Source organism: Rhinoderma darwinii, chromosome 3, assembly GCF_050947455.1.
Source record: "Rhinoderma darwinii isolate aRhiDar2 chromosome 3, aRhiDar2.hap1, whole genome shotgun sequence".
NCBI lineage: Eukaryota > Metazoa > Chordata > Amphibia > Anura > Rhinodermatidae > Rhinoderma > Rhinoderma darwinii.
This window is the reverse complement of record NC_134689.1, coordinates 323975199-324047287: the sequence shown is the minus strand read 5'-3', so window position 1 is coordinate 324047287 and position 72089 is coordinate 323975199. Positions and strand designations below refer to the sequence as shown.

Here is a 72089-nt window from a genome sequence, read left to right as displayed (position 1 = left end):
CACACATAGACGGACCCAAGGCATGTATACATATACAGACACATATACAGACAGACAGAATGCATGTATACATATACACACACACACACACACACACACACACGCAAGGCATGTATACACATACCAACACATATATACACACATAGACGGACCCAAGGCATGTATACATATACAGACACATATATACACACACACATACAGACAGACACAAGGCATGTATGCATATACAGACACATATATATATATATATATATATACACACACACACACAGCATGTATACATATAGAGACACATATATACACACACATAGACAGACAGTCAGACACAAGGCATGTATACATATATACACACACACTCACAGGAACTTACCATCTCTCCAGCTGCACAGGTTTCTTGCAGGTCAGGCTGTGGGCGGAGCTTCCTCCTCGGCTCTGCACTTGCTTCCTCTGCTTCCTCAGTGTGTGTAACGAGGAGCAGAGAATATAGAGTCCAAAGCACGGCCTGCACAGTTGCGCCCCCTACATGGTGGGAGGATGCAGCACCATGTCGCACACCTCTAAGGCTGCCCAATGCAGTCAGTCAGATGCCCCCCTCTTGTCAGTATGGTAGCAGCCCATCACTTTTAAATTAGTGAGGGCAGGAGGCTGAGCGCAGTAATTGGCACTCTGCCGCTCTAGTCTTTATCAACGACTCAGCCTCCTGTCCTCAACTCATTACTTACAAGCTGCTTTTCTTTTCTTCAGGAGAGAGCGTTCGGCCGCTCCTCCCGCAGTCCTCCAGGTTCCCTATGCTCCTCTCTCGCGGCGCGTGCAGCGTCACAGAGGGGGAGTGTACTAGCATACGTGCGCCTATCGTGCTGCACGTCTGCTAGGTAAAGTACTCTCCCCTGCCTTCCCCACGCATCCCCCCTGGCCCTGCCACAATATGCCGCCCCCCGTTTTTAGCTCGGTGGCGCCGCCTGAGGCCGCTGCCTCACCTCGCCTAATGGCAGGTGCGGCCCTGTGTGCTGTCCTTGCTCGCCCCCGCTGACATCCGTCCCTGTACTTGTGTTTCCTTGCTGACATTCTTCCAGGATGAAAAGCAAATGTTATCCCCCCATTATGTTTACACACATTTTACATTTCTTTCCCTTTTCAAGTTTATAAACCTCTTCCTGTCTACCCTAACCCTCATCAACCCTCTTCTATCTCCTGTCTCTCTCCACTTACGTCCCCTCCGCTATGTGTAGGCTTTGGCAGTGTATGTAGTTTTAAAACAAATAAATGTGCCGGTGCAGAAATTATACCTAGACCGGGATAGTCATACGCAGGTGCCGTCCAAAATCACTGTGAACACGCACAGGCGCGCTCACAATGAACAACTACATAGGCTGGACGGGCACTAAAGAACAAGCACCCACAGAAACGACACGTCATCAGTGACGTGTCGTATACCATCCGAGGTCTCTCTGGTCCGAGACCACCTGATAGGTATACGCCACGACAGTGGAGGAGGCTGAAAACGTGACGTCGGAGGTCATGTGATGATCAGGAAAAAGATGCCGCCACAGTGCCCTCTGCAGATGCCGCCACACCACCCCCCATCAGTAGATAGCTCCATTGGGGCTCCCTCTAGGAGTGGATTCCCCAGCCAGAGCGTTGCTGACGCTTTGGCCAGGGATTTCTCTACTGGAGGAGCCCCGGACGTCACTGTCCATACACAGTGACGTCAGGAGATCCTCCTGGACCGGTATGTGATGCCTGGGGCAACCCCAGAGCCTGTGTCCCAGAGCAGAGCACTAGTATAGGCTCTGCTCTGGAACTCTGGGGAATCCACAGACATCAGTGTCCATATATGGACAGTTATGTCAGGGGCTTGCCCAGAGCTGAAGTTCTGCAGTAGAGCCGCTTCTAGCACTCCGCCTGGGATTCCAGCTCTGATCCTGACATCACTGTTCACATATGGACAGAGATGTCATGGGCAACCCCAGAGCAGGAGTCCCAGGCAGCGCGCTAGTAGCGCTCCTACTGGGACTCCAGCTGTGCTCCTGACATCACTGTCCAGCTCTGGGGAAGCCCTAGACAATCGCTGTCCATATGTCGCAGATGTCAGGGAATTCCACAGAGTCCCAGGGCAGAGCCTATACTAGCGGTTCCGTGGGCCGGAAATGACAGCCTCAAGGGCGGCGTGCTTGAGACCCCTGATCTATGAGGTGGATGGGCTCATTAAAAGAATACATCTTAAGACCAAACTGTCACAAACCTGTGTCGCCAAACAATATGGAGTCTAGTTCTCGCTGCTTCTGCAATGTTTTCTCCTTTTCCTTTTTCAGTCTCTTATCCTTTTCTCTCTGCCGCTCCTCCTCTTGCTCTCCCTCCAGTATGACCCTCAGGGTCTTCTCTTCTGCGTCATATAATGCACTACGCTTGTGCACCATTGATCGAAGCCTTATTATGTGATTTGTGAATGTTTCTTCAGCAGACAGTGGTGGACAGACGCCTGAAAACAAAACAGGTTAATGATTGGTTGTAATAAAAGATTCTCACTGGCAAACACAGCACTTGATCTAAGAGTTACCCAATGTAATCATCATATTGAATATTTAACCCCTTCCCACTGCTTGCATTCTGGGCCCTAATGACCAGGCCATTTTTTACATTTTTCCATTGTCACATTCACAGAGCTATAACTTTTTTATTTTTGCGTCGACACAGCTGTACAAGATCTTGTTTTTTGCGGGACAAGTTGTACTTTTTAATAGCACCATTTTGGGGTAGATATAATTTATTCATTAACTTTTATTAACTTTTTTGGGGGGTGGATAGAAGAAAACCTGAAATTTCACCACTCTTTTTTGCGCCCTAAATCTACGTTGTTTACCGTGTGGTATAAACAACACCACAACTTTATTCAACGGGTTGTTACAATTGCAAAGATACCAAATTTGTATAGATTTTGTATGTTTTACTTCATTACACAGTAAAAACACTTCTTTTTCAAACTTATTTGTTCTTGCGTCTCCATATCTGAAGAGCCATAACGGTTTTATTGTTCCGCCGACGCAGTTGTATGAGGGCTTTTTTGTTGCGGGACAACTTGTAGTTTTTATTGGTACCATTTTGGAGTAGATGCGACTTTTTGATCACTTTTTATCACATTTTTTTAAAGTCAGGATTAACAGAAAACAGCAATTTTTCCATTGTTTTTTATTTTATTTTTTTACGGCGTTCACCGTGCGGGTTAAATAATGTAACAGCTTTATAGTTGGGGGTCGTTACGGACGCGGCGATAACAAATGTGTAACTTTTTTGCTTCATTGTGTTTTTTTTAATAGTAAAGCATTTTGTAAGGGGAAAAAGTGGGTTTTTCATTTTTTTATTACCTGTATTCAACTTATTTTACTTTTATACTAGTCCCACTAGGGGACTTCACTATGCGATCCTCCGATCGCTATTATAATACCGGCATGACTTAGCAGGCATTTACTACGGGCAGACCTGGGGGCCTTTATTAGGCCCCCGGCTGCCATCGGAGACACAGACACTCGGCGATCTTATCAGTGGGAGAGAGAGGGAGCTCCCTCCCCCTCTCCAAAACCACTCAGATGCGGTGCACGCTATTCAGCACCGCATCTGAAGGGTTAAACGGGTGAGATCGATACTAATATCGATCTCACCCGGTCTAGCAGGGACGCCCCCAGCCCTCAGCTACCTCTGGCAGCTGAGAGCAGGGAGATTTGACGGCTCCCTGCTCTGTTTACTTTATTCTAATGCAGCGCCATGGAATGGCGGCGCTGTAGAATAAAGCCCACTAATGACCGCCGTGAAGAGGCTTATCGGCGGTCATTAAGGGGTTAAAAGGTATTTCCATCAGCTTCACTTGCACCAATAAATTACAAGAGATTCCTATAATTCACAAAGAGGGAGTATCATTTGTAAGAATCACAAGACCTGGATCCCTGAGAAGTAATATCGTCAGGTAAAATCCATTGTTACTATATCTTAACCCCTTCAGGACACAGCCTGTTTTGGCCTTCAGGACACAGCCAATTTTTTCAAATCTGACATGTTTCACTTTATGTGGTAATAACTTCGGAATGCTTTTACCTATCCAAGCGATTCTGAGATTGTTTTCTCGTGACACATTGGACTTTATGTTACTGGCAAAATTTGCTCGATACATTAAGTATTTAATTGTGAAAAACACAAAAATTTAGCGAAAAATTGCAAAAATTTGCATTTTTCTAAAATTATATGTATCTGCTTGTAAGACAGATGGTAATACCACACAAAATTGTTGCTAATTAACATCACCCATATGTCTACTTTAGATTGGCATTGTTTTTTGAACATCCTTTTATTTTTCTAGGACGTTACAAGGCTTAGAACTTTAGCAGCAATTTCTCACATTTTCAAGAAACTTTCAAAAGGCTATTTTTACAGGGACCAGTTCAGTTGTGAAGTGGAATTTAGGGCCTTATATATTAGAAACCCTCAATAAGTCACCCCATTTTAAAAACTTCACCCCTCAAAGTATTCAAAACAGCATTTAGAAAGTTTCTTAACCCTTTAGATGTTTCACAGGAATTAAGGCAAAAATTCATTTTTCATCTATTTTTTTTGTAATGCAGAAAGTTTTACCAGAGAAACGCAACTCAATATCTATTGCCCAGATTCTGCAGTTTTTAGAAATATCCCACATGTGGCCCTAGTGCACTTATTGACTGAAGCACCGGCCTCAGAAACAAAGGAACACCTAGAGGATTTTGGGGCCTCCTTTTTTGTTAGAAAATATTTTAGGCACCATGTCAGGTCTGAAAGGCTCTTGCGGCGCCAAAACAGTGAAAATCCCCCAAAAGTGACCCCATTTCGGAAACTATACCCCTTGAGGAAATTATCTAGGGGTATAGTGAGCATTTTGACCCCGCCGGTTTTTTTGAGAAATTATTGGAACTAGGCCGTGAAAATGAAAATCTACATTCTTTCAAAGAAAATGTAGGTTTAGCTAATTTTTTCTAATTTCCACAAGGACTAAAAGGAGAAAATGCACCACTACATTTGTAAAGCAATTTCTCCAGAGTAAAACAATACCCCACATGTGGTAATAAACGGCTGTTTGGACACACGGCAGGGCTTAGAAGGGAAAGAGCGCCATTTGGCTTTTGCAGCTCAAATTTAGCAGGAATGGTTTGCGGAGACCACGTCGCATTTGCAAAGCCCCTAAGGGACGAAAACAGTGAAAACACCAAAAAAGTGACTCCATTTAGGAAACTACACCCCTTGAAGAATCCATCTAGGGGTGTAGTGAGCATTTTGAACCCACAGGGGTTTCATAGATTTTATTAGAATTGGGCAGTGAAAATAAAAAAAAATCCTTTTTCTTCAATAAGACGTAGTTTTAGCTGAAAATGTTTCATTTTCTCAACAAATAAATGAAAAAAAGCACCACAACATTTGTAAAGCAACTTCTCCTGTGTATGGCAATACCACATATGTGGTCATAAACGGCTGTTTGGGCACAGAGTAGGGCTCAGAAGGGAAGGAGCGCCATTTGGCTTTTGGAGTACAGATTTTGCTGGATTGGTTTCTGGGCGCTATGTCGCATTTGCAAAGTCCCTGTGGGACCAAAACAGTGGATCCCCCCCAGAAGTGACCCCATTTTGGAAACTACACCCCTCAAGGTATTCACTTAGGGGTGTAGTGAGCTTATTAACACCACAGGTGATTGGCAGAAATTGGTGTGCACTCGATGTTGCAGACTGATAATGGGATTTTTTTCTATAGATATGCCAATATGTGGCGCCCAGCTTGTGCCACTGGAGACACACACCCCAAAAATTGTTAAAAGGGTTCTCCCGGGTATGGCGATGCCATATATGTGGAAGTAAACTGCTGTTTGGGCACACTGTAGGGTTCAGAAGGGAGGTAGCGCCATTTGGCTTTTGGAGCGTGGATTTTGCTTGTAGTAGTTATGTATTGAGTCTTACTGGTGTTTCCGTTTATAATGTGCGGGTACATGTAAGCCGGGCGGAGTATATAAGGGGCATAGTCAGGTGGTATAGTGGGATAAACAAAAACAATAAAATAATCCATAGATGTGTGTTACGCTGTGACACAATCCTTTCTGCACAGGCCGGTGTCGCACTGATATATGGCGTCCTTTCTTATGCCCCTTTTGGTCCACACTCCGCACCTTTGCAGTTTGAGGAATTTTGCTGAGAAGTGTTGTCCTGGTATAATACGGGCACCGTCGCTTCCAGCAGATATGTTTGGACCCTCCCCTTCCTGGTTCCCTAATTTTAGGGGCCTTGATAATTCGCCACGTGAAACAGAAGAAATGTTCCCCTCGGGTCGGCACAACTGCATATTTTTATTTCCTTATTGGAGCCTTAACTAATTTTATTTTTTCATAGACGTAGTGGTATGAGGGCTGTTTTTTTGCGGGACAAGCTGTAGTTTTTATTGGTACCATTTTGGGGTACATGCGACTTTTTGATCACTTGTTATCCTTTTTTTTTGGGAGGCAAGGTGACCAAAAAACAGCAATTCTGACATTATTTTTTTAAATTCTTTTTATACAGCGCTCACCACCGTTATAAGTTACATGTTACCTTTATTCTGCGGGTCAGTCCGATTCCGGCAATACCTAATTTATAGCACTTTTTTATGTTTTACAACTTTTTGCACAATAAAATAACTTATGTAAAGAGAATGAATTTTTTTCTGTCGCCATGTTGTAAGAGCCATAAAGTTTTAATTTTTCCGTTGACGGAGCTGTATGAGGGCTTATTTTTAGCGAGACGAGTTATAGTTTTTATAGGTACCATTTTTGGATACATGCGACTTTTTGATCACTTTTTATTTCAATTTTTGGAAGACAAAGTGACCAAAAAAATAGCAATTATGTCAGTATTTTTTAGTTTTTTTTTTACGGCGTTCACTGTGCGGAATAAATAACATAATATTTTTATAGTTCAGGTCGTTACGGTCGCAGCGATACAAAATATGTATGGCTTTATTATTTTTTTCAATAATAAATGACTTGATAAAGGAAAAAGGGCGATTGTGTTTTGTGTTATTATTTGAAACTTTTATTGTATTTTTACAACTTTTATTTTTACTTTTTTTACACTTTTCTTTAGTCCCACTAGGGGACTTGAAGGTCCAACTGTTTGTTTGATGTTCTAATACATTGCACTACCCATGTAGTGCAATGTATTAGAACTGTCAGTTGTTCACTGACAGCAAGCCAATCAGGCTCCGCCTCCGGGCGGGGCCTAATCGGCTAACGTAATGGCAGATAGGAAGCCTTTGTTAGGCTTCCGGTTGCCATAGCAATCGCCACCCCCCCACCCCCCGCAACAATCGGCACCCGCAATCGCGTAGCGGGGTGCCGATGTTGCTATAACAACTTAAATGCGGCGGTCACTATTGACTGCCGCAATTAAGGGGTTAATCTGTTCGGATCACCGCTGTGATCCAACCCGATGTTTTCCCCCAGTACTAAGGCTGCTAGTAGCAGCCTGTACTGGGAGATGCCGGGCTGCGGGGAGCGTCTGTGTGCTCTGTTAGGAGCACACGTGGATTAACGGGCTGCAGGCACAACGACCAGCTTTGTAGCCCGTTAATCTACGTGGGGTGATCGTGAAGGGGTTAATAAAGTAATACCTGGAAGAAGGTAAATAACGCATCTCGTACCTTTTCTTCCAGCAGCTTCTTTTCTCAGCTTCCGCAGTTTCTCCAAAGACATCCAGCATTTTTCTCACCCTTTTTGCTTCTTCCTCACCTCCCCAAGCACACGGTCAGCGGTAGCTTTAAGCTCTCGCTCCTGTAAAAGGCCAGAACATGATTAAGACACTAAAATCAATTGTGGGAAGTTTGAAGGAACATTCCAGTGAACATGAGCGGTAGATTTTCCTGTCAGTAAAAGGGAATGTTCACAAGCACTATTTACGGATGTAATTCAGGCGTTTTTTGCTGCAATTACGGCCGAAAATACTGCTAGAAAGCGTCGGCAAACATCTGCCCATTCATTTGAATGGTTTTTACGATATTCTGTGCCGACGGTCATTTTTTTTTACGTGCCGCTGTCAAAAGACGGCGCGTAAAAAAGATGCCCGCGTCAAAGAAGTGCCCGTCACTTCTTGGGACGTAATTGGAGCCGTTTTCCATTGAGACCATAGAAAAACAGCTCCAATTACGTCCGTAATGGAGGCTGCGAAAAACGCCTGCACATGCCATTACGTCTGAAATTCAAGAGCGGTTTTCTCCTGAAAACAGCTCAGTAATTTCAGCCGTAACGGACGTGCACGTGTGAACATACTCTAATACATGCGCCACTTGTGGAAAGAGAAAAGGGACCATAGTAACGCGCAAAGGTGCATATTGACCACTCTCTTCTTCCATAGAATACATGCAATGTGAATGGGCATGTAAAGGGTAGCAATTTGAGGGATAGATACGTATTAGGGTATTGCGTAACATACAATTCCCTAATAGACAAACTTAGAAAACATCCAAAACAGGAAAATATCCTTAAACCGTTCCTGGTTTATGTGAATGAAAATAAAATTCTGTGGCTTCAGCTGTGATAGAAAAAAACCCTGTTTCCATTTACATGTTGCGGTTGAGGTTTGGTAAGAACTGCATAAAAACTGATACATTTTGCTTTGCGGTTGATGAAAAAAAACGCAAGCACATGAAAAAAAAACACAAATCACAGAAGAAAAGCATGCGTTTTTTTTCTCTCAACGCAGTTCAAACCGCACCTCAATGTCTGAAGGGGCCCTAAACCAGATACTGAAACGGTTCGTACTTTTAGTTCATTCACATCTGCGTCGGAGGTTCAGTTAGGGGCCTCCGTCGAACATCTGGCAGATTACCGGAAACAATAGTGCAGCATGCTGCGCTATTTCCTCCAGTAAAACCACGGACACCCAAACGGAACCCATTAAAGTCAATGGGTTTCGTCAGCCGATGGTATCCGTGGTGCAACAGAACCGTCACTTTCGGTTTTCCCTCTGACGGAGCAGAACAACAGAAACCCACAATGCAGGTGTGTACATAGCCTTAGGCCATGCTCACATCGGTGTCCGAGGCTCCGTTAGAAGCCGGTCACAGATTCCATTGTTTCTGCCTGACATAAAAGCGCAGCAAAAGCGACAGACACAATGACGGCACTGCCACAGAACCTATTAAAAGTAATGGGTTCCACGGGGAGCCATGTGTGTCCGACATGCGACAGATCCAGCGATTCTGTTTTTCTGTTCCCATCAAGAAACAGACTAATGGAAAATCTAGAGCAGATGTAAACAGAGCCTTAGCAAGAGATTGACACTCACCCGTTTGTTCTCCTCTACCTTCTGGATACACTGCATTCTCCACAAGTCAATGCCGGCCTTCCTCTCTGCAGAACGCTCTGTTGCTGCCTTTTCTTCCTCCTCTTCTGCTAGTCTCCTGCGCTGCCAGCGAAGCCTTTTCCTGCGCACTCCATCCAGTTTCCTCTTTACACCCTGGATATATCCAGGCTTCTCCAGCTCCTTCATTCTTCTCTCTAGATCTACCCGTACATCAGCTGCTTTTTTATAATCACATGTCCGTGGTTCTCCTTCCTTGTTGCTTTCAAGGCCTGGCACAAGGAATCTAGTTGTGACACCAATCGAAGGGCACCATGTATCAGCCCACGTGCGTCTGCTATCGAGTAGGCCCGAACTGCATCAGTCTTGGATGGAGGTTTCTTTCTGCGACATGATAAAAAGCTGGAAAGCCACTGCACAAAGACCTCTTTATCTGCAGGCCCACCTTTATCTATATCAGATTTCCTATCTAAATGCGTGAAATGGTCCTCAATGTGAGTGGTGGGAGTAGGCTCGGAAAAAAATGGGCTACCTTGATGCAGCAACAAGTTTGGGTCTCTTCGCCCATCTGGCACCTCATTATGAGGAAAAGGAGAATCAAGTTCAAAACGTCTACCACCAGACATTCTCGTAGGCATAATAGGATCCAGATCTGGTCTTCTATCTTGGTGTATGCTGGCTGAGAAGATGGTGTGGATGATTTCCCAGTCTCTGGAGCCTGGAGACCTCCAAATCACCCTCCTCATGAGATCCACTAAAAACAGGACCTACCGGCGAGTGGAGAGCGTATGAAGGATTGGAGAGACTTCCATGAAGAGGAGGTAAATGATAGTGGCCTTGTTGTGGGTCATTAATATAAGGAGTGTTTTGTGTGTGTGCGGGCTGTAATTGTGGGGAGTATTGCTGGAGGCCTGGAGATGGTGCCCTGTAGCTGAACATCTCAGGCACTGCTGGGGTGTTCAGATTATATATCCCGGCCTGGGAATCTGCACAAGACATACCACGTTGGGCCCCTTCATCTTGGTATGTGTGTTGCAGATTACTTCTGTTGTGGGGGAGGTCATGATGGAAACCTGCAGGCTGGGGGCCACTAAGAGGACCACTTGATCGGGAATCACATTGCTTTGCCATACCAGAGTACGGAGATATTGCTGGATTAGGACCTGTAGAACTGCTCGGACCACCGTGATGGAATAAGTCGGGCTGATAAGCGCCATGCTCACTCCTAGGCGGTGGCCTTTCTGAGTACATAGCGTCACTGGATATATGTTGGACCCCTTCACGGTGCTGTATACTAGACTGTCGTTCTCCTGACTGGTAGTATATATTTTTGTGGTCCCCTTCACGGTCCTGTATACTAGACTGTCGCTCTCCTGACTGGTAGTATATATTTTCGTGGCTGTTTCGCCGCTGAGCCACGTCTTGACTTTCTCCTCTGTGGTCAGATACATTCTCTCGCGAACTTCCCTGATGAGACATAGCAGGGGTCTCAGCTCTATCACCAGGTCTCATTTGATGGGGTCTCCCTTGGAAGGCGGCCTCTGGAGTCTGAGCATGAAGCGACTGTGGAGTGGCATTATATTGTATCGCACCCTGTAGTAGCTCGGGTGCCCTTTGCTGTGAAGTGTCTGGGAGGGAGCCATCGTTCCGTATAATGGCTGGCTGCATAGGACCATGGTGAGGTATGCCAGGCCTCGTACCTCCATGTGGGAATAGTTGTGGCCGCAGAGGTCCATGCTGCGATATACCCCGGGGACCTCCACGTTGTTGCGGCTCATGACCGTGATACTCATGCTGTGTAAAATCTAAGTGGCCCTCCCTCTGCTCCGAGCCATCCTGTGGCAAAAAACCAGGCCACCCGACTTCATGAGGCGACCTAGTCTCCCTGTCAGCTCTGCGCCGCCGTCCGGATAGAATACACGGGGGAGCGCCCCTCTATGCTGCGGCCCCTCATGACTCAACCTCGGTTGTAGCGGCAGCGGGTGGTTAGCAAAGCTCGGTCTATCCCGCGTCCCATTTTCTGCCGGCCGCTGCCTTCTCTCCATGACAACAAGGAAGATAGCGAAACCAAGTACATCCGAAGCCTTAAGGGGATTTGCAATAGCGACACCTTCCGGATAGGAGGAAACATCACCAGCGGCTCGTGTTACTGCGAGCGAATAGCGATGCATTGTGTGACCACCAGTGTTGCATTCCCGGTGACTCTACTGTAATCTTAAAATGTGCTTTACCTGCTTCATACTGCATAATATTAACTCTCTTTTATTCCTTATTTTACTCAACGTGGGTGAAAGAACAGGTAGCATCAATACCAGGCCTGGTGCACATCCTGAACTAAGACCGATCTTACTTCTAGGGGAGAATATTTCAATACATTGATGCAGTGGCGGATTATCATATGAGCAGTTCCGGCGGCCGCCCGGGGCCCACGGCTCCCATGGCCGCCCGGATCCCATGGCCCCCCGAACCGCACATAATTTTAAAAAAGCTACATTGCAGCGCGCTAGCGCCGCTAATGGGGAGGAGGGGCGGGCTGAGAGTGAATAAGGCCGCACCGTCCACCCTGCTGCCTTTATGAGGGGGCGGCGGCGCAACTGAAACCAGCCGCCGCCATCCCGTCCTGCACTAATTCTACCTGCGTCTATAGAACGCAGGTACAATTACATGCATATTAACTGAATGGCCGGGTACGTTCCGTGCCCGACCATTCAGCACCTTACAATGACCCTGATTGGCAGGGCAGAATGAGATGTCCCACCAATCAGCGCCTTTTAACTTGTTGAAAGGCGCTGATGGGCGTGGGAAGTCATTCTGCCCTGCCAATCTGCGCCTTTTAACGACACAAGCGGCGCGATGGCGTCGCTCAGCCCCAGCAGACATGCTCAGAAGAGAGCAGGCCTGCATTGACACAGGACGGTGTGGGAACGGGATCACGGTGAGTATGTAAATTTTGTTTTCAACTAAAAAGTGTGGACGGCATTATATACAGGAGGGGGGTCTGTATCTGGGGCACAATCTACAGGGCAGGCTTTATGTGGGACACAATTTACAGGGGAGGCTTTATGTGGGGCAAAATCTACAGGGGAGGCTTTATGTGGGACACAATCTACAGGGGGACTATATGTAGGGCACTATATACAGGGGTAGCTATATCTAGAGCGCTATCTTCAGGGGGCTATATGTGGGGCACTATCTACAGAGGGCACTATGGCGGCACTATCTACAGGGAGCACTATGTATGTGTGTGGGTCACAGTGTATGGTGCTATTATAATCAGGGACACAGTGTATGGCGTTATTATAATTAGAGGTGCAGTGTATGGTAATATTATATATAGGGACGTATTGTGCGGCACCATGATAACTTTATCTTTGTTTATAGATGCAGAAATGTTTGAAAAGTGAGAAGCCCAAGACATCTGAGCGGAAGAAATGGGTCGTGGCCAGGAGAAGTCATAGAGGTCTGGACCGGATGGAGAAGAAAAAAGAAGAACCAGAATCTGAAATGAAGTCACCGGTAAGTCACTTAATGAAAATTTTTATTCTACCTCTAATCAGTACTGTAGTCACTGTATGATCTGCAGCGAGATGATGGGTGGTATGATATTTTTTGGGGGGAAACAGCAACTCACAGCATATCGTTACCATTGTTTGGGCCATGCTGGGAGCTGTAGTTTTATCCATACAAAACTATACAGCAGGGGTTGCACTAAATTGAGCTATATTTGTGCTGGTGCTGTATTTATGTACTGAGCTTGGTTCTGGGGATGTATATATGTACTTGGCTCGGTTCTGGGGCTTAATTTATGTACTGAGCTTGGTTCTGGGGCTGTATTTATGTACTGAGATTGGTTCTGGGGCTGTATATTTGTACTGAGATTGGTTCTGGTGTTGTATATATGTAGTGAGCTTTGTTCTAGTGCTGTATATATGTACTGAGCTTGGTTGTGGTACTGTATATATGTACTCAGCTTGGTTCTGGTATTGTATTTATGTGCTGAGCTTGGTTCTGGTACACTGTTTCCGTAAGTCCCATACAGCTGAATGGTAGTTACGGAAACAGCGTAGCTCGCATTCTACGCTGCTTCCCTAACTGCCATTCACTACTATGAGTTACGGAAAGTTCATGGTCAGGAAGTGGCCGAGAGGCAGCGATAGCAGAAAGAGGTAGAACAGGGTTTAGGGGGCCCGATTTTAGAGATAGATGTGAGTCCCACCTCTGGGAACTGCACCTATCTGACAGGATCCACAGGATATGTCATAAATTTCCCTCTCGGGAAAACCCCTTTAAAGTGGAAATAAACTTCTAAAAAACGTCTGACATATCATAATGACATGTCAGAAGCTTTGATTGGTGGGGGTCCGAGCACTGAGATGACAGGTGACCGCTGTGCCACTTAGTTTCTGATCTGCTTTTCTCAGAAAGCCGAGCAAGCGGTGTACGGACGTACACCACTCTGACAAATGCCGATCAGTAGCGAAGCGGCGCAGCATTCAATCATGCCGCCTCACTTTAGCGATCGGTGGGGGTCTCAGTGCTCGAACCTCCCACCGATTAAAAGTTCTGACATATCACTATAACATGTTAAAAGTTTAGTTACACTTTAAAGAGAGGTGTTATCATTTTTTTATTATTATTATTTTTTATTTTTTTTTTAAATAAAACAGTCTATCAGTGTGTTTGGTGCAGCTTTCTAAATACTTTTTTTTATTAAAAATGATTTTTACTTTTTGAGATACGACTGCTTTATATCCTGAATACAGAGCAGCTGTATCTAGTGCTAAAACATGTATCCGTCAGGTCAGTGGCACTGACGGGTACAGTGTCAGCGGCTTGGGGGGTTGAATTGCGTCTGAGGGGGAAGGAGGGGGCCCAAGTTGTGTCAACAGCCCGGGGCCCATGGTACACTTAATCTGCTACTGCATTGATGTATGGAAGCACAGAGAGCCTACGGCGCTGCAGTATGTAGCCAGGAAAAGCACCTGGGCCCTGGTAAGGACAGATTCACACAGAGCAGAAACGCTGCGGACTTGTGCATGATAAATCTGCAGCGGATTACAGGGCCAGCCATGTTATATGACATTTAAACAAAGCTCATCTACATGCTGCAAAGTTTATCCACAGAAATTGACCTGCGGAGTGTATTTTAGAATCCTCAGCATGTCAATGTTCACCTCTTTTAAATGTAGAGGGGTGAAGTCCGCAGCATGCAGTGTGCCGGGAATTCGCTGTAAAATCTGAAGGTGGATATTTCTGCCACTTGCTGATTTACCCAGAAACACTTTGGTCTAAGGAAACGCTCTTTAATTCATCAATTAATCTCATAGGCTAAAACGAATTGAAAAGCAGCCTCACACTTAGGGTATGTTCACACGACAGCGTCCATAACGGCTGAAATTACGGGGATGTTTTCAGGAGGAAACATCCCCGTAATTTCAGCCGTAACGGCATGTGCAGGCGCTTGAACGCCGCGTCCATTACGGACGTAATTTGTTCTGCTTTTCATTGGAGTCAATGAATAACGGCTCCAATTACGCCCAAAGAAGTGACAGGTCACTTCTTTGACGCGGGCGTCTATTTACGCGCCGTCATTTGACAGCGGCGCGTAAATATACGCCTCGTGTGAACAGACAAACGTCAGCCCATTGCTTTCAATGGGCAGATGTTTGTCAACGCTATCGAGGCATTTTTTTCGGACGTAATTCGGGGCAAAAACGCCCAAATTTCACACACCCTATTTACGGACGTAATTCAGGCGTTTTAGCCTCGAATTACGTCCGAAAATACGGCTTTAAAGCGTAGGCAAACATCTGCCCATTCATTTGAATGGGTTTTACAATGTTCTGTGCCGACGGTAATTTTTTTTACGCGCTGCTGTCAAAATGCGGCGCGTAAAAAAGATGCCCGCGTCAAAGAAGTTCCTGTCACTTCTTGAGACGTAATTGGAGCCGTTTTCCATTGAGACCATAGAAAAACAGCTCCAATTACGTCCGTAATGGACGCAGCGAAAAACGCCTGCACATGCCATTACGTCTGAAATTCCGGAGCTGTTTTCTCCTGAACATACCCTCAGGGCTCATGCACACAGCCGCGTTTTTCGTCAGTGTGCTATCCGGATTTTTTTGCACACCAACCCCTTCATTTCTATGGGCTATGCACACATCACGTTTTTTTACAGATCCATTGTTCAGTTTCACAAATTATAGATCACGTCCTATCCTTGTCCATTTTTATAGACCTATGCCACCATTCAAGTTAATTGGTCTCCGAAACTAATAGGCAGCACATGTAAGATAGGAAAACACCTAGGAAATCCGATCACATGACTTTCCTAAGGCCTCATGCACACTTCCATCACCGTTTTTCACGGATCCGTTATTGGATGAGTGTGGTTCCCGTGTGTACACTTCCGTGTTTCTGTTTCCGAGCGCCTCGCATAGTAATCACTGTCCAACGGTAGTCACTGTCCAGGGTGCTGAAAGAGTTAAGTGCTGGATAGAAAGAAGGAGGTAAGAGATAAGGGGAGACCCAGCAGGCTGGCAGGCATTGAAATGTCACAAAACAATACAAATTTGCGGTTAAGCAAAAGAGAGAGAAGTGCCTTTATTTCCAGCCGGCTATAGTAATAGGTATATGTTAAAACATAACTTTTATTATTTAGGATTAAATGTAACTAGGACAACATAAACAATGTTTAACCCCTTCCCGACATTTGCCGTACATGTACGTCATGGAAAGCATTGACTTCCCGCAAAATGCCGTACATGTACGTCAAATGTTTGGCACCGGCTCAGAAACTGAGTCGGTGCCATCATCACCGGATCTCAGCTGTATCTTACAGCTGACATCCGACTGTAACGGCGGGGACCGAAATTAGCTTCGATCCCCGCCATTAACCCCTTAAGTGCAGCGCACAAACGCGATCGCTGCACTTAAGGTGTTTGCAGCTCATCGGAGCCCCAGCAATGAAATTGCCGGGGTTCCAGTGGCTGCAATGGCAACCGGAGGCCTAATCCTGGCCTCCCGGTCTGCCTAGCACCGAAGCCGGTCAAGATCCGCCCGGCGGCGGAGCCTGATCGGCTTCCGTAGCTGCCGGCAAGATGGCGCCGGGTCAGGAGCTGATCCGGCGTCATCAGCGGTGGAAGTCAGCTGTACTGTACAGCTGACATCCACCTGTAACGGCAGGAACCGGAGCTAGCTCCGATCCCTGCCATTAACCCCTTCGATGCAGCAATCGAAAGCGATTGCTGCATCGTAGCGGTTACTAGCAGATCGCCAGCCCTGACAGGCAATCGGGACTGGCGACTGCTGTTATGGCAACAGGAGACACAATGGTCTCCTGCTCTGCCATTACGGAAGCCGATTTAGGCCCTGCCGGGAGGCGAAGCCTAATCGGCTTGCTGTCAGTGAATGACTGACAGATCTAATACATTGCACTACATAGGTAGTGCAATGTATTAGAAAAAAAAAATCTGACCGTTGGACCTTCAAGTCCCCTAGTGGGACTTGAGAAAAAGTGTAAAAAAAAGTATAAAAAAGTGTAAAAAAAAGTGCAAAAAATAAAAGTTTGAAAACAATAAAAGTTTCAAGTAATCAAATAAAACACAATCCCCCTTTTACTCTTATCAAGTCCTTTATTATTGAAAAATAATAATAAACCATATGTATTTGGTATCGCCACGACCGTAACGACCTGAGGTATCAAAATATTGTATTATTTATTGCACGCGGTGAACAGCGTAAAAAAACACGTAAAAAACGTTACCAGAGTTTCTGTTTTTTAGTCACTTTGCCCTACAAATATTAGAATAAAAAGTGATCAAAAAGTCGCGCGTATCCAAAAATGGTACCTATAAAAACTATAGCTCGTCCCGCAAAAAACAAGCCCTCATACAACTCCGTCGACAAAAAAATTAAAACGTTATGGTTCTCACAACTTGGCGACAGAAAAAAAATACATTCTTTTTACAAAAGTAATTTTATTGTGAAAAAAGTTGTAAAACATAAAAAAATGCTATAAATTAGGTATCGCCGGAATCGTACGGACCTGCAGAATAAAGTTAACATGTAATTTATAACGCATGGTGAACGCTGTATAAAAAAAACGAAAAAAGCTGTGCCAGAATTGCATTTTTTTGTTTACCTGGCATCCCAAAAAATAGGATAAAAGGTGATCAAAAAGTCACATGTACCCCAAAATGGTACCAATAATAACTACAGCTCGTCCCGCAACAAACCAGCCCTCATACCGCTACGTCTATGAAAAATAAAATTAGTTATGGCTCCAATAAGTCAGGAAATAAAAAAATATGCAGTTGTGCCCGAGGGGAACATTTCTTCAGTTTGAAGAGGCGATTTATCAAGGCCCCTAAAATTAGGGAACCAGGAAAGGGAGGGCCCAAACATATCCGCTGGAAGCGACGGTGCCCGTATTATACCAGGACAACACTTCCCAGCAAAATTCCTCAAACTACAAAGGTGCAGAGTGTGGACCAAAAGGGGGATAAGAAATGACACCATTTATCAGTGCGACACTGGCCTGTGCGGAAAGGATTGCTTCACAGCGTAACACACATCTATGGATTATTTTATTTTTTTCATACCACCTGACTATGCCCCTTATATACTCCGCCCCGCTTACATGTACCCCCACATTATAAAACACCAGCAATACTCAAACAAATTTAGTACCAAGCAAAATCCGCTCTCCAAAAGCCAAATGGTGCTCCCTCGGCTCTGAACCCTACAGCGTGCCCAAACAGCAGTTTCCGTCAACATAAATGGCATTGCCATACCCGGGAGAACCCTTTTAACAATTTTTGGGGTGTGTGTCTCCAGTGGCACAAGCTGGGCACGACATATTTGCCACCGAAATAGCATATCTAGGGAAAAATTTTAATTTTTACTTTGCACCTTCCGCAGCGCAATCATTCATGGAAAAGGCCAGTCGGGTGAAAATGCGCAGTACACCCCTTAATAAATGCCTTGAGGGGTGCAGTTTCCATAATGGGGTCACTTCTCAGGGGTTTCTTTTTATTATTTCACATCTGAGCCTCTGCAGTTGTGAACCAATACTTTGTAAATCGCCAAATTAGGCCTCCACTCCGCATTGTACTCTCTCACTCCTGAGCCCTGTCGGACGTCCAGGCAAAAGATTAGGGCCACATGTAGGGTGTTTCTAAAACCGGGAAACACCGCATAATAATTAGAGGGCTGTCTTGTTATGGTGGCACAAGCCGGACACCACATATTGGCATATCTATGGAAGAAAATCCCATTTTCACTCTGCAACATCGAGTGAACACTAATTTCTACAAAACACCTGCAGGGTTAAAATGCTTACCACACCCCTTGGTAAATGCATTGAGGGGTGTCGTTTCCAAAATGGGGTCACTTCTGGGGGGTTTCCACAGTTTTGGGCCCACAGGCGCCCAGAAACCAATCCAGCAACATCTGCACTCCAAATGGCGGTCCTTTCCTTCTGATCCCTGCCGTTTGCCCAAACAGCAGTCTATGACCACATATGGGGTATTGCCGTACTCGGGAGAAATTGCTTTACAAATTTTGGGTTCTTTTTTTCCTTTATTTGTTGAGAAAATGAAAAAATTTGCGCTAAAGCTACGTCTTATTGAAGAAAAAGGACTGTTTTTATTTTCACTGCCTAATTCTAATAAATTCTATGAAACATCTGTGGGGTCAAAATGCTTACTACACCCCTAGATGAATTCCTCAAGAGGTGTAGTTTCCTAAATGGAGTCCCTTTTTGTTCGTTTTCATTGTTTTGTCCCCTCAGGGGCTTTGCAAATGTGACCTAGCCTCCGCAAACCATTCCTGCTAAATGTGATCTCAAAAAGCCAAATAGTGCTCTTTCCCTTCTAAGCCCTGCCGTGTGTCCAAACAGCCGTTTATTACCACATGTGGGGTATTGTTTTACTCGGGAGAAATTGCTTTACAAATTTTGTGGTGCTTTTTCTCCTTCAGTCCTTCTGGAAATGAGAAAAAATTAGCTAAACCTAGATTTTTTTTGAAAAAATTTAGATTATTATTTTCAGGGCCTACTTCCAATGTGTCACGAGAAAACAATCTCAGAATCGCCCGGATAGGTGAAAGCATTTCAACGTTATTACCACATAAAGTGAAACATGTCAGATTTGAAAAATGAGGCTCTGTCAGGAAGGTCAAAAGTGGCTAAAGAGGGAAGGGGTTAAAAGTTAGCCAAAGTTCACTGACAGGAATGAAATTTGCATCAGTCAGATGCAATCGATATGCAATAAAGTCTGTCTAGGCTTGTGTCTCCTGCGGCGTCTGCAGAACGCCGGGTTACACAGATAAGTAGCAACTATGTCTAAGTCAGTGAAACATATGAGATTAAAAAGTGGTAGGAAGCCCCCCCGACATGTTTCGCTGCATACGCAACGTCCTCAGGGGTTCAATGGAGCCTTTATTGCTCCTTTAGTAGGGAGCCATGCAACCTCTGTGTGCACGAAGATATCCTTCCCTAAAACCATTAAATAACCCCCCCCCCCTCCGTACATACAGAGTCTGATGTAGTGCACCACGAATAAACTCAGAGGCATACGAGAATAAAGCAGAGGGCTCGTGCCCTATTACACATCCACACAAAACAGATGCTTTGTTTACACTGGGTTGTGGCACTCCATCTGGGGTTCCAGCAAGCTTTCCAATACTTTTGAAGGCAAGCACAGCACAGTCTGCAGCGCCAATCTTGCCCTCAAAAATACTGGAGCCCAAGTTTTTCCTTTTGTAGTTTATTTTGAATCCATTTTTTTGTACCATAGAAGGTTTTACCAGAGAAATGCAACTCAATATTTATTGCCCCGGTTCTGCAATTTTAGGAAATATCCCACATGTGGCTTTAGTGTGCTACTGGACTGAAGCACCGGCCTCCGAAGCAAAAGCAGCACCTAGTGGATTTTGGGCCTCCTTTTTATTAGAAATATATTTTAGGCACCATGTCAGCTTTGAAGAGGTCTTGTGGAACTAAAACAGTGGAAACCCCCCAAAAGTGACCCCATTTGGGAAACTTCACCCCTCGAGGAATTTATTTAGGGGTGTAGCAAGCATTTTGACCCACCAGTGTTTTTTGCAAACATTTTTGGAACTAGGCCATGAATATGAAAATCTAAATTTTTTCAAATTAAATGTAGGTTTAGCTAATTTTTTTTCATTTCCAAAAGAACTAAAGTAGAAAAAGCACCACAGCATTTGTAGAGCAATTTCTCCCGAGTAAAACAATACCCCACATGTGGTAATAAACGGTTGTTTGGACGCACGGCAGGGCTTAGAAGGGAAAGAGCGCCATTTGGCTCTTGGAGCTTAAATTTAGCAGGAATGGTTTGCGGAGGCCATGTCGCATTTGCAAAGCCCCTGAGGGGACAAAACAGTGGATACCCCCACGAAGTGACCCCAAGGACTGAAGGAGAAAAAGCACCATAAAATTTGTAAAGCTATTTCTCCCGAGTAAAACAATACCCCACATGTGGTCATAAACATCTGTTTGGACACACGGTATGGCTCAGAATGGAAGGAGCACCATTTGGATTTTGGAATGGTTTCCGGACGCCTGTCACATTTGCTGAGCCCCTGTAGTACTAGTACAGTGGAAACACCCCAAAAGTGACTCCATTTGGCAAACTGCACCCCCTGAGGAATCATCTAGGGGTATAGTGAAAATGTTGATCCCAAAGGTTTTTTGCTGAATTAATTAGAATTAAGCCATGAAAATGAAAAATATTTATTCTTTCCAACAAGATGTAGTTTTAGATCAACATTTTTCATTTTTACAAGGAATAAAGAAGAAAAAGCACGCCAACATTTGTAAAGAAATTTCTCCCGAGTACGGTAACATTCAGAGCATTCAGAAGAAAAGGAGCGGTATTTATCTTTTGGAGCGTAGATTTTGCTGGAATGGTTTGCGGACAGCATGTTGCATTTGCAAAACCACTGATGTACCAAACAAAAGTGACCCCGATTTAAAAACTACACCCATAAAGGCATTTATCAAGGGGTGTAGTGAGAATTTACACTCCACGGGTGTTTTTCAGAAATGAATATGCAGTGGATGGTGCAAAGTGAAAATTGCAATTTTTCCACTGATCTGCCTATTCACCGCACAATATTCTGTGCTCCTAGAGAATCTTACCCCATAAATTGTTAAGCGGGTTCTCCCGGGTATGGTAATGCCTTACTTGTGGCCATAAATTGCTGTTTGGGCACACTGTAGGGCTAAGAAGGGAAAGACCGCCATTTTGAGCATGGATTTTGCTTGGTAGTAGTTCTGTTTGGGGTTTTGCTGATATTTCAGTTTATAATGTGGTGGCGTATGTAATGTGTGCGGACTACATCAGGGCATAATAAGAGGGTATAATAATTGGGTAAATAATACAATTATCCATAGATGTGTGTTACGCTGTGAAGCGATCCATTATGCACAGGCCGGTGTCACACTGATAAACGGTTTTCTTTCTTATCCCCCTTTTGTAACGCTCTGCACCTTTTGGGGACTTTTTCTCCTTCGTAGTTTGGGAAATATTACTGGGAAAGTTTTGCGCTGGTATAATACGGGCGCCCTCGCTTCCAGCAGATGTGCTATGTCCCTTCCCTTTTCTAGTTCCTAAATACTAGGGCCCCGAAACTGAAGGAATGTGCCCCTCCGGCCTGCGCATTGAGATGTTTTTCATCACCGCATTACTAGTGCCATAACTTTTTTATTTTTCAGTTGATTGAGCGGTGTGCGGGCTTGTTTTTTGCGAGACGGGCTGTAGATTTTATTGGTATCATTTTAGAACACATACGACTTTTTGATCACTTTTTATTTCATTTTTTGATAAAGGAAATTATAAAAAACAAGCAATTCTGGAATAGTTTTTTATTGGGTTTTTTTTTCAGCATCCACAGTGCGCCCTAAATTACATGTTAGCTTTATTCTGCGGGTCGATACGATTACGGCGATACCAAATTTATATAGTTTTTTTTATGTATTGCAGCTTTTGCACAATAAATTTAAATTTTTTATAAAATCATTTGTTTTCTGTGTCGCCATATTCTTTGACCCATAACTTTTTTATTTTTGCGTGCACAAAGCGTTGTGTGGGATTATTTTTTGCGGGACGGGTTGCCGTTTTTATTAGTACTATTTTGGAGTAAATGTGACTTTTTGATCACTTTTTATAGTATTTATTGGAAGGAGATGTGACCTAAAAACAAAGATTCTGGCGTTGTTTTTCATGTTTTTTTTTACCGCGTTCACCGTGCAGGATAAATTACATAATAGTTTTGTAGTTTGGGTCGTTACGGACGCGGTGATACCAATTATGTATAGTTTTTTTAATTTTTACGTTTTTTCCCATAATAAAAGTCTTACTATGGGAAAAAAAATCTAGCTTTATTTTTATTTGAAACGTGTGTGTTTTTATTGTTTTACCACCTTTGTATTAACTTTTTTTTACTTGTTCCACTAGGGGACTTGAGGGCCTGATGCCCCAATCGCTACTCTAATACACTGCACTACTTACGTAGTGCAGTGTATTAGCGCTGTCAGTTATTCACTGACAGCAAGCCTATAAGGACGCGCCGCAGGCGGGTCCTCATCGGCTCCCGTACAAGGCAGACTCGAACGCCATTTTTTGGCGTCCGATTGCCACAGCAACCCAGCGATTTCGTCACTGGGTTGCCGGTCGGGTTAAATATTGAGCGCAGCATCTGAGGGGTTAATCAGCCGGATCGGAGAATAGCTCCGGTCCTGGCAGTTGCAGGAGGGTGCCAGCTGTATAATACAGCTGTCACCCCGTGGTGATGGTGGCGGCTCTGCTTCTGAGCCCGCACCATCACTGCGACGTAACTGTACTGCGCTTTGCGGGAACACCTTTCCGGCAGCGCCGTATATATAAGGCGGATTTCAGGAAGGGGTTAAAAATAAAATTTGTGTTCAGTCACCATATTCTTTTTTATAAATTCTTTTATTTTCCATTTTTCAAACACCAAGAAGGAAGTGCAGACATAAACAGCACTGACATCGGCTCACAGGCCAGCATTTATAATTACAATATATGCCAGAGATACCATACAAAACCATGACATTCTGCTGCATCACTCTTGACGGGTCAGATAATTTATACATCCTGAACCAGCAGCCATGCATAAAAACCCAAGTAAGAACAATGTAGAAGTATAGAAAAGCAGGAAAAAAGAGGGAGCAGAGAGAAGAAAACTGACCTCCTACATTTAAATCTAGGAATTATACTCCGGAGGCCATAAGGCCCTGTTCACACGGAGTTTTTTGACACGTTTTTTGACGCGGAAAACGCGTCGGAAAACGCGCCAAAAACGACCCAAAATGACTCCCATTGATTTCAATGGGAGACGGAGGCGTTTTTTTACCGCGAGTAAAAAAAACGCCTCGCGGCAAAAAGAAGGGACATGACCCTTCTTGATGTGGTTTCCGCGTCCAAAACCGCATTGAAAGCAATGGGGATACGTAAAAAAACACCTCGAACTAGTGAGGTGTTTTCTGACGAGTATATTGCCGAGTGTTTTGGAGGAGTTTCTTGCAGGAGTCGTCTCCTGCTGCTAGTCCAGCCCAGCAAGGGGCTGTCATTTCCTGTCTGCTCGTGGAGCCTGAAAAACATCGTGGACAGAACTCAGGGATACAGAAAACCGAAGTCCTGCATCCAAATACAAGTAAGTGCACTTGCTCCTATGTTCCATACATGCTATACATGTATGGAGCTGTGCATTTTTTTTTTTAGATTTTTTTTTTTTTAATTTTTTTTTTCAATTTTTTTATTTTTAATTTTTTTATTTTGTTATGCAGTTGTTCATGTATGTCATCTCTTTTTTATTTTTTTTTTAACATTTCAGGAACAGAAATGACGACAGCAGAGGTGTACCACCGAATGGACATTGATGTTGGGAAATTGATTCAAGAAGTAAGTATACTTTTTTTTTTTAATGTGGGCCTGTTCACATCAGCGTGGTTTCCGCTGAGGGGTTCCGTCGGTGCTTTCAGTCAGGGGAACCCCTCAACGGAAAGGCAAGTGTGAAGTGGTGACAGATCCGTTGCTAATGGTTTCTGTTTGTCCCCGTTGTGCAAAGGGTTCTGTCGTTTCGACTGAACCAATACCGCATTGAAGTCAATGATGATGCAAACAGAAAACAATGTTTTTTTTAATGTGGGCCTGTTCACATCAGCGTGGTTTCTGCTGAGGGGTTCCGTCGGTGCTTTCAGTCAGGGGAACCCCTAAACGGAAAGGCAAGTGTGAAGTAAGTTCCGTTTGCATCACCATTCATTTCAATGACAGAAGGATGTCAGGCTGGGTTCACACGACCATGTTACGTCCGTAATGTACGGAACGTATTTCAGCCGGAAGACCCGGACCGAAGACAGTGCAGGGAGCCGGGCTCCTAGCATCATAGTGATGTACGACGCTAGGAGTCCCTGCCTCGCTGCAGGACAACTGTCCCGTACTGTAATCATGATTACAGTACGGGACAGTAGTTCCACGCAGAGGCAGAGGCAGGGACTCCTAGCGTCGTACATCACTATGATGCTAGGAGCCCGGCTCCCTGCACTGTCTTCGGTCCGGGTCTTCCGTTCCGTACATTATGGACGTAACATGGTTGTGTGAACCCAGCCTCATGCGTGTGAAAACCTCGGCAAAAACAGCCTGAAAAACCGCCTGGAAAACCACGTCAAAAACCACGTCAAAAACCACATCAAACATGAAAACCTCCAGGGTCAGTTTTTACAGGAGGAATTTTCCTCCTGCAAAAAACTCTGTGTGAACAGGGCCCAATAGTCCTATACTCCACTGACGACTGAAAGCGAATCCACTCACGCCATGTTTTGAGAAATTTAGCATGGGCCCCTCTCATTGATGCCGTGAGGTCCTCCATTCTCATGATCTCCTGAATCTTGCCGAACCACATGCCCACAGTTGGCAGACAGTCACCATATTCTGAGAGCCATAACTTTTATTTTTCCGTTGATTGAGCGGTATGAGGGCTAATTTTTTGGCGAAGCAAACTGTAGTTTCTATTGGTACCATTTCGGGCTACATGAGACTTTTTGATCACTTTATTTAATTTATTGTGGGATATAAAGTGACCAAAAACAGCTGCAATTCCGGCGGTATAATTTTTATATGACTTTCACCGTGCAGGTTAAATAACGTTATTGTAAAGGAACTGCCAGGCACAACTTCACTTGTTGAGAAGGATCTGGGTGTACTTGTAAATCATAAACTAAATAACAGCATGCAGTGTCAATCAGCTGCTTCAAAGGCCAGCAGGATATTGTCGTGTATTAAAAGAGGCATGGACTCGCGGGACAGGGATGTAATATTACCACTTTACAAAGCATTAGTGAGGCCTCATCTAGAATATGCAGTTCAGTTCTGGGCTCCAGTTCATAGAAAGGATGCCCTGGAGTTGGAAAAAATACAAAGAAGAGCAACGAAGCTAATTAGGGACATGGAGAATTTAAGTTATGAGGAAAGATTGAAAGAATTAAACCTATTTAGCCTTGAAAAAAGACGACTAAGGGAGGACATGATTAACTTATATAAATATATTAATGGCACATACAAAAAATATGGTGAAATCCTGTTCCTTGTAAAACCCCCTCAAAAAACAAGGGGGCACTCCCTCCGTCTGGAGAAAAAAAGGTTCAAGCTTCAGGGGCGACAAGCCTTCTTTACAGTGAGAACTGTGAATCTATGGAATAGCCTACCGCAGGAGCTGGTCACAGCAGGGACAGTAGATGGCTTTAAAAAAGGGTTAGATAATTTCCTAGAACAAAAAAATATTAGCTCCTATGTGTAGAAATTTTTCCTTCCCTTTTCCCTTCCCTTGGTTGAACTTGATGGACATGTGTCTTTTTTCAGCCGTACTAACTATGTAACTATGTAACTTCTGTGTATACGCCCATAGGTAATCAGTCTGCACCTGAGTCTATGTCTCTGAGACTGACTCCATCTTCCACCACTCAGGATGGCAGGCTTAGGAGTGGGAGAGCCTATCGCAGCCTGGCCAGACGGAGCTAGCTCCCGCCCTCTGTCTATTTATACCTGCCTTTCCTGTTCCTCCTTTGCTTGTGATTCTTCTCGTGTGGTTTCCTGGCCCTGCTACAGCTCCTAACTATTTGACCCTGCTCCATACTGACCCTGGCTTACTGACTACTCTCCTGCTCTGCGTTTGGTACCCCGTACACTCCTGGTTTGACTCGGCTCGTTCACCACTCTTGTTGCTCACGGTGTTGCCGTAGGCAATTGCCCCATTTCCCTTAGCTTTGTGTACCCTTGTCTGTTTGTCTCGTGCACTTACTGAGCGTAGGGACCGTCGCCCAGTTGTACCCCGTCGCCTAGGGCGGGTCGTTGCAAGTAGGCAGGGACTGAGTGGTGGGTAGATTAGGGCTCACTGTCTGTTTCCCTACCCCCCTGTCATTACAGTTATATTATAATAGTTCGGACTTTTACGGACACTGATACAAATTGTGTTTATTTTTTAAATTACTTTAGAGGGAAAAGGGACCTGAACCAGCGATCCTTAGTATAGTACTAACATGCAAAATGTCCAAACATCGTCGTCGTCCCCCGCACCACGACGTGCTATTTAGGGATGCAGGATGCATGGAAACTTCGATACTGTGCGTCCCCAAACGGTTTGATACCGTTGTTTCATGTATTTCGATACTAAGCTGTGTGGCCGCACAGCTCAGTATAGTAACGCATGAATGTATGAGAGGGGGGCTGCGGCTGTGTGATACAGCCATTGCCCCGCTCCTGAGTCCTGACAACGGCGGAGATCAGAGAAACCTCTCATGTCGCCGTTATTCCCCTTTATGCTGCGATCAAAGCTGACTGCAGCATTCAGGGGAAAATGAGAAAGGGGGATGCTTCTGGATTGCATCACAGGGAATTCCAGGGCCATACCCAGTGGCGGATCATCATTAGGGCGGTTCGGGCGGCGGCCCGGGGCCCAGGGCTCGAACCCCCTCATGCCCAGTGGCGTCGCTAGCACCGGAGGGAGCCCCGGTGCCAGGACCGCACCAGTCATGAGACGAGGTGAGCTTCGCTCCTACTTAGCAGCCGTGGTCTGTGCTGAAACTCCCCCTCCAGCCCCCCTTCCCTGCTCTACACATCTCTCCTCCTGCTGCTAGCAGTCGGGACATGGGGGAGGGGAGACAGTCTGCGGGCTCTTTGTCGGGCTGTGAGCAGGAGAAACGCTGTGTGAAGACTCCCACCACATCAACCTGCTGAACGCCCTTCACAAATGACACTCTACACGGGGTTATGTGTGTGGCGCTCTCTACAGGGGTGTGTGTGTGGTGCTATCTACAGGGTGTGTGTGTGGCGCTGTCTACATGGGGGGTTGGCGCTATCTACAGGGGGCACTGTGTATGTGGTGCTTTACTTTACAGTGTGTGACACAATTATATTCAGGGGCGCAGTGCATGGTGATATTATATTTAAGGGCTTCAGAAATGGGTCATGGCCAGGAGAAGTCGTCATGAGCAGGGGCGTAACTAGGAAAGACTGGGCCCCATAGCAAACTCTTTACTGGGGCTCCCCCTCCGCTGGGTATCACACAACCCCCCTTGTAGATTGTGCCTCCCTATAGATTCCATCACACAGCGCCCACTATAGATAGCGCCATACACAGCCCCCTGCAGATAGCACCATACACAGCCCCCTGTAGATAGCGCCATACACAGCCCCCTGTAGATAGCGCCATACACAGCCTCCTGTAGATAGCTCCATACACAGACCCCTGTAGATAACGCCCTACAGCCCCCCCTGTAGATAACGCCATACAGACCCCCCTGTAGATAATGCCATACAGACCCCACTATAGATAACGCCATACAGACACCCACTGTAGATAATGCCATACAGACCCCAACCGTAGATAGCGCCATACAGAGTCCCCCCCTGTAGATAACGCCATACAAAGTCCCCCCTGTAGATAATGCCATACAGACCCCCCTATAGATAACGTCATACAGACACCCACTGTAGATAACGCCATACAGACCCCCTGTAGATAACGCCATACAGAGTCCCCCCTGTAGATAACGCCATACAGAACCCCCCTGTAGATAACACCATACAGACCCCCCTGCAGATAACACCATACAGAACCCCCCCTGCAGATAACACCATACAGAAACCCCCTGTAGATAACGCCAAACAGACCCCCCTGTAGATAACGCCATACAGACCCCCCCCTGTAGATAACGCCATACAGACCCCCCCTGTAGATAACGCCATACAGACACCCACTGTAGATAACACCATACAGACACCCACTGTAGATAACGCCATACAGACACCCACTGTAGATAACGCCATACACAGCCCCCTGTAGATAGCGCCATACACAGCCTCCTGTAGATATCTCCATACACAGACTCCTGTAGATAATGCCCTACAGCGCCCCTGTAGATAACGTATTACAGCCCCAAATTCCCCCTATAGATAATGCCATACAGCCCCCTGTAGATAACGCCATACAGACCCCCCTGTAGATAACGCCATACAGACCCCCCCTGTAGATAACGCCATACAGACCCCCCTGTAGATAACGCCATACAGCCCCCTGTAGATAACCCCATACAGCCCCCCTGTAGATAACGTCTTACAGCCCCAAATTCCCCCTGTAGATAACGCCATACAGCCCCCCTGTAGATAACGCCATACAGACCCCCTGTAGATAACGCCATTCAGCCCCCCTGTAGATAACGCCATACAGACCCCCCTGTAGATAACGCCATACAGACCCCCCTGTAGATAACGCCATACAGACCCCCTGTAGATAACGCCATACAGACCCCCCTGTAGATAACGCCATACAGACACCCCCCGTAGATAACGCCATACATAGTCCCCCCTGTAGATAACGCCATACAGAGTCCCCCCTGTAGATAACGCCATACAGAGCCCCCCTGTAGATAACGCCATACAGAGCCCCCCCTGTAGACAACGCCATACAGAGTCCCCCCTGTAGACAACGCCATACAGAGCCCCCCCTGTAGACAACGCCATACAAAGTCCCCCCTGTAGATAACGCCATACAAAGTCCCCCCTGTAGATAACGCCATACAAATCCCCCTGCAGATAACACCATACAGAACCCCCCCTGCAGATAACACCATACAGAAACCCCCCTGTAGACAACGCCATACAGACCCCCCTATAGATAATGCCATACAGACCCCCCCCTATAGATAACGCCATACAGACACCCACTGTAGATAACGCCATACAGACCCCCCTGTAGATAACGCCATACAAAGTCCCCCCTGTAGATAACGCCATACAGAGTCCCCCCTGTAGATAACGCCATACAGAACCCCCCCTGTAGATAACACCATACAAATCCCCCTGCAGATAACACCATACAGAACCCCCCTTGCAGATAACACCATACAGAAACCCCCCTGTAGATAACGCCATACAGCCCCCCTGTAGATAACGCCATACAGCCACCCCTTTAGATAACGCCAATTAGACCCCCCCTGTAGATAACCCCATACAAACACCCACTGTAGATAACGCCATACAGACACCCCCTGTAGATAACACCATACAAATCCCCCTGCAGATAACACCATACAGAACCCCCCCTGCAGATAACACCATACAGAAATCCCCCTGTAGATAACGCCATACAGACCCCCCCCCTGTAGATAACGCCATATAGCCCCCCCTCGCAAAAAAAGAAAACGGCCTATAGTTTGTCCTACAAAAGAGATGTATCCCCTATCCACAGGATAGGGGATACATGTGTGCTCGCTGGCAGCGATAAGGAGAACAGGGGACCGAAAGTCCCCCAATGTTCTCCATGACAAACCTCGGACTTCCAGCGTCTGCGCAGTTCAATAAAAATGAAAGGAGTGCTGGTCACGCATGCGCACAAGCATGACCAGTGCGCAAGTCATTTCTATGGAGCTGCAGACAGACTCCGGAAGTCCGAGGTTTGTCATGGAGAACTTCGGGGGACTTTCGGTCCCCTGTTCTCCTTATCGCTGGGCGTCCCAGCGATCACACATGTATCCCCTATCCTGTGGATAGGGGATGCATGTCTTTTGTAGAAACAACCCCTTCAGTTGCGTCGCTCTGTAGCAGCCATAGCAGCTGCTAGCGGAGCCTCCGGCCATGGGAGGGGGGGCCGTGCCGGCGGGTGGCATGGGCCCCTCATGCTGTGGGCCCCGTAGCAGCCGATACGGCTGCTATAGCGGTAGTTACGCCACTGGTCATGAGCTCTGGACCAGATGGAGAAGAAAAGAGGAAAAGAAACTACTAGCATCTGAGATGTCGTCACCTGTGAGTCACTGGATTTGTAGAGAATCTGTCCCCTCTCTTGATTTGTTTATTATAGGAAATCCTTGTATTCCACATAACGTCTTTGTGCAGTCCAGGACTGATAGAAAAATTGGTGTTACCAATCCCCTTGTCAAGAGGATGTGTCCCTGCACAGTGTGATACTGTCAGTTTGTAGGGACACAGCCCTGTGAAAGGGGAATCGTAACACCCATTTGTTAATGCTTGTGCAAAAAGGTAGTGTTAGCAATAGTTACGGCGCGGCAGGGTGGCAGTGGAGAAGGGGGGCCCAAGTTTGGGTAACAGCCCAGGGCCCTTGGTCTTCTTAATCCACGACTGGCCATACCACATATGGCCAGACAGCCCAGAGTCTATTGAAGGACCCCAGTGCTGTCTTACAATATTTCCTGTTAGGGCATACTATCCGTACACAGGCTAATGTACTGGCATATGGATATATGGCAGTACATTAAAGTTTAAGAATAAAGTAAAAACATAAAGTAATATTAAATTTAAAAAAATACACATACACCTTTTTTTTACAATAAACATTAAAATAAGTCTCAATACATAAAACATACACATATTCGGTATTGGCGCAGCCGTAATGACCTGCACAACCATTTTTTTGTGTCATTTATGATGTGTACGCTGTAAAAAAACCAAAAAAAAACTTCTTTCACTTACTAATGTAAGGCACGAGGTGTGATGATGAATTTAACCTCCATGTGCCTCACATTAATAGTAATTAATCCCATCATGTACCTTACACATTAACCCATTGTGACTGAGAAACATAATGGGGTTAATTACTATTAATGTGAGGCACATTTCATCATCACACCTCGCGCCTCATATCACAAAATGGAAGAACTTTTTTTTTTATTACTGTTGGCAAAGTATCGTTTTGGTATCGAAATCGCAATACTACACAAAGTATCGGTATCAAAGTCCAAATTCTGGTATCGTGACATCCCTAGTTGCTTGTTCTGCTCACTTTGTGGTGGGTGGGCCGGCATCTCTACGTCTGTCAGGTCTTGGTGCTGTTGCTTTGTAAGCAGGTAGCCATGTACTGTAAGCAGGTAGCCTTGTACTGTAAGCAGGTAGCCATGTACTGTAAGCAGGTAGCCTTGTACTGTAAGCAGGTAGCCATGTACTGTAAGCAGGTAGCCATGTACTGTATTGACCTGTGTGCCTGCCTGCCTATTCCCTCCATCCCAGTTTTATACAGTGTTATTTACTTATAAATTGCTTCTGTATTGAGACATATATCTACATATATATATATAGTCGTCCAATAAGAGGCAGCACTCCAATTGATAGTGAAAAAATGGCCTTTTTATTAGCCCTTGTGCGACGTTTCGGCTCTTTGCACGGAGCCTTTTTCAAGCATACAGTCAGTGTAAAAACATGTGCAATATATGGAGACCAGACAATTGATCTCATTAACCAGTGATTAACATAAGATTTAAAAATAGACTAAAGTACAGTCATAATATTTCTGATAATATATGTAAGTATGAAAACACGTGACAAAAGGCACATAGTAATCGTCACAACTATAGAGATCACCATGTACATAACAATATAAGTGCTGATTAGTGTACATAACAATAAATGTTCACAGGTGTAAACAATACATAGTAAATTAACCCCTTAGTGACCAGCCCATTTTAGGCCCTAGTGACCAAGCTATTTTATTTGTTTTTCTATAGACGCATTCAAAGAGCCATAACTTTTTTATTTTTTCGTCTACATAGCTGTATGAGGACTTGTTTTTTGCGGGATTAGTTGTATTTTTTAATAGCACCATTTTAGGGTATATATATTTTTTTTTATTAACTTTTTTTGGGGGGATTATAAAAAAAAACTGAAATTCCACCATTGTTCTATGCGTTTTTAAATTGACGCCGTTCACTGTGCGGCGTAAATAACATGTTACCTTTATTCTATGGGTCGGTACGATTACGGCGATACCACATATGTAGAGGTATTTTATGTTTTACGACTTTTGCACAATAAAAACACTAAAATTATTTGTTTTTGCATCGTTGCTTTCCAAGAGCCGTAACTTTTTTATTTTTCCTTCAATGTAGTGATTTTTTTTGCTTGTTTTCTGCGGGACGAGACGTAGTTTTGATTGGTACTGTTTTGGGGTGTATGGAACTTATTGATTCATTTTTATTATGACTTTTTTGGGGGGCATTGGAAAAAAATTGCAATTTCGCCATTGTGTTTTGCGGGTTTTTTTACGGTGTTCACCTTGCGGTTTAAATTACATATTAACTTTATTAACTGAGTCATTACGGTCGCGGCGATACCATATATGTTTACTTTTATTTATTTTTTACACTTTTACTAAGTAAAACCACTTTTTATGGAAAAAAAATGGTTTGATTTATTTTTTTACTGTCATTTTTACTATTAATCTTTATTTCACATTTATTATTTATTTCATTAGTCCCACTAGGGGACTTTACTGTGTGATCTTCAGATCGCTGCTATAATGCTTTGGTATACTTCATATACCAGTGCATTATTGCCTGTCAGTGTAAATCTGACAGGCAATCTATTAGGACGTGCCTCCGGCGCGTCCTAATAGGCATAGGTCCAGGGCAGACCTGGGGGCTTTTATCAAGCCCCCGGCTGCCATTACACCCCATCGGAGATCCGCGATTGCATTTGCGGGCCGCCAATGGGTGACAGGGGGAGCTCTCTCCCTCTGTAAACAAGTTAAATGCTGCGGTCGCTATTGACAGCGGCATTTAACAGGTTAAACGGCCGCGATCGATGTAAACTTCGATCGCGGGTATTGGAGCAGGAGCCCAGCTGTCACCAGACAGCAGAGCCCCAGCTCCTGCCTGCACGGGACACCCGTGCAGGACTTAGACTAGGCTCACGTGAAAAGGCGTCAGCCTAGCCTATGGCCCCTTAGTGACTCACGTGAAAAGGCGTATTGGTGGTCACTAAGGGGTTAAAAATATTGGACATGTGTTTACCTTGGGTCCATGTACCGGAGCACATTTCCGGCGCCTTAAAGAGTGAGCGGCGCTTATCTATGACATATATCAATGGAGCTGGAGCGCTATTCCGCGCATGCGCATGACAACTTTGATGCCGACAGTGGCCATCTTTGTGCAGGAATCACGATTTGTAATAGCTATATTGTATTGAACAGCGCAGACGTAATAGAATATTACTACCTAGTTATAGCTATACAAAATTATTGATAGCTTCCTAGATGATCAAATTTGGAATATGAGACAGCCTAAATAACTAACTATATAAAATGTAAAGCGCTATTCAGCGCATGCGTGTAAGGATTTTGAGGCCAACAGTGGCCATTTTGGTAAACTAAACTTTAACTCGGACGGAGTGTACTATGACAAACTCAATAGCCCAAGTATGATTGTATAATTATAATAGTTTATATATGTAGAGGATAATCATCTAATTAGTTAGGCCCCATGCACACGACCGTAAAAACTCCCGTAATTACGGGCCCATAGACTTCTATTGGCCACGGGTACCACCGCGTATGCTTACGGGACGGTGCCCGTGCCGTTGAAAAAGAAAGAACATGTCCTATTTCAGGCCGTAATTACGGCACGGGCAGCACATAGAAGTCTATGGGGCTCCCGTAATTACGGGTGACTACGTGTGTGCACCCGTAATTACGGGAGCGTTGCTAAGCCACGTCAGTAAATAGTCACTGTCCAGAGTGCTGAAAGAGTTAAACGATCGGCAGTAACTGTTTTAGCACCCTGGACAGTGGCTACCGATTACAATATAGATAACGCTGTTTAAAAAAAAAAGACGTTCATACTTACCCAGAACTCCCTGCTTCTTCCTCCTGTCCGGCCTCCTGGGATGACGTTACAGCCCATGTGACCGCTGCAGCCAATCACAGGCCAATCACTGGCTGCAGCGGTCACATGGACTGCCGCGTCATCCAGGGAGGTCGGACTGGATGTCAAGAGAGGGACGCGTCACCATGACAACGGCCGGGTAAGTATGAATTTCTTTTACTTTTATTACGGAAAGGGCTGTCCCTTCTTTCTATCCTGCACTGGGAGAGAGTGGGGCTGCCGATTAGTGCAGTGCAATTTTGCAGCCCAAAACGTGCCCGTAAATATGGGTGGAATACGGGTGACACCGGACCCGTATTTACAGGCACGGGTCCGTAAATACTGGTGCAATACGGGTCGAATACGTATGACCAAGGACTCGTATTTACGGGTGGACAAAAATACGGTCGTGTGCATGGGGCCTTAGTGTTAGTGTTTCTTTATAAAGAGATAAAAAAGAGTTAGTATTTCTTTAGAAGGGAACTGGTACAGAAAAAACGCTATTCAAACGCATTGTGTGTATACTGTCAAAAAATAATAGCCCATCGATCTCAAAATTAGACATAAAGGTTCAAAGAATTTGTTTATCAAACAAATCTTTGTAGCCAATAATTGCAGAATATATATTCTTTTAAAAAGCGCATCTGATATTGTTTACAAGATAAAGCATACTAAGGGACATCATTTTACACACCAGGAACGTAGATCCAAGGTAAAACACGGTAAGTACTTGATAATTCTTTATCGATGATCTGAAAGAGATAAAAAAATATTGTAGTTTACAAATATAAATAGTTTTACACTGATTCATATGCACAGTACATATATATATATATATATATATATATATATATATATATATGTTATAAATGATTTGTGTTTTACGTCTCATACGTAACATCACATAATATACAGATAATGATGTTGCCTTTTGTATATAGCAGAGGAGAACTTCCTGACTAGTTTCCCTAGAGTGAATTACATTGGCTGCATGGCCCTTTAAATAACTAAATAAAATAAAAATAACTAATAAATAGCTGCGGAAGATGTTACGGAATGTGGTGAAAGTCGGCTCCGCCCCCGCACTTTGTGACATCACTCACATTATATAAGGAGCCGCAGAGCTGACACTTATTTGAGGGTTTTAGTTGTCAGTGGAGACATTTAGTGTTGGTGAGATATTTGGACTTTGTGAGGATTTGTACTGTTGGAAAGAGATTTGGACTTTCTGAACAGGATGAAGAAAGGCGACGAGGAGGACTTCCCAGATGAAATGTGGAGAAAGATGGTGGAGGAGGCTAAGCCGGCATTCCGGCCATCAAAGTTTGGCAAAGTCTCTTTTTGGCCAAATCTGGAGACTATTCTAGAGGAGGAAGAGGATGAGGAGGAAGCGGATGTAGTGGAGGAGGTTGTATATATTGAGGAGGAGAACATCAGCAGGCCCTTCAGTTGTCATGTGAAGGAGGCCTGGCCAAGCATGGAGTCATTCATAAGTACAAGATGTTGGATTCCAAAATGTCTAAGGAGAAAGATCCGAAGCAACAAAAGCAGAGATGCAGAGAGCCGTCGTCCATCACGGTTCCTTAGAGCAATCTTCTGTTGTAACATCAAGACATCAGAATAAGAGACCTATAATATCATTAAGATCATGATATCGGAGACCTTATAACATCAAAGGAAAACATTTTAACATCAACATTTACAACATAAGATCTATGATTTCCATTAGAAATATTACCACCAGATTGAATATCCTGATGTAACATCTGCCGGGCTGGAGATTACAGTCAGAATTTTCCAGGATTAAAGGATTTAATTATTAATAATTATTCAGCTTAACAAAAACATTTGAAATAAAATTAAAATTAAAAAATAAATAGATTTTTGTCTCAATATTATTATAATTTATTTATTTTTATTAGGCAGCCTTCAGGTGACCATGGGCTGTACCCACCTACCTATCCACTTTTTTCAAATGCTGCCAGTCTGCGTGGTTAGGGAAGAAAGATATTACCAGCAGAATACAAACATGTTATAAAGAGTATAGGAAAATTAGTTTATAACTTCTTGCTGTCTGGCATACAAGTATTTTTGCTTTTAAACTTTATGGCTCTGTATACATCCTTTGCATTTCTCTGAAGTGGAAGTGCCCCCTGTATTATACTGCATAAGGCCCCATGCACATGACCATATTTTTCCCCTCCCGTAAATACTGGTGTAAATACGGGTCCTTTGTCACCCGTATTTACGGACCGTGCCCGTAAATACGGGTCCGTAGTCACCCGTATTCCAGGACACATTTTCTCTGCTTTTCTTTACACGTAGAGAGAGATTCTGCACTAATCGGCAGCCCCTTCTCTCTATCCAGCACTGATCGCCAGCCTCTTCTCTCTATCCAGCTCTGATCGGCAGTCTCTTCTCTCTATCCGTGCTGGATAGAGAGAAGGGGCAGAGTTTCTGCAGCGGAACGCAGCGATAGAGAGAAAAAGAAGTTCATACGTACCCCGGCAGTTGTCTTGGTGACGCGTCCCTCTTTTGACATCCAGTTCGACCTTCCTGGATGACGTGGCAGTCCATGTGACCGCTGCAGCCTGTGATTGGCTGCAGCGGTCACATGGGATGAAACGTTATCCCAGGAGGCCGGACTGGAGGAAGAAGCAGGGAGTTCTGGGTAAGTATGAACTTTTTTTTTGTTGCAGGTTTTTGAAGGAAACATTAGAAATCTATATTGTGTGCGCCGCGCATGGTACTCACTGTCCAGCAGTAGTCACTGTCCAGGGTGCTGAAAGAGTTACTGCCGATCAGTGCAGCCCCTTCCCTATATCCAGCACTGATCATTTAACTCTTTCAGCACACTGGACAGTGACTACCGCTGGACAGTGATTACCATGCGTAACAACGCTCCCGTAATTACGGGTGCACACACGTAGCCACCCGTAATTACGGGAGCCCCATACACTTCAATGCGCCATAATTATGGTCTGAAATAGGACATGTTCTATATTTTTCAACGGCCCGAGCACATTCCCGTACGCAAACGGGAAGGTACCCGTGGCCAAAAGATGTCTATGGGACCGTAATTACGGGCGTTTTTACGGTTTTGTACATGGGGCCTTAGGCACTATATAGTAAATCCAAATAGGCTACTCTAAATGAGAGATTACATACCTGTATTATTCCGCTATGATCTGATCACGTCCTGCGAGTGCCTGCATACTTAACACTTTCAGGACCAAGCTCCTTTTGGCCTTCAGGACCAGACCTATTTTACTAAATCTGACATGTCATTTTATGTGGTAATAACTCTGGAATGCTTTTGCCTATACAAGCGATTCTGAGATTGTTTTTTTCGTGACATATTGTACTTTGTTAGTGGAAAAATGTGGTCAATAAATTCATTGCTTATTTGTGAAAAACACCAAAATTTAAAGAAAATTTGCAAAAATAATAATTATTTTTCTAATATTAAATGTATCTGCTTGTAAAACAGTAACTATTTTGTGTGGTATCAATATTTCACATATTCCATTAAGTCTACTTTATATTTGCATAGTTTTCTTGGAAATTATTTTATTTTTCTAGGACGTTACAAGGCTTAGAACTTTAGCAGCAATTTTTCACATTTTCAAGAAATTTAAAAAAAGGCTATTTTTCAAGGGCCAGTTCAGTTCTGAAGTAGCTTTGAGGGCCCTATATACTAGATGGACCCCATAAGTCACCCCATTTTAAAAACTGCATCCCTCAAAGTATTCAAAACCGCATTCAGAAAGTTTCTTCACCCTTTAGGCTTTTCACAGGAATTAAAGCAAAGTAGAAGGGAAATGTACAATTTTTTTTAATTTTTTTTTGCCGAAATTTAGTTGGAATACATTTTTTTTTTCTGTAACACAGAAGGTTTTACCAGAGAAACGCAACTCAATATTTACTGCCCAAATTCTGCAGTTTTTAGAAATATCCCACATGTGGCCCTAGTGTGGTAATGAACTGAAACACAGGCCTCAGAAGCAAAGGAGCACCTAGTGGCTTTTGAGGCCTCCTTTTTTTAGACTATATTTTAGGCACCATGTCAGGTTTGAAGAGGTCTTCTACCAAAACAGTGGAAATTCTCCAAAAGTGACACTGTTTTGGAAACTACACACCTCAAGGAATTTATCTAGGGGTATAGTTAGCATCTTGACCCCACAGGTATTTTGCTATATTTATTGGAGTTTGTCTGTGAAAATGAAAATCCTACTTTTTTTTTGTGAAAAAATATACATTTTGTTTTCATTTATACGAGGAATAAATAATAAACACCCCAAAACTTGTAAAGCTATTTCTCCCGATTACGGCAATACCCCATATGTGGTAATAAACTGCTGTTTGGACCCACGGCAGAGCTCAGAAGTGAAGGAGTGCTGTTTGGATTTTGGAGCACAGATTTTTCTGGAATGGTTTTCAGTGCCATGTCGCATTTGCAACGCCCTGGAGGGACCAAAACAGTGAAAACCCCCCAAAAGTGACCCCATTTGGAAAACTACAACCCTTAAGGAATCTATCTAGGGGTATAGTGATATATTGATAGGTAAATTTAGACCCCACAGGTCTTTTGCAGAATTTATTAGAATTAGGCCGTGAAAATGAATATCACAATTTTTTCCACCAAAACTTAGAATTTTTTCATTTTCACAAAGGATAAAGGAGAAAAAGCACCCCAACGTTTGTAAAGCAATTTCTTCCAAGTGCGGCAATACCCCACATGGTCATAAATGGTTTTTCATTAGAAATTTATTAACCCTTTCAGGACTGATCCATTTTTTTTCTTTTTCATTTTAGTTTTTCCCCTCCCACTTTCCAAGAGCCATAATTTTTTTTTCTTTTTCAGTCAGTAGGGTGGTGTGAGAGCTTATTTTTTGCGGGAGAAGTTGTAGTTTCTAGTGACACCATTTAAAGTACCATTTAATTTACTGGGAAACGGAAAATAAAAATCTTTGCAGGCTGAAATTGGAAAAAAATGCGATTCCTCAATTGTTTTTTAGGTTTCGTTATTACAGCTTTCACCGTGCGTTGTTTGTTTTATATTTTACTAATTTTATGAAGCAAAAACTATTTGTTAAAAAAAAAAAAGTTTTGTTTCACCAAAGTTTTGGGGAGAGGACTAGACAACAAGATAAGGAGATCCTTTCGTTACAAAACATCAGTGTAAATAAAAAGGCCCGATTAATGTCAAATCACATTTCTGATAATAAAAGTGAAAAACTGACAGGCAAGTTAAAGTGTATGTTCACAAATGCCAGAAGTCTAGCAAGCAAAATGGGGGAGCTAGAGGCCTTGATACTGGAAGAAAATATAGATATAGTTGGTGTTGCTGAAACATGGCTGGACTCTTCACATAACTGGGCTGTAAATCTACAGGGTTTTACACTTTTTCGGAAAGACAGGACAAATAGGAAAGGTGGTGGTGTATGTCTGTATGTGAGAAATTATATGAAGGCGAGTGTGAAAGAGACAATAGTGGGTGAAGACTGTGAGGAGGTTGAAACCTTGTGGGTGGAACTAGAAAGGGAGGTAAACACTGAAAAAATTACTTTTGGTGTAATCTATAGACCCCCCAATATAACTGAGGAGATGGATGTTCAGCTATATAAACAGATGGAGCGGGCTGCACAGGCGGGTACTGTAGTGATAATGGGAGATTTTAATTTCCGGGCTATTAATTGGTGTCATGGTTCGGCTTCAACTGCAAAGGGGAGACATTTCCTCAACCTGTTGCAGGAAAATTTTATGGGCCAGTTTGTGGAAGACCCGACTAGAGGTGAAGCTCTGTTGGATCTGGTCATTTCTAATAATGCAGATCTTGTTGGGAATGTCAATGTTCGTGAAAACCTCGGTAACAGTGATCATAATATAGTTACATTTTACCTATACTGTAAAAAACAAACGCAGGCTGGGAGGGCAAAAACATTTAATTTTAAGAAAGCCAATTTCCCCAGGATGAGGGCTGCAATTCAGGATATGGACTGGGAAGAACTAATGTCAAATAATGGAACAAATGATAAATGGGAGATTTTCAAATCTACTTTGAGTTATTATAGTGCAAAATTTATTCCTATAGGTAACAAGTATAAACGACTCAAATTAAACCCCACATGGCTTACACCTTCTGTGAAAGGGGCAATACATGACAAAAAAAGGGCATTTAAAAAATACAAATCTGAGGGTACAGCTGTAGCCTTTGTAAAATATAAAGAGCTTAATAAAATTTGTAAAAATGTAATAAAATTAGCAAAAATACAAAATGAAAGGCAGGTGGCCAAGGATAGTAAAACAAATCCCAAAAAATTCTTCAAGTATATAAATGCTAAAAAGCCAAGGTCTGAACATGTAGGACCCCTAGATAATGGTAATGGGGAGTTGATCACAGGGGATCAAGAGAAGGCAGAGTTACTAAATGGGTTCTTTAGCTCTGTATATACAACAGAAGAAAGAGCAGCTGATGTAGCCGCTGCCAGTGCTGTTAATATATCAGTTGATATACTGAATTGGATGAATGTAGAGATGGTCCAAGCTAAATTAAATAAAATAAATGCGCACAAGGCCCAGGAACCAGATGGGTTACACCCTAGAATTCTTAAAGAGCTTAGTTCAGTTATTTCTGTCCCCCTTTTCATAATATTCAGAGAATCTCTAGTGACTGGTATAGTGCCAAGGGACTGGCGCAGGGCAAATGTGGTGCCTATTTTCAAAAAGGGCTCTAGGTCTTCCCCAGGTAATTATAGACCAGTAAGCTTAACATCCATCGTGGGGAAAATGTTTGAGGGGCTATTGAGGGACTATATACAGGATTATGTGACAATAAATAGCATTATAAGTGACAGCCAGCACGGTTTTACTAAGGACAGAAGTTGTCAAACTAACCTAATCTGTTTTTATGAAGAGGTGAGCAGAAGTCTAGACAGAGGGGCCGCTGTGGATTTAGTGTTTTTGGACTTTGCAAAGGCATTTGACACTGTCCCCCATAGACGCCTAATGGGTAAATTAAGAACTATAGGTTTAGAAAATATAGTTTGTAATTGGATTGAGAATTGGCTCAAGGACCGTATCCAGAGGGTTGTGGTCAATGATTCCTACTCTGAATGGTCCCCAGTTATAAGTGGTGTACCCCAGGGTTCAGTGCTGGGACCACTATTATTCAACTTATTTATTAATGATATAGAGGATGGGATTAATAGCACTATTTCTATTTTTGCAGATGACACCAAGCTATGTAATATAGTTCAGTCTATGGAAGATGTTCATGAATTACAGGCAGATTTAAACAAACTAAGTGTTTGGGCGTCCACTTGGCAGATGAAGTTTAATGTAGATAAATGTAAAGTTATGCATCTGGGTACCAACAACCTGCATGCATCATATGTCCTAGGGGGAGCTACACTGGCGGATTCACTTGTTGAGAAGGATCTGGGTGTACTTGTAAATCATAAACTCAATAACAGCATGCAGTGTCAATCAGCTGCTTCAAAGGCCAGCAGGATATTGTCGTGTATTAAAAGAGGCATGGACTCGCGGGACAGGGATGTAATATTACCACTTTACAAAGCATTAGTGAGGCCTCATCTAGAATATGCAGTTCAGTTCTGGGCTCCAGTTCATAGAAAGGATGCCCTGGAGTTGGAAAAAATACAAAGAAGAGCAACGAAGCTAATTAGGGGCATGGAGAATTTAAGTTATGAGGAAAGATTGAAAGAATTAAACCTATTTAGCCTTGAAAAAAAGACGACTAAGGGGGGACATGATTAACTTATATAAATATATTAATGGCACATACAAAAAATATGGTGAAATCCTGTTCCTTGTAAAACCCCCTCAAAAAACAAGGGGGCACTCCCTCCGTCTGGAGAAAAAAAGGTTCAAGCTGCAGAGGCGACAAGGCTTCTTTACAGTGAGAACTGTGAATCTATGGAATAGCCTACCGCAGGAGCTGGTCACAGCAGGGACAGTAGATGGCTTTAAAAAAGGCTTAGGTAATTTCCTAGAACAAAAAAATATTAGCTCCTATGTGTAGAAATTTTTCCTTCCCTTTTCCCTTCCCTTGGTTGAACTTGATGGACATGTGTCTTTTTTCAGCCGTAATAACTATGTAACTATGTAACTATGTAACTATGTAACCACATTCCGAGAGCCATTATTTATTAATTTTTTTGGTTCGATTGATTTGTGTCAGTGCTTATTTTTTGCGGGACGAGCTGAAGTTTTAGTTGGTACATACAAATTTTTGATCACTTCTTATTTAAAAAAAATTTAAACTGCGATTTTGTCGTTTTAGATTCTTTTATTTTTTGCGGCGTTCACTGTGCCAGTTAAATAATGGTGTATTGTAATAGTTCGGACTTTTACGGATGCAGCGATACCAATTTTTATTTATATTTTTACATTACTTTAGAGGAAAAATGTGTAAGGGGATTTCGTTGTTTTTTTGGATATTAAATATATAATATATTTTTTTTCACTAATAATAAATATTTTTTTTACACATTTTATTAGTCATTAGATCTCTGGTACAATACACTGCAATACTAATGTATTGTAGTATAATATCATTTTTACAGTCTCCTGTAACAGCGCGATCGCTGTTCCTGTCCGTTAGTCCCGGGTGTCAGCTGTAATACACAGCTGACACCTGCAGCATATGGAGTGGGCTCAGCGCCTGAGCCCGCCCCATATATAACCCCCCCCCCGCACCACGACATGCTATTAAGTCGTGGTGCGTGAAGGGGTTAATGCGCAGCGGATAGTGCAAAGAGAAAATTTAAATTTTCCACTCATCTGCCATTAGCCCAGTTTGTGCCACTGAGGACAAATACCTCATACAATTTGAGCTGTTTCTCCCGGGTATAAAATGTCATATATGTGGACATAAGCTGGTGTTTGGGCACGCTGTCGGGCTCAGAAGCGAAAGGAGCGCCATTTGGCTTTTGGAGCGCAAATTTTGCTTGGTAATAGTTCTGTTTGGGGTTTTAGTGGTATTTCAGTTTATAATGTTGGAGCATATGTAGGCTGTGCGGAGTACATCAGGGCATAATAAGAGGGTATAATTATGCAGTAAATAATTCATAGATATGTGGCCAGTGTCGCACTGATAAATGGTGCCCAATCTTATCCGATTTTGGAATGCTCTGCGCAATTTCTGTCGCTATATTCTGAGGGCCAGAACCAATCTGTAGTTTTCATTGGTACAAATTTAGGGTACATGTGATTTTTATATTTTTTTTCATCGCTTCTTATTCAATTTTTTTTTTTTTGGGCAACCTAGGTGACAAATAAAAAACAATTCTGACAATGTTTTTTGTCTTTTTTTTTTCCGTGTTAACCGTGCGCTATAAATGACATTTTACTTTATTCCTTTTATTCTGTCTGTTGATACGATTACGGTGATACCATATTTATATAGTTTTTTTTAATGTTTTGTGGTGTTTGCGCAATAAAATCACTTTTCTATAAAATTTATTTTTTATGTCACCATATTCTGAGAGCCGTAACTTTTTTATTTTTCAGTCAAAAAAGCTGTGTAAGAACTTTGTTTGTTGCGGAATTGGTTGTTGTTTTTATTGTTACTATTTTGTAGTACATGCGACTTTTTGATCACTTTTTATTCTATATTTTGGGAGGGGTGGTGACCAAAAAAATAGTGATTCTGGCATTGCTTTTTAATTCTGTTGCGGCGTTCACCGTGCGCGAAAGATTATATTTTTATAGTTTGGGTCATTATGAAGGCGGTGATACCTAACATGTGTACTTTTTTATATATATATATATATATATATATACAAAAGAGAAAACAGCAGCACTCACAGGCTTGAGAAAGATCCTAATGTAGGATTGAAACGTTGCTGTTATATTTGGATTGAATAAACCACCATTTTTTCAAATTGGAGTGCCGCAAAGTTTTTCTTTCTTCTATATATATATATATATATATATATATATATATATATATATATATATAATTTTTTTTTTTTTTTAACGGTTTCATTTTTTTCATTTTTTTCCTATAATAAAAGACTTTATAGGAAAAAAAAGCATTTTTTGTTTTTGTAACTTATTTTTACACTTTTATAAAACCTTTTAATTACCTTTTTTTTACTTGAAGACCTGCAGCACTGATAGCTTCTATAATACATTATACTACCTAGGTAATGTAATGTATTATTAACTCAGCGTGACGCTGAGAGTCACACTGACAGGAAGCCTATGAGGGCCAGCCAGAGGCTTCCGTGCATGGCAGACCCGGAGGGCCGTTGTATGGCCTCCGGTTTTGCCATGAACACCGACTGCAGCACCCGCAATCGGTCACCGTGGAAGTTTGTTGTATCAACAAACTTTCCCTGCAATCACATGATCGGGACCGGAACCAATATTTTATAAATATAATGGTGGTTTCTCTTGGCTCAAATACCCACAATATCTCTCTCAGACCGGAGCAGGCAAAACTAAATTGGGTGTGATCCAACAAATACCCTAAATGGCATATATAAAGTACAGTTATATACTTTTTCCATCTATTAGAGACATAAGATCCTTTTCCTACCAGGAGTTCTTTGAATGTGGAGAGAGACGATAAGGAGCTCGGTGGAACTACAAGGATAAGAATTACCATCCACACCCTCATTGGATTGCGCATTGTCCACTGCATTTTTCTGGGAGAGAGTGTCCATACTGAATGATATTGGACTGTTACCAGTGACGTCTGAGCGGTAAACTTAAAGAGGCTCTGTCACCAGATTTTGCAACCCCTATCTGCTATTGCAGCAGATAGGCGCTGCAATGTAGATTACAGTAACGTTTTTATTTTTAAAAAACGAGCATTTTTGGCCAAGTTATGACCATTTTTGTAATTATGCAAATGAGGCTTGCAAAAGTCCAAGTGGGTGTGTTTAAAAGTACAAGTCCAAGTGGGCGTGTATTAGGTGCGTACATCGGGGCGTTTTTAATACTTTTACTAGCTGGGCGCTGTGAAGAGAAGTAACATCCTCTTCTCTTCAGAACGCCCAGCTTGTGACAGTGCAGATCTGTGACGTCACTCACAGGTCCTGCATCGTGACGGCCACATCGGCAGCAGAGGCTACAGTTGATTCTGCAGCAGCATCAGCGTTTGCAGGTAAGATCGACTTACCTGCAAACGCTGATGCTGCTGCAGAATCAGCTGTAGCCTCTGGTGCCGATGTGGCCGTCACGATGCAGGACCTGTGAGTGACGTCACAGATCTGCACTGTCACAAGCTGGGCGTTCTGAAGAGAAGAGGATGTTACTTCTCATCAGAGCGCCCAGCTAGTAAAAGTATTAAAAACGCCCCGATGTACGCACATAATACACACCCACTTGGACTTGTACTTTTAAACACACCCACTTGGACTTTTGCAAGCCTCATTTGCATAACTACAAAAATGGTCATAACTTGGCCAAAAATGCTCGTTTTTTTAAAATAAAAACGTTACTGTAATCTACATTGCAGCGCCTATCTGCTGCAATAGCAGATAGGGGTTGCAAAATCTGGTGACAGAGCCTCTTTAACTGTACTTTATGTGTACATTTTATGCCTGTATATTTAAGATCGTTTGATAGAGGCTGATTATATGACTTCTTCTTAAAGGCAGTCGGCAGTCAACGTGTCTGATTTGGTCATAGCACCTCAATTGCAGCATGTAACTGATTTAGAAGGAGAACGGGTAGTTATTAATCATCTTTTTTTTTTTTTTACCATACTGTTCATGCTTCAACATAGATTTTAGTGTGTTTATGGCTTCTCAAGCTATAGTTTTATGAATTGAAGGGTAGTTCTCATCTCAGACATTTATGGCATATCCACAGCATATGCTATAAATGTGTGATAGGTGCTGGTCTAAGCTCTGGGACCCGCACAAATGTGGTGAACGGGGGTTCCCTGGACCCCGTTCCACTTGGTGAGGTGGCCGCTGGCCACTGATTCCAGGGGGAGGCAGTAACGCATGCTCGCGCCTCTCTTAATTCTGTTCTATGGGAGTTACAGTAACAGCCGAGCAGCGCTTGGATGGGGGAGCTCTACCTATCCCATATATTTTATTTATGGATATTCCCTGTGTATAGTGTCCTTCTCATTTTATAAATTCATCTGACTTTCCATGTACTCAGCTCCTCTGTGTTCTTCTCTATTCACAATTTCATTGCGGTTTCTGTTACAAACGGAAACTGTGACGCAATGCCGGATCTGTCGCATGGAGGATATCACCTGCACCTGACAGACCCCATTGATTTATGTCGGGTTTCTTCGTGGTGCATTGCTTTTCTTCCTATGAAATCTGATGGAAATTGTGAGTTTGGCCTCCAACAGAGCCTCTGACGCAGATGTGTACAAAGCCTCAGTAAAAAAAAACTAAAATAAAATTACGTTTAAATGGCATCTAAATAGAGGATAATAATTTTCTTTTACCTCAGGCATTGTATTCTTGGATGAAGTTGACAAGATTGGCAGTGTCCCTGGCATACATCAGCTGAGGGATGTGGGCGAAGAAGGCGTGCAGCAGGTATGGCTGATTTGTAGCCTTTTTTGATTATGTGCATGTAGGTAATAAATAAAACACTTTTTAACTTCTCCTGCTCTGTAGAAGTCTATAGTTCTGTATAGCTTTGTCATATTTATATAATATTACTGTTTCCAGGACATATAGAAATGTATTTATTTTTGCTGTGTTGGTGCATCTATTATTATTCTTCCTATTATTCTTATTATTCTTCGGCCAGTAGACTTGATCATATATAAATCTAAAAACCTGCGGTAACTCATTTTTAGGGTTTGCTGAAGCTTCTTGAAGGTACTATTGTTAATGTCCCAGAGAAAAACTCAAGGAAGCTGCGCGGTGAAACCGTTCAAGTTGACACGACAAACATCCTGTTTGTATCATCTGGAGCTTTCAATGGCCTGGACAGGATCATCAGTAGGAGGAAGAATGAAAAGGTTTGTTTTTAAATCCTTAAAAAGGTTTCCCAATTTTGCACATTCATGGCATATCCACTAATAGTTTAGGTGGGACCCCACTTATCAGACGTTTGACATATCCCCTGAAAATGGCCCATTTTACTTGATCAGGGGACTGTAGAGTGCGTACACTCCTACCGGGGGGGGGGAAGTGGCTTCACCTACTCACCTTCCCCATTAATGGCCATACCTTTTCCCAAACCCCCTGTCCCTCTAATAAGACTCAGACACTTGGGTTGGATAAATTTGGCCACAGCAGCCATTTTATTTACAAACAAACATCAAGAACAACAATTTACAAATAATAATAACAATGGAAGGGGAGTCCTTGGAGCTACAAAAGTCTGTCACGAAACAGCCCACCTGCATAGTATTTTACTCCCAGCCGTCACCCTACTGGCTCAGGTGCACCGTTATACCTGCAGTTGGCTGACCTCAACCGCAACCACTCCCCGGGACACCACCCAGCGGGAGCCCAAATTGACCACTCCCCGGGACACCACCCAGCGGGAGCCCTAATTGACCACTCCTCGGGACACCACCCAGCAGGAGCCCAAATTGAGCAGACTACCAACCATAATAAATTGGGGAGGGACCATACCCCCTATGAATCCCCCCCCCCCACAGTAATTTACCACCAACTCCAAGGACCCCCAATCCGCCATACAACTGCTGCGACATTGCAAAACTGTTCCACAGCATCCTCTGGTACCTGCGGAAAAACAAAAACAACGAGCAACAAAGCGAAATACCAAAATAGTCACACAGATGAACACATCATTTTGGGAGGGAGGGTGGGACAAGCTTCCCTGTGCTGTTACTAAAGATGGCGACGCCTTTCCCTCTCCTACCCTTAAGTAAACTGACCTCGCCCCCCTCACATCCGCCCCCTCCTAACCACACCCCTAACTCCTTAACTCCTTCCCTTCCTAACATCCCTGATCATGGTGGCCTCCCCCTATGGCATTCTGCCGGGTCCAGCCTGTACTTGATCAGGGGACTGTAGAGTGCGTACACTCCTACCGGGGGGGGAAGTGGCTTCACCTACTCACCTTCCCCATTAATGGCCATACCTTTTCCCAAACCCCCTGTCCCTCTAATAAGACTCAGACACTTGGGTTGGATAAATTTGGCCACAGCAGCCATTTTATTTACAAACAAACATCAAGAACAACAATTTACAAATAATAATAACAATGGAAGGGGAGTCCTTGGAGCTACAAAAGTCTGTCACGAAACAGCCCACCTGCATAGTATTTTACTCCCAGCCGTCACCCTACTGGCTCAGGGGCACCGTTATACCTGCAGTTGGCTGACCTCAACCGCAACCACTCCCCGGGACACCACCCAGCGGGAGCCCAAATTGACCACTCCCCGGGACACCACCCAGCGGGAGCCCTAATTGACCACTCCTCGGGACACCACCCAGCAGGAGCCCAAATTGAGCAGACTACCAACCATAATAAATTGGGGAGGGACCATACCCCCTATGAATCCCCCCCCCCACAGTAATTTACCACCAACTCCAAGGACCCCCAATCCGCCACACGAACATACTTAGACACCTTTAAGTATGCGAGCCCCCACCCAACGAGAGGGCCCTTTCGATACCTTCCTGCAGGCGCAGAGTCCACAGGTCGATCCCCACGGCCGTCAGGTGCACACCATCACCTAGCCAATAATTACCCTGGCCATCCTCGAAGTCATAATGACGCACGAAGACCCCCCCATTTCTCACCACGAAACCCGAAACTGCCCGATTAACCTTAACCCTGGCTTTATTCAACCGCTGCACCGATCTAGCATGCCGCCAAACCTTCCGCGGGACAATCTCTGACCACACCACCTTAATAGCCGGGAAAACGGACCATAACCTGAGTAGATCGTATTTTATATCCCTGATCAATTCCCGAAAAGGACGACTACCCAAATCGTTACCCCCGACATGTAACACCAAGACATCCGGGGCCCTGTCCATCAGCGCAAACCGATGCACGTCCGGCAACACCCGACTCCACAGCATCCCCCTACTCCCCAGCCACCGCACGACTACATCCTCCCGCCGAAAACCCAACTGCCGCCCGTCTGGACGAACATCCGCCCGCTCCGCCCCCCAATGAACGTAGGAATGCCCGACGATCCACACCAATCGGCCCGCGGGTCCTGAAAAATAAAACCACTGATTAACAAAACGAGTAAGGATGCAAGCGAAACATGGAGGAGGAGAGAAAAACGATGAGGGGAGCCGGAGGGAGTGTAGAGAAGGAGGGATTACGACTGGACTATCATATAAACTGAGGGCGCACATACAGCTGGAAGCGGCGGGAATCCCATCGACCTATCTGCTTTACCACTTCCTCACCCAACCCCCATGCCACCGCCTCCGTCGCTGCCCCAATCCGAAAAGAATGGGGGGAAAACAACGCCTCCTCCAGTCCCAACTTCCGCAGACACCTACGAAAAACCCACGTAAACTGATACCGGGACATAAAGGACCCATCCTCATGACACAACAACTGTCCCCTACGCACCGTTGAGACCTCTCTGAACCCCGCAAAGCAGGCGACCGGGCACATCCTGACCCCCTTGGCCACCCCCAACACCACTCTCTTACCCCGACCCCCTTGATCCGTCTTAGACCGCCGGATCCAGAATTCCACACTCCGATCCGTTACCAACACATCTTCCATTCTCAACCCCCCAGGTCTCCTTGTGCTGGGAGCCACCAGCTCCCCGACCCTCAGGGCCCCAAAAAATGCCCACGAGAATGCCAACCTATACAGGGTCACCTCGTAGCTGGAAAAACAAATGTCACACAACACCCCCCACAACTGTTCCAACAACATAAACGACACAGGGCGCCGCCGATCCGGCAACATCCTCCCTCTCCTGTACCCCCTCAGGGCCTGGCCAACCAAAAAACTTTTTGTAACATCCGTGTACCCCCGGACCTTAAAACCAAAAGCCAGGGCTGCCACAAAACGATTCACCTTGGACACTGACCAGCCCGCGATAGAGACTTGCCCCAGAAAAACTAACAACGCCACCACCCGATCCTCATCCGTCACTACACCCTCCAGAACTGCCAACCAACTGTCCCACTCCCGCCACGCCGAATCATAAGCAGCCCAAGTACCCTGCGCAAGCGAAGCCTGAATCAAACCTCCTGCGGCTCGTAACCCAGCCCCCACAACCATTCCGGGCAAGCGATCCCGTCCTCCTCCGCGTCCGGAGCCACCATCCTGAACCGCTCCCACTGCAAGCGAGAAAGAGAATCTGCGATGTCATTTTTGATCCCTGGCACATGAACCGCCACAACCCAAGCGTTCAAAGACAAGCAACGTAAAACAAGGTGCCTCAAAAGCCGGACGACCGGGGGGGATGACGCTGACACGTTGTTAATGGCCCCCACTACGCCCAAGTTGTCACAATGGAACCGTACCTTGCTGTCCCGAAACCTCTCACTCCAAATTTCCACCGCCACTACTATGGGAAACAGCTCTAGGAATGCCAGGTTCTTCACCAAACCCAACTCCGCCCATTCCTCAGGCCGCGCCGCGCACCACTGACCCTTGCAGTAAGCCCCAAATCCCACGCCCCCCGCAGCATCTGTAAACAGCTCCCAATCCACGCTGTCAACCACCGGGGCCATGATCAAGGACCTCCCATTATAACGATGCAAAAACTCAAACCAAACTGCCAAATCTGCCCTCAGCGTCTGTGTCAGACGAATGAAATGATGAGGGGCTGTCACCCCAGCCGTCGCTCCCGACAGCCGCCTGCTGAAAATCCGGCCCATGGGCATAATCCTGCAAGCAAAGTTAAGCTTACCCAATAATGACTGTAAAGCACGTAACGTGATCTTACGCAAATGTCTAGCCCGGTCCACCTCCGCCCGTAACGCTACCAATTTATCTTCCGGGAGCCGACACTCCATCCTCAAAGAATCAATGGTGATTCCTAAAAAGACCAGACAGGAGCTAGGTCCCTCCGTTTTGTCCTGGGCCAAAGGCACACCGAACCTCTTTGCCACCCACTCTATCGTGTTCAACAACGTAGCACAAACCGAAGACCCGCCTGGACCAACACACAGGAAATCATCCAAGTAATGTATGACCGATGAGACCCCCGCAACCTCACAAACCACCCACTCCAGGAAAGAACTAAAAGCCTCAAAATAGGCACAGGAAATAGAACACCCCATAGGGAGGCAGCGATCCACAAAATAAGCCCCGTCCCAATAACATCCTAACAGCCGTATGCTGTCAGGATGCACAGGGAGGAGGCGAAAGGCCGACTCAATATCCGTTTTTGCCATTAATGCACCCACACCATAGCGGCGCACCCACGCAACTGCCGCATCAAACGACGTGTAAGCCACCGAGCAAAGTTCCGGAGAAATCCCATCATTAACCGATCGCCCCCTCGGGTAAGATAAATGATGTATGAGCCTAAACTTATTCGGCTCCTTCTTAGGCACCACCCCCAGTGGTGACACCACCAGCTCTGGTAAAGGGCAACTCTCAAACGGACCTGCCATGCGCCCCAACTCCACCTCCTTCCGCAACTTATCCCCTACTACCCCTGGATACTGCAACGCTGAACGCAAACTACGCAAGGTAAACGGCACCTTGTGAGCAGGGGCAGGGATCCGGAAACCAACCCGAAAACCATCCAACAACAAACTTGCCCTGGACCTATCAGGGTACCTATTTAGAAAGGGCTCCATGTCTTCCCACCTCACCGGTGTCCGGCCCTTGACTAGCGCCCCCGGCCCCTCGTCCTTTTCCCTTCCGAAAACATTTAACCGCTCCGTGAGAGATCCCCCCGCAGGAGGAGCAGCTATGTTTGAACTTACAACCCGATCCGAACTTACACTGGCCCTCATTAAACTGCCAGCAGAACCCGGATTTTCCTCCTGCCCCCCCTGCTCCCCCCCCCGAAGGCAATGAGGGGCCGGCCACCCCGGCCCCACCCCCTTGAAAGGACTGGCCAAAACGCACTGGAGCCATGACCCGCAACCATAACCCTATGTCTTTGTTATCCCACCTAATGTCAGGTCTCACTGCCTTCCGCTGCCGGAACTGCTCATCATAGCGCAGCCACGTCTGCCCGCCGTAAACTCGATGAGCCTCTCCGATAGCATCCATATAACAGAAGAGGCCCGAACAATGTTCCGGCGTCTTCTGTCCAATGACGCTTGCCAAAATAGCAAAAGCCTGCAACCAATTAACAAAAGTTTGGGGAATCAATCGATACCGACGTTTTTCCTCCTTCTCCTTCTTGCTTTCCAACCACTTCCCTTTATCTAAATTGAACTTCTCCAACGGCAACAATGAAAAAATTTCCACATATTCATCCCTCCATATCTTTTCCCTTACTTCCGGTTTCAGATGCGCCCCCAATGGGCCCTCAAAACAAACATAGACCTCGCCCTTCGCCTTATCGTCCAACCGCACCTCATCCACTGCCACATCTATTTCTGTCTGCACCGACACTGCCACGCCCGATTCCCTAGACACTACCCCAGCTCCCCATAGCGTGCTATCCACCACTGCAGGCCCCGACGGCCCCACCCAAGCTGCAACCGGGGATGGAGAACCTATCGCCCCCCCTCCGCATCGCGCCAAAAGGTCACGCACACAACACAACAATTCCTGAATCTCACCCCCACCACCCGTACTTCCTTTAATCCCCCCGCTACACCCCGGCAATCCCGTAGGCAAAAGTGAACCCCCACCCCCTACCCCTGGGGACCGAAATACAGCAGGCAATGAAAAAGTAGGAGACAGCGACTCACCGGGCTGCGCAGGTGCTGTGTCCCCACCAGCCGGGGCGAAGGATCCATCCAGACGTCCCTCTTGGTCACCGAACTCACGGTCGTCCACTTCATCCTGCCCAGACGGGCCAGGACAAGCGCCGCATGCATGACATCCCCGACCTTCTGATGGAGCGCTCCGTAACTGCGCCGATGAACTGGGCCTCTCCGCCCGTCTGTTGGGGGGCTCGACCACCCTGCGGCCCGCAGGTAGCCGCCCTCCTGCCCGCCGTGTCACCACCGACCGTGGCACACGCCTGGAATTGGTTGCATCATCCTGGGTACAGGTGGGCCGCCCGACTGGAGCATCGCCAGCACGGCCCACCGCAAGTCCTGGGTCCCGTCGTCTGGAGGCAGAGGGAGGTCCCGGATGCATGGGCGCCTGCCCTACCACCTCCGCTGAGCCAGGCCGGCTTCCAGGATTCCTCTCAGACCAGGCCGTCCTGCTCACGGCAGCCGAGCGAGGGGCCCGGCCTGGAGGGTCCCTCGTGGGGCTCCTTACCCTGCGCCTGGCTCGTGGCATCACTTCCGGGCTCAACCTCTCCGGAGGCCTCGTGCGACGTGACCGCCGCCGGGGAGGAGAGGACGGCACCGCCTGCGCCCCAGATCCAAACACGGCCGCGTCCTCCGTACTCGCCCCTGAACCAGGGGGCTCCCCATCTTCCTCTCCTCGTCCGCTCACCGCCGAGCTCGGAGCCCCAGACAGCGGGCCGGAAAGCCCCAGCCCCTCCGCTAGCCAGGCCATGCCTCGTTCTGCTACTGCTGCCCGGAGCTGGGTAAGTAGTGCATCCATTGTCAAATCCTGGACAAGCTTCCCTGTGCTGCTACAAGCTTCCCTGTGCTGTTAAGTAAACTGACCTCGCCCCCCTCACATCCGCCCCCTCCTAACCACACCCCTAACTCCTTAACTCCTTCCCTTCCTAACATCCCTGATCATGGTGGCCTCCCCCTATGGCATTCTGCCGGGTCCAGCCTGTACTTTCTGATTCCCTCTGCACACAACAGGACGACATAAACAGCAGATATGCAGCTCTGTTCTAAGTGTACGCAGCCCCTGACTGTTCAGATTACTTTCCTGTGTTTGTGCCCTCTACTAGTTAAGATGTTTAAGTGTCACGTATACATTGGAGATTTTTAGGCTCTCTCCTGCCTGACACGGTGATTTAGATATGCACTTGTATTTACTTGAACTGTTCTAGGAAGAACTTGAGTATTTCATTTATCAAATTGTTGGGGGTGCTATATAATGCCGATATGGTCCACAATACTCCTTCTCATAACTTCTTGCACCTTATGGGCCTACTCCCCTCTTTAATGCACCCTGGCCTTTGTGCTCCTGATAGCAAAGAAATCTTCATTTTCCAGAGAATATCCATGACTATTTAACCCTGAAGTGTGTGGCATGGACACAGAAGATGTAATATACAGCCGACATCCTACTGCAACAGCCAAATTTAGAGAGCACTCCAATCTTGTCCCTTTAACCCCTTAGATGCGGCATGAGTTTCCTCTCTATATGACGTACATAAGCCCTAATTTCTTAGACAGACAACCCCTTTATTTACAAGTATTTATATATAAAACATGCTGCTTGATCTACATAATATAAATTGTCCTAAACCTCTGAATTTGGGTATCAATATAATGTGCATAGTTTCAAAACGTATGAAGTAGTCCGATCACCCAGGTGTAGGTAATGGTGCACGGACGGAATGCAAAACAACATGTATCGACGCAGGTAGCGTAATATAATGTGCATAAACCAGAGGAATGACTGGTAAAAGCTCTGACCAGTTGTAGATGCGCATGTGCTATTAATAGCTTTGTAGAAGGTAAACTTTAATTATTTTATTCCTCTCTTTTATGTTTTCATTTTGTATTCCCTCTGCTCTTCAGTATTTGGGATTTGGCATAGCCTCTAATATGGGGAAAGGTCGTCGAGTTGCTGCAGCAGCAGATCTAGCAAATTCCAGTGCAGAATCTAACGCTGTACAAGACATTGAAGAGAAGGACCGGCTGCTGCGTCACGTGGAAGCAAGGGACCTCATTGAGTTTGGCATGATCCCAGAGTTCGTGGGACGTCTACCTGTAGTGGTGCCCCTTCACAGCCTTGATGAACAGACTCTTGTACGCATCTTCACAGAGCCACGTAATGCCGTTGTGCCACAATACCAGGCTCTGTTCAGCATGGATAAGGTTTGATTTGAATAGCTTTTTATATAAGTTGAGATGTTTTTTGGTTTTTTTCTTCAGCTGTCTGACTACATTGTACTCATTTATTGTGTTTTTGTGTGAATTAAACGTCACTGAAGGTGCTCTGCGGGCCATTGCTAGACTGGCTCTTGAACGAAAAACTGGTGCTAGAGGCCTCCGCTCAATCATGGTAAGTCCACATTCTTTCCTATTGCTGGAGCTATTGTATTTTCTTCTGTGGAAAATGTAGAGCAACGTACATCATACCATGCAGCAGCTTAGTATTGTTGGGTGACGGAGGCCTGCCAGTTGGACAGCCATTACCTTATATAATATAATTTTGTTATTTTTTTAAATCCTAAATGTAAATGGGTTTGCCATTGATGGGGTTTTTTTTTCTTCTTCTTTAAGGAAAAGCTGCTTCTTGAGCCCATGTTTGAAGTTCCAAACACTGACATAGTTTGTGTTGAGTTGGACCAGGAGGTGGTTGAAGGGAAAAAGGAGCCAAGCTATATTCGGTAAGTAAAGGAATTCACTTCTTCATGAGTGAAGGGGCTGTACTTGACTTCCCGAGACTGATAATCGATGACCTTTTTCTGTTTTTAACTAATTAACTGCCATTCGTTGCAGCTCCCATAAAGCGCGCACACACCCTTCTTCACGGTCTATACACCCAGTACGGGAAGATAGTTTGTGTCTCTTGAATAAGGCTGCCCCATGAAAGTTCTTTTAAAAAATAAAATATAAATGGTTACAAGATTAATAAAAAAAAAAAAAGTACCATATTTATCTTCTACATTTAATTAAGGGAACTAAAATGAAATACACGAGACTTTAAGTTTAAAATTGTTTTCAAGTGTCAACCTGTGCCTTAAATTTACATAGTCAGAATGTAAAATAATTGATTTACTCCTTCTTCTCTCCATAGAACACAAAATAAAGAGGTGACAGAGGAGGAGTATGACTCCGGAGTGGAGGAAGAAGGCTGGTCTCGGCAGGCTGATGCAGCAAACAATTAGACTGTCCGGTTCACTACTGTTCTCCTTCAGTGTTAAAATTGTTTATTCCCCTTTAGCAAGAAACTTTTCACAATACGAAATATAACTTTTATTACCAGGAAAACTCACTTTGGGAGAACAACCAAATTCATTTTAAGGAACTTCAGATTTCTACTGTAGAAAGCAGCGTTTATACGAGTCGGACGGTAACCGTGTATATTATCTGGGGCTTTTATAAGACAAATCTTTTTGTTAACACTTGTTAAAGCTTCATTTACTGGGATTAACCGTGTTTAATTTTACTATTATGTTCTATGACTATTGTGCAGGTGTGAACTCTACAAAAACATGTTGGTTGTTTGAGCTATACAGGGGTCTCACCATCCCCAAACTTCTTTCCATGCATTTATTAGTGCTGGTATTTCGTGTCAAAGCAGACATTTTTTTTAATTATTATTATTATTTTTTTTTTATGTCATGGCTGGTTAAAACTGGAACCTTACATAAGTGCTAAAGATTTTAGTGCTTTTCTCCACCAATTATATATTTTATATCTGCTAGGATTATGGCTGATATCTTGACCCCTCACCCCATCTCCATTGGCATGGGTTCATACCAGTGGGTGCATTGCAGGTGCCTATGGTCTGTTACTCTTCATCTGAGTCACTGCATGATAAAATATAATTAAAACTATCATGCATATAATGAGGACAAATTCATCAAAGGAATTGTACTTGCTCTCAATACAGATGTTTGATGGACCATGTCAGCCGAGACCATCCAACATGCTGCAACTGTGGTCCATTTGTAAGTGTCTTATGTCAACTGCTAGCAAGCCCTAGGAAGCCTGTCTAATGAAATTCTTCTACAAATTCTGCATTTCCCATAATACAGTAACTTCTATAGTAAAGGGATTGTTAGTTCTTTATGCAATAATATTTGATTGATTTTGTAATTAATTTCCTGCTGGAAATGTATTATATCATGCTGCAGACCCCACGGTAGTGACAGGGTTGATATGAAAAGCTTTTAAGTTATAGAGAAATGCTTGTCTGCGGGATTTTGTGTCCTTATTTTGCTTTTTGATTTTAGAATTTCACAGAAATGGGCAACGTTAATTCTGTATAACATTCACCCGAATAAACGTCTCTAGCCAAAATGTGTTTGTGACATAAAGGGACTTACAAGTTTTGTAGTTCCTTTAAACAAATTAAAAAGTGGATAAAACCTTCATATCTCCTGCTGATGTATTTTGACGCTAGTAAAATGGATTAGAAATAAAAATTGAACCACTGAGAACAGTCAGCCAGAAGGAAAACATGCAAAAAAGACCATCACATTCTCAGTAAATATTGCACACGTGATTGCACCATTTTTTTTTCTATATCTAGTTCAAAACCAGTTTGCAACAGTATTTATAAATGTGCCCCATTGTATAGCTCCACTTCCCCATCCTCATCAGAGATTCTTCCACATGACTGCCACTAAGGCCAGCTGGGCTATGAATATTAATGAAAAAAATCGACTAATTATTGCACTGAAGCATTACACAGGACAGACGTAAGAGCCTGCACTGCCTTGGTTGCACTATCCACGCTAAGGCTGGGTTCACACGAGCATGTTACGCCCGTAATGGACGGAACGTATTTCGGCCGCAAGTCCCGGACAGAACACACTGCAGGGAGCCGGGCTCCTAGCATCATAGTTATGTACGAAGCTAGGAGTTCCTGCCTCGCTGCCGGACAAGATGTGCGTGTGTGTGCCTTCGCGTAGCAGTGCTGTGTGTGCCGTCACGCAGCACAGCTATGTGTGTGTGCACTTGCGCAGCAAAGCTGTGTGTGTAAGACCTCACTCAGCAGTGCTGTGTGTGTGTGCCCTAGCACAGCATAGCTGTGTGTTGTGTGTGTGTCCTTGTGCAGCAGAATTGTGTGTGCACTCGCGCAGCAGAGCTGTGTGTGTGCACTCGCGCAGAACAACTGTGTGTGTTTAACCTTGCGCAGCAGAGATGTGTGTGTGTGCCCTCGCGCAGCAGAGCTGTGTGTGTGCGCGCATTTTAGCGTAGCAGAGCTGTTTGTGGGCCATCGCGCAGCAGGCTGTGTGTGTGCGCTCATGCAGTAGAGGGTTTGTGTGCACTTGCGCAGCAGAGCTGTGTGTGTCCTCGCGCAGCAGAGCTGTGTGTGTGCCTTTGCGCAGCAGAGCTGTGTGTTCCCTCGTGCAGCAGAGCTGCGTGTGTGCGCTCACAAAGCAGAGCTGTGTGTGTGTTCTTGCGCAGTATAGCTGTGTGTGTGCGCTTGCGCAGCAGAGGGTTTGTGTGCGCTTGCGCAGGGGAGCTGTGGTTATGTGCCCTCGCGTAGCAGAGCTGTGTGTGCCCTCGTGCAGCACAGCTGTATGTGTAACCTTGCTCAGCAGAGCTGTGTGTGTCCTTGCGCAGCAGAGCTGTGTGTGTGCCATCGTGCAGCAGAGCTGTGTGTGCCCTCGTGCCTAGTGCTGTGTGTGCGCTCGCGCAGCAGAGCTGTGTGTGTGCTCACAGAGTATAGCAGTGGGTGTGCGCTTGCGCAGCAGAGCTGGGTGTGTGTGCCCTCCCGTAGCAGAGCTGTGTGTGTGCCCTCGCGCAGCAAAGCAGCAGAGGTGCGCAGCAGAGCTGTGTGTGTAAGCCCTCAGGCAGCAGAGCTGTGTGTGTGTGTCCTCGCGCAGCAGAGCTGTGTGTGTGTGTGTGTGTGTGTGTGTGTGCCCTCGCGCATCAAAGCTGTGTGTGTGCGTATCAGAGCTGGGTGTGTGTGCGTGTCTGTGCATAGCAGAGCTGTGTTTGTGCCCTTGCACAAAACAGATGTGTGTGTGTAACCTCGCACAGAGGAGCTGTGTGTGTATGTGCCCTCGCGCAGCAGAGTTCTGGGTGTACCCTAGCACAGCACAGCTGTGTGAGTATGCCCTCACGTAGCACAGCTGTGTGAATGTAAACTTGCGGAGCAAAGCTGTGTGTGTGCCCTCGGGCAGCAGAGCTGTCTGTGTGCGTAGTAGAGCAGTGTGTGTGTGTGCGTCTGTGCGTAGCAGAGCTGTGTGTGTGCCCTCGCGCAGCACAGCTGTGTGTGTGCCCTCGTGCAGCAGAGCTGTGTGTGTGGGTATGTGCCCTCACGCAGCAGAGCTGTGTGTGTGCCCTCGTGCTGTATGTGTGCGCTTGCTGCTGTTTCTACGCTCACGCAGTAGAGCTGTGTGTGTGCGCTCGTGCAGCAGGGATGTGTGTGCTCGCGCAGCAGAATCGTGCGTGTGCTCTCGCGCAGCAGAGCCGCGTGTGTCTGCGCTCGCGCAGCAGAGCCGTGTGTGTGTAACCTCGCGCAGCAGAGCCGTGTGTGTGTAACCTAGCGCAGCAGAGCCGTGTGTGTGTAACCTCGCGCAGAAGAGCCGTGTGTGTGTAACCTCGCGCAGCAGAGCCGTGTGTGTGTAACCTCGCGCAGCAGAGCCGTGTGCGCGCCCTCACGCAGCAGAGCCGCGTGCACGCCCTCGCGCAGCAGAGCCGTGTGCGCGCCCTCGCGCAGCAGAGCCGTGTGCCCGCCCTCTCGCAGCAGAGCCGTGTGCGCGCCCTCGCGCAGCAGAGCCGTGTGCGCGCCCTCGCGCAGCAGAGCCGTGTGCGTGCCCTCGCGCAGCAGAGCCGTGTGCGTGCCCTCGCGCATTAGAGCCGTGTGCGTGCCCTCGCGCAGCAGAGCTGTGTGCGTGCGCTCGCGCAGTATAGCTGTGTGTGCGCTCGCGCAGTATAGCTGTGTGTGCGCTTGCGCAGCAGAGCTGTGTGTGTGCCCTCGCATAGGATAGCTGTTTGTGTGCACTCACGCAGCAAAGCTGTGTGTGTGTGTGCACTCGTGCAGCTGAGCTGTGTGAGTAAGCCCTCGTGCAGCAGAGCTGTGTGTGTGCACTCGCGCAGTAGAGCTGTGTGTGTGCACTCGCACAGCAGAGCTGTGTGTGTGCCCTCACACAGCACAGCTGTGTCTATGTGCCCTCGCGCACAGAGCTGTGTGTGTGTGTGCCGTAGTGCAACAGAGCTGTGTGTGTATGCCATCGTGCAGCAGATCTGTGTGTGTGTGTGTGTGTGTGTGTGTGTGTGACCTGGCGCAGCAGAGCTGTGTGTGTGTGCCCTCACGCAGCAGAGCTGTGTTTGTGGCTTTGCGCAGCAGAGCTGTGTGTGTGCGTAGCAGAGCTGGGTGTGTGTGCGCGTCTGTGCGCAGCAACGCTGTGTGTGTGCCCTCGCGCAGCACAGCTGTGTGTGTGCCCTCGCGCAGCACAGCTGTGTGTGTGCCCTCGCGCAGCACAGCTGTGTGTGTGCCCTCGCGCTGCAGAGCTGTGTGTGTGCCCTCGCGCAGCAGAGCTGTGTGTGTGCCCTCGCGCAGCAGAGCTGTGTGTGTGCCCTCACGCAGCAGAGCTGTGTGTGTGTGCCCTCGCGCAGCAGAGCTGTGTGTGTGTGCCCTCGCGCAGCAGAGCTGTGTGTGTGTTCTTACGCAGTATAGCTGTGTGTGTGTGCTTGCGCAGCAGAGCTGTGTGTGTGCCCTCGCGTAGCAGAGCTGTGTGTGTGCCCTTGTGCAGCAGAGCTATGTGTGTGTGCACTTGTGCAGCAGAGCTGTGTGTGTCCTCGCGCATTAGAGCTGTGTGCCCTCGCGCAGCAGAGCTGTGTGTGTGCCCTCGCATAGCAAAGCTGTGTGTGTCCTCGCGCAGCAGAGTTCTGTGTGTGCCCTCGCGTAGTATAGCTGTCTGTGCGCTTGCACAGCAGAGCTGTGTGTGCCCTCGTGCCGAATAGCTGTGTGTTTGCGCTAGAGCAGCAGAGCTGAGTGTATATGCCCACGTGCAACACAGCTCTGTGTGTGTGTAACCTCGCGCAGCACAGCTGTGTGTGTGTGTGTGTGCCCTCACGCAGAAGAGCTGTGCGTGTGCACGTCTGTGGATAGCAGAGCTTTGTGTGTGCCCTCGCGCAGCACAAATGTATATGTAACCTCGCGCAGTAGAGCTGTGTGTGTGTACCCTCGCGCAGGAGAGCTATGTGTGCCCACACGCAGCAGAGCTGTGTGTTTTCTCTCACGAAGCAGAGCTGTCTGTGTGTGCCCTTGCACATTAGAGCTGTGTGTGTGTGTCCTCGCGCAGCAGAGCTGTGTGTGTGTGTGCCCTTGCGCAGCACAGCTGTGTGTGTGCCCTCGCGCAGCAGAGCTGGGTTTGTGTGCGCGTCTGTGCATAGCAGAGCTGTGTGTGTCTAACCTCGCGCAGCAGAGCTGTGTGTGTGTCCTCGTGCAGCAGAACTGCGTGTATGGGAGCCCTTGCGCAGCAGACCTGTGCGCGTGCACTTTTGCAGCAGAGCTGTGTGTGTGCCGTCGCACAGCAAAGCTGTGTGTGTGCCATCACGCTGCAGGGGTGTGTGCGTGCTCTCGAACAGCAGAGATGTGTGTGTGTCCTACCGCATCAGAGGTGTGTGTGTGCTCTCTCGCAGGAAAGCTGTGTGCGTGCCCTCGCACAGCAGAGCAGTGTGTGCCCTCGCTCAGCAGTGATGTGTTTGCGCCATCGCGCAGAAGAGCTGTGTGTGTGCCCTCGCGCAGCAGTGCTGTGTGTGTGCCCTCACACAGCACAGCTGTCTGTGTGTGCCCTCGCGCAGCAGAGCTGTGTGTGTGTGCCCTCACGCAGCAAAGCTGTGTTTGTGTGTGCCCTTGCGTAGCAGAGCTGTGTGTGTGCCCTCGCTCAGCAGAGCTGTGTGTGTGCACTCGCGCAGCACAGCTGTGTGTGTAACCTCTCGCAGCAGAGCTGTGTGTGTATGTGCCCTCGCGCAGGAGAGCTGTGTGTGCCCTCACGCAGCAGAGCTGTTTGTGTGCGCTGGCGTAGGAGAGCTGTGTGTGTGTGCGCTCATGCTGCAGCGCTGTGTGTGTGTGTACCCTCGCGCAGAAGAGCTTTGTGTGCCCTCGCGTAGGAGGGCTGTGTGTGCCCTGGAGCAGCAGAGCTGTGTGTGTGCCCTCGCGCAGCAGAGCTTTGTGTGCCCTCGCGTAGCAGGGCTGTGTGTGCCCTGGCGCAGCAGTGCTGTGTGTGTGTGTGCTCGCGCAGTAGAGCTGTGTGTGTATGCCCTCGCGCAGCAGAGCTGTGTAAGTGTGCCATCACACAGCAGAGCTGTGTGTGTGTTCCCTCACATAGCAGAGCTGTGTGTGTGCCCTCGAGTAGCAGAGCTGTGTGTGTGCCCTCGAGTAGCAGAGCTGTGTGTGTGTGTAGCAGAGTTGGGGGTGTGTGCGCGTCGAAGAGCTGGGTGTGTGCATGTATGTGCACAGCAGTGCTGGGTGTGTGTGCGCGTCTGTGCGTAGCAGAGCTGTGTTTGTGCCCTTGCGCAGCACAGCTCTGTGTGTGTAACCTCACACAGCAGAGCTGTGTGTGTATGTGCCGTAGCGCAGTAGAGCTGTGTGTGTGTGCCCTCACGAAGCAGAGCTGTTTGTGTGCGCTCGCGTAGGAGAGCTTTGTGTGTGTGCGCTCGCGCAGCTGGCTGTGTGTGTGTTCCCTCGCACAGCAGAGCTGTGTGTGTGCCCTCGAGCAGCAGAGCTGTGTGTGCCCTCACGCAGCAGAGCTGTGTGTGTGTGTGTTTGTGTGTGTGTGTAGCAGAGTTGGGGGTGTGTGTGCGTCGAAGAGCTGGGTGTGTGCATGTCTGTGCATAGCAGAGCTGGGTGTGTGTGCGCATCTGTGCGTAGGAGAGCTGTGCATGTGTAACCTTGCACAGCAGAGCTGTGTGTGTGTACTCACGCAACAGAGCTGTGTAAGTGTGTGCACTTGTGCAGCAGAGCTGTGTGTGCCCCTGCGCAGCAGAGCTGTGTGTGTGCCCGCATGCAGAAGAGCTGTGTGTGTGTGTGTGCGCTCAAGCAGCAGAGCTGTGTGTGTGCCCTCGCGCATCAGCGCTGTGTGTGTGTGCCCTCGTGCAGCAGAGCTGTGTGTGTGTGCCCTCGCGCAGCAGAGCTGTGTGTGTGTGCCCTCGCGCAGCAGAGCTGTGTGTGTTCTTGCGCAGTATAGCTGTGTGTGTGTGCTTGCGCAGCAGAGCTGTGTGTGTGCCCTCGCGCAGCACAGCGGTCTGTGTGTGCCCTCGAAGAGCAGAGATGTGTGTGTGTGCTCTCACACAGCACAGCTGTGTTTGTGTGTGCCCTTGCATAGAAGAGCTGTGTGTGCGTAGCAGAGCTGGGTGTGTATGTGCATCTGTGCGTGGCAGAGCTGTGTTTGTGCCTTTGCGCAGCACAGCTGTGTGTGTGTGTGTAACCTCACGCATCAGAGCTGTGTGTGTATGTGCCGTAGCGCAGCAGACCTGTGTGTGTGTTCCGTCGCACAGTAGAGCTGTGTGTGTGCCCTCGAGTTGCAGTGCTGTGTGTGCACTCACGCAGCAGAGCTGTGTGTGTGTGTAGCAGAGTTGGGGGTGTGTGTGCGTCGAAGAGCTGGGTGTGTGCATTTCTGTGCATAGCAGAGCTATGTGTGTGCGCGTCTGTGCGTAGCAGAGCTGTGCATGTGTAACCTCGCGCAGCAGAGCTGTGTGTGCACTCACGCAACAGAGCTGTGTAAGTGTGTGCACTCGCGCAGCAGAGCTGTGTGTGCCCTTGCGCAGCAGAGCTGTGTGTGTGCCCGCACGCAGAAGAGCTGTGTGTGTGTGTGCGCTCAAGCAGCAGAGCTGTGTGTGTACGCTCTCGCAGCAGAGCTTTGTGTGTGTGCACTCGCACAGCAGATTTGTTTGTTCACTCGTGCAGTAGAGCTGTGTGTGTGCGCTCACGCAGCAGAGCTGTGTGTGTGCCCTCGCACAGCACAGCTGTGCGTGTGCCCTAACGCAGAGGACCTGTGTATGTGTGCCCTCGCACAGAAGAGCTGTGTGTGAGCCCTCGCGCAGCAGAGTTTTGTTTATGTTCCCTCGCGCAGCAGAGCTGGGTTTGTGTGCGCGTCTGTGAGTACAGAGCTGTGTGTGTCTAACCTTGCGCAGCAAAGCTGTGTGTTTGTCCTCGTGCAGCAGAACTGTGTGTATGGGAGCCCTTGCGCAGCAGAGCTCTGCGGTTGCACTTGTGCAGCAGAGCTGTGTGTGTGCCATCGCACAGCAGAGCTGTGTGTGTGCCATCACGCAGCAGGGGTGTGTGCGTGCTCTCGGACAGCATAGATGTGTGTGTGTGTGTGTCCTACCGCAGCAGAGGTGTGTGTGTGCTCTCTTGCAGGAAAGCTGTGTGCATGCCCTCGCACAGCAGAGCAGTGCGTGCCCTCGCTCAGCAGTGATGTGTTTGCGCCATCGCGCAGGAGAGCTGTGTGTGTGCCCTCACACAGCACAGCTGTCTGTGTGTGCCCTCGCAGAGCAGAGATGTGTGTGCCCTCGCACAGCAGAGCTGTGTGTGTATGCCCTCGCGCATCACAGCTTTGTGTGTGTAACCTTGCGCAGCAGAGCTGTGTGTGTGTGCCCTCGGGCAGCAGAGCTGTGTGTGTACCCTTGCACAGCAGAGCTCTGTGTGCCCTCGCGCAGCAGAGCTTTGTGTGCCCTCGCGCAGCAGAGCTGTGTGTGTATGCCCACTTGCAGCAAAGGTGTGTGTGTCCTCGTGCAACAGAGCTGTGTGTGTGTGTGTGTGCGCTTTCGCAGCAAAGCTGTGTGTGTGTAACCTCACGCAGCAGAGCTGTGTATGTGTGCCCTTGCCCAGCAGAGCTGTGTGTGCCCTCGCGCAGAAGAGCTGTGTGTGTGTGTTAACCCTCGCGCAGAAGAGCTGTGAGCACTTGCGCAACAGAGCAGTGTGTGTGTGCGTGTGTGTGTGTGTGTGTGTGTGTGCCCTCGTGCAGCAGAGCTGTGTGTGTGCGCTCACGCAGCAGAGGTGTGTGTGCTTTCTAGCAGCAGAGCTGTGTTTGTGCCCTCACGCAGCAGAGCTGTGTGTGCCCTCGCGCAGCACAGATGTGTGTGCCCTCGCGCAGCACAGATGTGTGTGTGTGCCCTCACTCAGCAGTCCTGTGTGTGTGTGTCCTCGCACAAAAGAACTGCGTGTGTGGCCTCGCGCAGCAGAGTTGTGTTTGTACCCTCGTGCAGCAGAGCTGTGTCTATATGCCATCGCGCAGCAGAACTGTGTGTGTGTGCCCTCACGCAGCAGAAATGTATGTGTGCCCTCGAGCAGCAGAGCTGTGGGTGCCCTCCCGCAGCAGAGCTGTGTGTGTGCGTAGCAGAGTTGGGGGTGTGTGCGTACCAGAGCTGGGTGTGTGTGTATTTGTGCGTAGCAGAGCTATGTGTGTGTATGTGCCCTCGCGCATCAGAGCTGTGTGTGTGTCCTCGTGCAATAGAACTGTATGTGTGCGCTCAAGCAGCTGAGCTGTGTAAGTGGGCGCTCGTGCAGCAGAGCTGTGTGTGTGTGCCCTCGCTCAGCAGAGCTGTGTGTGTGTGTGCGCATCTGTGCGTAGCAGAGCTGTGTGTGTCTAACCTCGTGCAGCAGACCTGTGTGTGTGTCTAACCTCGCGCAGCAGACCTGTGTGTGTGTGTGTGTCCTCACGCAGCAGAACTGTGTGTGTGTGGGTGCCCTCGATCAGCAGAGCTGTGTGTGCGCATCTGTGCATAGCAGAGCTGTGTGTGTTTAACCTCGCGCAGCAGACCTGTGTGTGTGTGTGCCCTCGCGCAGCAGAACTGTGCGTGTGGGAGCCCTTGTGCAGCAGAGCTGTGTGTGCTGTCACGCAGCAGAGCTGTGTGTGTGCCCTCACGCAGCAGAGGTGTGTGTGTGTGCTCTCGAACAGCAGAGATCTGTGTGTGCCCTACCGCAGCAGAGATGTGTGTGTTCTCTCCCGCAGGAAAGCTGTGTGCGTGCCCTCGCGCAGCAGAGCAGTGTGTACCCTCGCTCAGCAGTGATGTGTGTGTGCCCTCGTGCAGCAGAGCTATATGTGTGCCCATGCGCAGCAGAGCTGTGTGTGTGCCCTCGCACAGCACAGCTGTCTGTGTGTGCCCTCGCACAGCAGAGCTGATTGTGTGTGCCCTCACGCAGCACAGTTGAGTTTGTGTGTGCCCTCGCGTAGCAGACCTGTGTGTGCGTAACACAGCTGGGTGTGTGTGTGCGTCTGTGCGTGGCAGAGCTGTGTTTGTGCCCTTGCGCAGCACAGCTGTGTGTGTGTAACTTCACGCAGAAGAGCTTTGTGTGTATGTGCCCTAGCGCAGGAGAGCTGTGTGTGTGAGTGTGCCTTTACGAAGCAGAGCTGTTTGTGTGCGCTTGCATATTAGAGCTGTGTGTATGTGTGTGTGTGCGCTCGCGCAGCAGAGCTGTGTATGTGTGCCCTCGCGCAGCAGAGCTTTGTGTGCCCTTGCGCAGGAGAGCTGTGTGTGTGCCCTCGCGCGGCACAGCTGTGTGTGTAACCTAGCGCAGCAGAGCTGTGTGTGTGTATGTGCCCTCACACAGCAGAGCTGTGTGTGTGCCGTCGTGCAATAGAGCTGTATGTGTGCTTGCGCAGCAGAGCTGTGTAAGTGTGCACTCACGCAGCAGAGCTGTGTGTGTGCGCTTGTGCAGCAGAGCTGTGTGTGTGTCACCTCACGCAGCACAGTTGTTTGTGTGTAACCTCACGCAGCAGAGCTGTGTGTGTGCCCTCGCGCAGTAGAGCTGTGTGTGCCCTCACGCAGCAGAGCTGTGTGTGCGCTTATGCAGCAGAGCTGTGTAAGTGGGCTCTCGCTCAGCAGAGCTGTGTGTGTGTGCTCTCGCGCAGCAGAGCTGTGTGTGTGTGTGTGCTCTCGCGCAGCAGAGCTGTGTGTGCCCTTGTGCCATGGAGCTGTATGTGTGCGCTCACGCAGCAGAGCTATGTAAGTATGTGTGTGTGCTCTCGTGCAATAGAGCTGTATGTGTGTGCTTGCGCAGCAGAGCTGTCTGTGTGCGCTCGCGCAGCAGAGCTGTGTGTGCGCTCGTGCAGCAGTGCTATGTGTGTGTCACCTCGCGCAGCACAGTTTATGTGTAACTTCGCGCAGCAGAGCTGTGTTTGTGTGTGTGTGCCCTCGCGCAACAGAGCTTTGTGTGTAACCTCACGCTGTAGAGCTGTATGTGCGCCCTCGCACAGCAGAGCTCTGTGTGTGCGCTTACGCAGAAGAGCTGTGTGAGTGGGCTCTCGCGCAGCAAAGCTGTTTGTGCGTGCTCTCGCGCAGCAGGCATGTGTGTGTGCCCTCGCGCAGCAGAGCTGTGTGTGTGCCCTCGCGCAGCAGAGCTGTGTGTGTGCCCTCGCGCAGCAGAGCTGTGTGTGTGCCCTCGCGCAGCAGAGCTGTGTGTGTGCCCTCGCGCAGCAGAGCTGTCTGTGTTCTCACACAGCAGACCTGTGGGTGTGTGTGCCCTCGCACAAAAGAGCTGTGTGTGTGGCCTCGAACAGCAGAGTTATATGTGTGTGCCCTCACGCAGCAGAGCTGTGTGTGTGTGCCCTCACGCAGCAGAGCTGTGTGTGTGTGCCATCGCGAAGCAGAGCTCTGTGTGTGTGCCCTCGCGCAGCTGAACTGTGTGTGTGTGCCCTCGCGCAGCAGAGCTGTGTCTGTGTGCCATCGCGAAGCAGAGCTGTGTCTGTGTGCCCTCGCGCAGCAGAGCTGTGTCTGTGTGCCCTCGCGCAGCAGAGCTGTGTCTGTGTGCCGCTGTGTCTGTGTGCCCTCGCGCAGTAGAGCTGTGTGTGTGCGTAGCAGTGTTGGGGGTGTGTGTGCGTAGTAGAGCTGGGTGTGTGTGCACGTCTGTACGTAGCAGAGCTGGGTGTATAACCTCGCGCAGTAGAGCTGTGTGTGTGTGTGTGTCCTCATGCAGCAGAGTTGGGTGTGTGTGTCCTCGCACAGCAAAGCTGTGAGTGTGCCCTCGCGCATAAGAGCTATGTCTGCGCTCACTCAACAGAGCTGTGTAAGTGTGCGCTAGCGCTGCAGAGCTGTGTGTGTGCTCATGCACCAGAGCTGTGTGTGTGTGTGCGCTCATGCAGCAGAACTTTGTAAGTGTACGCTCCCGCAGCAGAGCTGTGTAAGTGTGCGCTCGTGCAGTAGAGCTGTGTGTGTCACCTCGCGCAGCACAGTTGTTTGTGTGTAACCTGGCGCAGCAGAGCTGTGTGTGTGTGTGTGTGTGTGTGTGCCCTGGCGCAGCAGAGCTGTGTGTGCCCTCGCGCAGCAGAGCTGTGTGTGCCCTCGCGCAGCAGAGCTGTGTGTGCCCTCGCGCAGCAGAGCTGTGTGTGCCCTCGCGCAGCAGAGCTGTGTGTGCCCTCGCGCAGCAGAGATGTGTGTGCCCTCGCGCAGCAGAGATGTGTGTGTGTGTCCTCGCGCAGCAGAGATGTGTGTGTGTGTCCTCGCGCAGCAGAGATGTGTGTGTGTGTCCTCGCGCAGCAGAGATGTGTGTGTGTGTCCTCGCGCAGCAGAGATGTGTGTGTGTGTCCTCGCGAAGCAGAGATGTGTGTGTGTGTGTCCTCGCGCAGCAGAGGTGTGTGTGTCCTCGCGCAGCAGAGGTGTGTGTGTGTGTGTCCTCGCGCAGAAGAGGTGTGTGTGTGTGTGTCCTCGCGCAGCAGAGATGTGTGTGTGTCCTCGCGCAGCAGAGGTGTGTGTGTGTGTCCTCGCGCAGCAGAGATGTGTGTATTTGCCCTCGCGTAGCAGAGATGTGTGTGTGCCCTCACGAAACAGAGTTGTGTGTATGCTCTCTCGCAGCAAAGCTGTGTGTGCACTTGTGCAGCATAGCTGTGTGCCCTCGCGCAGCAGTGATGTGTTTATGCCCTCGCGCAGCAGAGCCTCATGTGTGCCCTCACGCGGTAGAGTTGTATGTGCGCCCTCGTGCAGCAGTGCTGTGTGTGTCCACTCGCGCAGCAGAGCTGTGTGTGCCCTCGCGCAGCAGAGCTGTGTGTGCCCTCGCGCAGCAGAGCTGTGTGTGCCCTCGCGCAGCAGAGCTGTGTGTGCCCTCACGCAGCAGAGCTGTGTGTGCCCTCGCGCAGCAGATGTGTGTGTGTGTGCTCTCGAACAGCAGAGATCTGTGTGTGCCCTACCGCAGCAGAGATGTGTGTGTTCTCTCCCGCAGGAAAGCTGTGTGCGTGCCCTCGCGCAGCAGAGCAGTGTGTACCCTCGCTCAGCAGTGATGTGTGTGTGCCCTCGTGCAGCAGAGCTATATGTGTGCCCATGCGCAGCAGAGCTGTGTGTGTGCCCTCGCACAGCACAGCTGTCTGTGTGTGCCCTCGCACAGCAGAGCTGATTGTGTGTGCCCTCACGCAGCAGAGTTGAGTTTGTGTGTGCCCTCGCGTAGCAGAGCTGTGTGTGCGTAACAGAGCTGGGTGTGTGTGTGCGTCTGTGCGTGGCAGAGCTGTGTTTGTGCCCTTGCGCAGCACAGCTGTGTGTGTGTAACTTCACGCAGAAGAGCTTTGTGTGTATGTGCCCTAGCGCAGGAGAGCTGTGTGTGTGAGTGTGCCTTTACGAAGCATGTGTGCCTTTGTGTGCGCTTGCATATTAGAGCTGTGTGTATGTGTGTGTGCGCTCGCGCAGCAGAGCTGTGTATATGTGCCCTCGCGCAGCAGAGCTTTGTGTGCCCTTGCGCAGGAGAGCTGTGTGTGCCCTCACGCAGCAGAGCTGTGTGTGTGTGTGCCCTTGCGCAGCAGAGTTGTGCGTGAGTGCCCTCGCGCAGCACAACTGTGTGTGTGAAACCTCGCGCAGCAGAGCTTTGTGTGTATGTGCCCTCACGCAGCAGAGCTGTGTGTGTGTGCCCTCGCGCAGCAGAGCTGTGCATGTGTGCCCTCGCACAGCACAACTGTGTGTGTGAAACCTTGCGCAGCACAGCTTTGTGTGTGTAACTTCGCGCAGTAGAGCTGTGTATGTGTGCCCTAGGCCAGCAGAGCTGTGTGTGTGTGTGCCCTCGCACAGCAAAGGTGTGTGTGTTCTCGCGCAACAGAGTTGTGTTTGTGTGTGCGCTTGCGCAGCAAAGCTGTGTGTGTGATGCCCATTGCGCAGCAGAGCTGTGTGTGCCCTCGCGCAGCAGAGCTGTGTGTGTGCCCTCGCGCAGCAGAGCTGTGTGTGTGCCCTCGCGCAGCAGAGCTGTGTGTGTGCCCTCGCGCAGCAGAGCTGTGTGTGTGCCCTCGCGCAGCAGAGCTGTCTGTGTTCTCACACAGCAGACCTGTGGGTGTGTGTGCCCTCGCACAAAAGAGCTGTGTGTGTGGCCTCGCACAGCAGAGTTATATGTGTGTGCCCTCACGCAGCAGAGCTGTGTGTGTGTGCCCTCACGCAGCAGAGCTGTGTGTGTGTGCCATCGCGAAGCAGAGCTCTGTGTGTGTGCCCTCGCGCAGCTGAACTGTGTGTGTGTGCCCTCGCGCAGCAGAGCTGTGTCTGTGTGCCATCGCGAAGCAGAGCTGTGTCTGTGTGCCCTCGCGCAGCAGAGCTGTGTCTGTGTGCCCTCGCGCAGCAGAGCTGTGTCTGTGTGCCGCTGTGTCTGTGTGCCCTCGCGCAGTAGAGCTGTGTGTGTGCGTAGCAGTGTTGGGGGTGTGTGTGCGTAGTAGAGCTGGGTGTGTGTGCACGTCTGTACGTAGCAGAGCTGGGTGTATAACCTCGCGCAGTAGAGCTGTGTGTGTGTGTGTGTCCTCGTGCAGCAGAGTTGGGTGTGTGTGTCCTCGCACAGCAAAGCTGTGAGTGTGCCCTCGCGCATAAGAGCTATGTCTGCGCTCACTCAACAGAGCTGTGTAAGTGTGCTCTAGCGCTGCAGAGCTGTGTGTGTGCTCATGCACCAGAGCTGTGTGTGTGTGTGCGCTCATGCAGCAGAACTTTGTAAGTGTACGCTCCCGCAGCAGAGCTGTGTAAGTGTGCGCTCGTGCAGTAGAGCTGTGTGTGTCACCTCGCGCAGCACAGTTGTTTGTGTGTAACCTGGCGCAGCAGAGCTGTGTGTGTGTGTGTGTGCCCTGGCGCAGCAGAGCTGTGTGTGCCCTCGCGCAGCAGAGCTGTGTGTGCCCTCGCGCAGCAGTGCTGTGTGTGCCCTCGCGCAGCAGAGCTGTGTGTGCCCTCACGCAGCAGAGCTGTGTGTGCCCTCGCGCAGCAGAGCTGTGTGTGCCCTCGCGCAGCAGAGATGTGTGTGCCCTCGCGCAGCAGAGCTGTGTGTGCCCTCGCGCAGCAGATGTGTGTGTGTGTGCTCTCGAACAGCAGAGATCTGTGTGTGCCCTACCGCAGCAGAGATGTGTGTGTTCTCTCCCGCAGGAAAGCTGTGTGCGTGCCCTCGCGCAGCAGAGCAGTGTGTACCCTCGCTCAGCAGTGATGTGTGTGTGCCCTCGTGCAGCAGAGCTATATGTGTGCCCATGCGCAGCAGAGCTGTGTGTGTGCCCTCGCACAGCACAGCTGTCTGTGTGTGCCCTCGCACAGCAGAGCTGATTGTGTGTGCCCTCACGCAGCAGAGTTGAGTTTGTGTGTGCTTTCGCGTAGCAGAGCTGTGTGTGCGTAACAGAGCTGGGTGTGTGTGTGCGTCTGTGCGTGGCAGAGCTGTGTTTGTGCCCTTGCGCAGCACAGCTGTGTGTGTGTAACTTCACGCAGAAGAGCTTTGTGTGTATGTGCCCTAGCGCAGGAGAGCTGTGTGTGTGAGTGTGCCTTTACGAAGCATGTGTGCCTTTGTGTGCGCTTGCATATTAGAGCTGTGTGTAT

The 72089-nt window shown here is 47.4% G+C and overlaps 2 protein-coding genes across 2 annotated transcripts in view; one reads left to right on the top strand and one right to left on the bottom strand.

Moving 5' to 3' along the window:
- The window catches only part of LOC142750464 (programmed cell death protein 7-like), a 10743-nt gene extending 1364 nt beyond the window's left edge, over positions 1-9379 (bottom strand). The window contains exons 1-3 of the mRNA XM_075859468.1: positions 9321-9379; positions 7678-7807; positions 2243-2479 (exon numbers count right to left, since the gene is read on the bottom strand). Coding sequence (XP_075715583.1) covers positions 2243-2479; positions 7678-7729 — 289 coding nt within the window. The 5' untranslated portion in view covers positions 7730-7807; positions 9321-9379. The remainder of the gene's footprint in view (positions 1-2242; positions 2480-7677; positions 7808-9320) is intronic.
- Positions 9380-24264: 14885 nt separating this feature from the next.
- Positions 24265-57700, top strand: LOC142750463 (ATP-dependent clpX-like chaperone, mitochondrial; the record flags this gene model as incomplete). The annotated part of the gene is made up of 7 exons (XM_075859467.1): positions 24265-24283; positions 46975-47063; positions 47330-47494; positions 55230-55528; positions 55623-55716; positions 55938-56044; positions 56455-57700. Coding segments are annotated over 7 exons (864 nt in total), but the record flags the coding sequence as incomplete, so codon positions are not given.
- Positions 57701-72089: the final 14389 nt, after the last annotated feature.